This window comes from Nannobrachium achirus (assembly GCF_963921795.1).
Source record: "Nannobrachium achirus genome assembly, chromosome: 8".
NCBI classification, from domain to species: Eukaryota; Metazoa; Chordata; class Actinopteri; order Myctophiformes; family Myctophidae; genus Nannobrachium; species Nannobrachium achirus.
In genome coordinates, this window is record NC_137817.1 from 53,477,276 (window position 1) to 53,549,364 (window position 72,089).

A 72,089-nucleotide genomic window follows, 5' to 3' on the forward strand; every position below is an offset into this window, starting at 1 on the left:
AGCAGACTGCTTCTCAGGGTTAGAAAGAAACGGTCAAGAGATCCCGGCCCTGGAAGTGTGTTTGGTCACCCAGAGAACAAGAGGGGCCACGACGGAGGTATGCGTGGGCTTTTAATTCACTGCATTGTGGCCCCTCCAAAGCTAATCTCGGCCCTGGGCTCAGAGTCTTACTGCTTGCAATGCCGTGAATGGGGTGAGTGAAAAGTTAAATATTCTTTCAAATGTAAAACCGAGCCGGTATTGTGGCGGTGTCATTGTGGGATTGTTGGGGTTTGCCGTTGAGATCGGCCACAGGAGCATTAAAGGGGCCCAGCTTTTATTTGGAGGGTTTCTCCTTTCATTTAAAACGTCTGCTGATGGCGGACTCGTGTTTGCTGGTTAAACACAGACGACAGACCATAGGTTATTTCTTCAAAATGCTGGAACCACGTGAACTTTAGACATATAACACGGGACTCAACAAAATAATCTATACCAGGGGTTTCCAAACTTTTTTGTCTCAGGGCACCCCATAAATATTGTTTTAATCCGAGGCACCCCAACATTATAATTTTCACTCCCAGCACCTTATATTTATCGTCGTTGTCGGGTGGAAACCTTGTATGTCCAAAACCGTTCGTTTTGTATTTATCATCTATCTATAAATGCGACAAATCTCTGCGTGTCTGTCTGCGTGTATGTAACCCGCGTATCTCGAGAACCGTTCGTCCCACCGGCTTCAGATTCGGCACGCGCGTTCCCCGCCGCGGCACGGAGTGCAGTGCCGGGTCTCGACCCGACCCGACGCGCGGTTTTCCCGAACCGGCGCGAAACGTTCGGAATCTCCTTATGCGGGGTTGATTGTTGACATCAGGCTGTTCCGGAGGAAATCGGCGAAAGCTCTGACTCATTGTGACATCACTTCATAAAAGGCTCTGACATCACGTACGCCACATGAGTCAACAATGTATGTAATCCGCGTATCTCGAGAACCGTTCGTCCCACGGGCACGCGCGTTCTCCATATATGGGCATAAAATGAATGCCCCCATATATGGGCATAAAATGGATTGCAGACAGACAGATACAGATATCTCCATATATGGACATAAATGGACAGAGGCAAACAGATGGTCAAAGATCTCCATATATGGGCATAAAATGGACGCAGACAGACAGATACAGATATCTCCATATATGGGCATAAATGGACACAGGCAAACAGATGTTCAAAACGGGTCCTATGACAACAGGTATAATGAGGTTTGCATTAAAGGGGGAACCGGCACTGTGTCTGCAACACAGTTGGACGCACAGACAGATACTCCATATATGGGCATAAAATGGACGCAGATAGACAGATATCTCCATATATGGGCATAAAATGGACCCAGAACTATAACTGCAGTGATCTCCATATATGGACATAAAATGGACGCCGACAGACAGACAGACAGATACAGATATCTCCATATATGGGCATAAATGGACACAGGCAGACAGATGGTCAAAACGGGTCCTATGAAAACAGGTATAATGGGGTTTGCATTAAAGGGCGGGGCATTCATTCCCTATTTACATTGTTCCGAGTTGGCCAGGTCGCCGACTAGACGCTGCGCCGCCCGAAGGGCGGCCCAGCTTCTAGTCTATAAAATGTACTAAACTAGTGAAAACAGCAGTGCTTGTAGATCGACTGTTTTCACTAGTTTTGTGCGACAGTCTTGTATAATGAAGCAGGGCTTTGCTTTACCAAAAGACTCACACATTTGAAACTTGGAGATACAAGGTTTCTGCCCGACAGTGACGATATTTTAGTGATTATGTTGCGAGGAAAACGTTGAGATAATAGCCATTTTGGTTAGAACTGATTGAAAATAACGTTGTACTTCAAGTTTAAAATGATACTAAATATTTTTTCAAGTGTCCAAATAAATTCCAAATATTATCATATTATCTCGCGGCACCCCTGGACTGCCGTCACGGCACCCCAGGGTGCCCCGTCACCCACTTTGAAAACCCCTGATCTATACTACCCTAATAAATATCACCTGTACAAAACTGTGACTTTTCAGGATTCAAAAATTCAAAAACGTATACTCTACAAGCTCCAAAGCTCAAGCTTGTGGATCTGCTACCAATACCACTGATACTTTTGTGAGACTCTGTGGTATGATCAAGTAGGGCGCTTAAAGTTATAATGTAGGGCAGGGGTCTTCAACAGGCGGTCCGGGTCCCCTAGGGGGTCCTCAGGGTTACTACAGGGGGTCCTCCAATTCTTTGAGTGTTCGAAACTTTTTTTCTCCTTTTTTTATCTACTTGAACCCCAGTGTCCATATTCGGAGAACTTTAGCCAAAAATAGCAGATCTACAAGCGCACAATTGTGAGCTTGTAGATCGGCTATTTTCAGCAAAGAGGTTTGGTGTAGAGGGGAAAAAGAGCAGACTAAGTACATAGTGAAAGGTCAAGTTTATTAAGTATTGACGGTTCAGGTGGTTAAATATCTGAAAACACAAATTGACAGATTGTCAAACAATGAAACTACGGTATATGGAATCTATGAACAGGTTGTGGGGGTCCCTGCTTCATCTCTTCTCAACTAAACGGGTCCTTGGCCTGAAAACGTTGAAGACCCCTGATGTAGTTAGAATATGGAGATAAAGAGGTTTCTGCCCGACAGTGGCGAAATGCATATCTGATGATACTGTGTCATGCACACAGGTGACAACAAGTTAAAAGAAACACCAACATACAATGCAGTGTGGCCACAGCCAGCTTTACTTTGTCTTGGCATAGATCAGTCCTTGAGGGGGTTGGTGGTTTCCAGGTGGTCCCCAGCTAAATGATGGAGAGTTGGTAACCAAATGGACCCTTATAGATATGTAACTCTTGAGCGTGTAAAATGAAACCAATTGGACCCTTATGGGTCCTTTAGGTTTCATGTTAAGCTCTCAAGAGTTACATATTATGGTTAAACATCTGCATTACTTAGTCTAGAAGTCTTCAACAGGGGGTCCGGGACCCCTAGGGGGTCCTCAGAGTTACTACAGGGGGGTCCTCCAAATCTTTGTGTGATAGACACTTTTTTTCCCCCTCCTTTTTTATATTAACCACTTGAACCCAAGTATTCTGAGAACTTTAGCCAAAAATAGCAGATCTACAAGCTCACAACGCCTCGCAGCGCGAGGCGTTGTGAGCTTGTAGATCTGCTATTTTTGGCAAAGGTTTGGTGTAGAGGGGAAAAAGAGCACACCAAGTGAGTGAAAGGTCAAGTTTATTAGGTATTGACGGTTCAAGCGGTTGATTATCTGAAAACACAAATTGACATGAATTCAAAATATACAGATTTTTATGCTGTCAAACAATGAATCTATATGGAATCTATGAAAAGGTTGTGGGGGTCCCTGCTTCATCTCTCTCTCAACTAAGGGGTCCTTGGCCTGAAAACGTTGAAGACCCCTGGTCTACACAATCAGGGAATGTAGAAGAATTGTTATTTTTATCAACGTTTGACTGTTATCTCTCCTTTGTTACCTCTTCAATACAGCAATTATGGACAAAATCTTATCCAAAGATAACAAAATATTAATCATTTTGGGTCTGAGAGGCTAGATCCCATCGAATGAATAAAACATTGACCTGAAAAGGGTTGAAAACCACTGGCATAGATTTGTCTCTACTGGACAATTTATTTTTTTAAATTTAAGCATTTAGCGGATGCTCTTAATCCAGAGAGAGATCAATACATCAACATCAATACATTAAATGCATAGAAATAGTGATCTAAGAAAAATGTTGGTAGACAGAGCACCTACCGGTATTCAGTTAAAACTATAAAAGATTAAAAAATAATAATAATAATGCCATCTAAATTACATGTATGGTCATTGAGGGTAGGCAAGTGCTACTAGAGGGAGGGAACATCATTCTAACTATGGGACGATATGAAAATGTCATATCACGATCATTGTGATAAAATAAATCGCAAATTATGATATTATCGCGATAATCAAAATCCATTATCCTGGGGCGGAACATTTGCCAAAAAATAGCAGATCTACAAGCAAATACGTATATTATAAGTACGTTTTACTAATTATAGAGGGTTTAAATGGTACCGGATATGCAGCACAGCAAATAAAAGTTGAATTGATCCCAGTGCATAACGGAGGACGATATCACGATAAATTAAATCTCCACGATACAATATTGTGAGTGTTTTGTATCACGATAAACGATAATATCGCTTATCGTCCCATCCCTAATTTTAACACATTGTATATATTTGTTTTCTTCAAGTGACAGAATGCGCTGACCAACGCGTCAGCCCAACATCTCCCATTGATTGGGTTGAGATCTGGTCATTGTAAAAGTCATACAGTATGTTCATTCAGGGCCGGCACTAGGATTGTTTGTGGCTTCAAAAGAATACCAGCACAACCACCAAATCACACGCACACACTTACCCATAGAATACAAAGGATGTAGAAAAAAGAATAGATAATTATCAATAAGTTATTATTCGATTAATTGTCCATAAATGTGCTGTAAATATATTATAAAGCCCAGTGGTGGACAGTAGCAATGTATGTTTACTACTGTATGTACAGGCTACATTTAGTATTATATATTATTTTAAGTAGGCCTATATAGTATTAGCTGTTGATACTCCAAAACATGCTACAGTAATCAAGTGTACTTACTGCTAGTTTTAATAATTTGACCAGGCTGATCATTCTCACCTGTCATTTGAAATATCTGTCACAGTCATGTCACAGACTCACAGAGTCTTGTGAACATAGCATCACACCTTTTGATGGCCTGCGAGTTTGACGTTTCTTCAGAAACCATAGAAGATGCAACCTCAGATGAAACATGGCTTCTCCACGTCTTGCAAGAGCAGACATTCATTATAAAACGTATTCTGCCATCATCACCAGAGATGACTGAACAAGGAGCGGGAAGAGAGAGAGGAATAAAAGGCCAAGCTTTCTCAAGAAGTGTGATCAGGGGCGTCACAAGGGGTAGGAAAGTGGGACTGAGTTACTAGGGCCCAAGGTGGTGGAGGGGCCTTAATTATTTTATACTTTAGCTATTGAAAAATAGCAGATATACAAGCTCACAGCGCGGCACCGAGTGCCGCGCTGCGAGCTTGTAGATCTGCTATTTTTGAAAAGTCGTGAAAATGTGTGCAAATTGAAGATATGTATTTGTTAAGCGAACATTTGTAACTCAAATTTAGCTTCTGGGGGGTCCCTGGAACTCAATATTTTGAGATGGGGTTCCGTGGCCAAATACATACCATTTTGGGGGTCCTTCACATGAAAAGGTTTGAGGTTTTTCAAAAAACCTCAGAAGGATTTGAAAATTGAAATATTCAAAGATTTTCATGATTTTCCAAAAATAGCAGATCTACAAGCTCGCAGCGCGGCACTCGGTGCCGCGCTGTGAGCTTGTATATCTGCTATTTTTCAATAGTTAAAGCACAGGGGCCCCGCAGTGAATCCTTGTACCCAGGGCCCAGAATTTGGTGTGACGCCCCTGAGTGTGATCTTCTGAGGTGTGAATGTCAGTGTTCACAGGTTTTTCTCAATTAGGGGGTCTTTATACCAGGACGATTGGAAACGCTGCCGGTCTCGTTTTGGATTTATTACCCAAAAAACGTCGCGTTTACACCTTGTTGTTGGTTTGTTTTTCTGTGTTTATACTACAAGTTGACAACGCATGAATTCAAGAAGTCACAATCATAGCCTTCCGTTATGGCTTTAAGTAAATTGCCTAGTTTGGAAGCAACATGCGTGCCTTAAGAGGAGGCTAGACGCACTGGAGAGAAAAAGCGACATGATTTCTTTGACTGGAGGAGAGGGAGCGAGGATATGGAGGAAGTTTTTGTGATGGTCTCTGACTGACTGGACAGTTATGTTTATTCTGTCTGTCTGTCTGTCTGTCTGTCTGTCTGTCTGTCTGTCTGTCTGTCAGCAAGACTCAGCATATTACAATAACTCACTCATTACCTGAAGTCCGCTGCGTCTGTGATGTGGCGCGGTGCATGAAGAATTAATCCAGTATTTTTTGGTGAGAAGTTGAAAAAGGGGGACGCAAAATAGTCATTAATCATTGGTTTGCTTTGCTTAGAATGGAATACCATAGCCTAATGGTTTAATTTAACTTTGCGGAGAGGAGAGCTGTTGCAACTCCGACAGGCCAGCTAGGGTACCAGCCCAGGTGCGACGACTTGTGCGTAATTAGACATTTTTAAAAGGCTTTCATATAGACTACTCCTGACATTTTTCAAATGAGGTTTGTGCTAATAGATCACTGGGCTATTTTCTGGGTTTTAATTAGGCCTACAACAACACAAATAATAATAATACATTTTCGGTTAGTCTGACAGACTGACACTTAGGTATATGCAGCAGGGGAAGGGGAGCAGAGGAGGGGGTGCTATGACATCATCGCACTCTCCCTCACGGCCGAATTCCGATATTACACCGTTGCGAAACTGATGCGAAACCGCAGAAATGCACTTTCAGAGCCGAATTCGGAAAAGTATCGGTTAGGGTCATGAAACCGCGTCTCCGTGTGTCAAAATGGCCGAATCAATAGTAAAAACTATCGTCTACAAAAAAATCGACCTCATGTAATGACCCCCTTAAGTCTGAGCAATCTTTGTCACTATGACAGGCTCCAGAGGTGACATCACTATAGGACACATTTTATCTCCAACGTTTTCCTTAGTTGAGAGAGAGATGAAGCAGGGACCCCCACAACCTGTTAATATGTACATTCCATATAGTTTCATCTTTTGACAACACAATCATCAGTGTATTTTCGGATTCATCAATTAGTGTTTTCAGATATTTAACCACTCGAACCGTGAATACTTAATAAACTTGACCTTTCACTCTGTAAGTTTAGTGTGCTCTTTTTCCCCCTCTACACCAAAGCTCTTTGCCGAAAATAGCCGATCTACAAGCTCACAACGCCTCGTTGTGAGCTTGTAGTAGGTCTGCTATAAGTTCTCAGAATATGGACATTAATGTTCAAGTGGTTAATATAAAAAATGAGAAAAAAAAGTTTCTATCACACAAAGATTCGGAGGATCCCCTGTAGTAACTCTGAGGGCTCCCTGTTGAAGACCCCTGTTTTATATTATACAGTGTGTGCATGCGTGCATTATTGTGAGAGGGGGCCCCCCCCATAGTGGTTGTGGCCTTAAGCAACCTCATAGACTGCTTATGCCAGCGAGCAAAACTAATTCATTTTCATACGCAACAAAGCATTCAGTGACCCTTCGTGCCCTGTGGACTGACCAGTCCCCTAAGTATAGAAATGATTTATTATAGGATCAAAGTGATCACTCAAGAATGACTTTGTATTCATTTGCAGCAACCCTTCCCTAAGGGGACAAGTGGACCCAAACCGTGCTTGGACAATATCTCCCCACCTAACAGTGCCACCAGACCCCCTTACTCTAGGGGTCAAGTGTTCAGGCCTGCCCTGTACCATTCTCTTATTGTACACGCCCCCTAGTGGAGAATATGGTGAAGGATGACTCATCACCTTTTCCTACATCAGACCAGTGTATGTTTTTTGCACCGCTGAACACTCAAATGTGCAGTGTCATCTTTGTAATGAGTTTTTTCTTCTCTCCATGTAATTGTTGATCTGTTCTTGCTGACGCCGTCGGATCATGTCCTTCATCGACATTCTCTGTCACCAGTTTCTTTTTTTAACATATCACATTAATGCGTGAGCATTGTGGTCATCGAATGTGAGCTTTCAGCCATGACTTCTGACCCGTATTTACTGACGTCTTTCCTATAGATCACAATGCAGATGTCACTTTAGTCAATTGCTCCTGAAGCTCCTTCCATCCGTGCCCCAATAACAACCCCTCTTTCACAGTCACTTACAGCTTTTCCTCTTGGCCATCTAGATCCAAAATGGAGGCCTGCCAAGCATTTCTTTATTATGCCGCAGAGCACGATTGGATGTTAATTGCTTAATTTCATAAAGCATAAACCTGTATGGAAGTAAGTTTCTCCACTCATTTATTCACAATTATCATCTTATTATTTCGTAATTTGTCTTTTGATAATATCTGATCTACAAGCTTGAAGATCGGCTATGTTTGAGTAACATGTAACTTAAGTTTTAAAATAATTGTAGTGGAGTGAAACGTACAATATTTGCCTCTGAGATGTAGTGGAGTAGAAGTATAAAGTATTGCAAATTGGACAAACTGAAGTAAATTAAAGGTACCTCAAAATTGTATTTAAGTACAACACAACACATGAGTAAATGTACCATTCCACCACTGGTTTTTGGTTGAACCTTCATCGTAAGTATATCGTCGTTGTCGGGCAGAAACCTTGTATCTCCAAGTTCCAAATTTTTCGCAAAGTAAAGCCCTGCTTCATCAGACAAGGCTGTCACACAAAGTAGTGAAAACAGCAGATCTACAAGCTGTTTTCACTATTTAGTAAAAAATGTTAAATGATAAAAACGAACGGTTTTGGATATACAAGGTTTCCACCTGACAATGACGATATGCAATTTTAAACCCAACCCAAAGGTAGTCTCAGCGGCATTGCATCATCAGTAGATCTCGTTTTCACTGACCACTGTAGTGTTGTACTCATAGAGGCACGCTGTGTCTCTCCACAGCTAGTCTTTGGATGAAAGCCTAATCAGCTACCAGCCACAAGATTACATATAGATTATATAAAGATTATTCATTCTTAACTTTACGACAGAGCAGGCTGATGGTTAATAATTCACAATCTGCACAGAATGTGTAAGTCGCAGATTGCTGCAGTGGTTCTTTTTCTTCTTTTCTCTCTCTCTCTTTTTACATCCCGTGGAGGATATGGGTTTGATTTTTGAATAAGGGTTTAACGCTGTTACAACTTAAATTATACGGCCCATAAAACTCCTCTAATTACAGAATATTGCTATGCTATTTCCTCTCTTTCTTTCCGTTCTCCTTCCTCTGTCTCTCCTTGAGCTTCTATATACTGTACTGTGAACTGCTGTATCTGCTGCTGACCTGCCAGAGCCCTTGCCAGCCATCTCCCTAGATGACCTGCCTGTGCCCTCTGCATCCTCAACAGTCCTATCGGCCTATGACCTGCCAGAGCCCTTGTCAGTCATCTCTAGGTAGATACCTAGATAGATAGATGTAAGACATTTACCATGAGAGGGAGTGGGTTCTTCTTCTTTCGTGTATCATCATCCTTGATGATTGGTTGACGACATTTTATTTCACAAGATTTCTTGTTACTTAGGGGAGGCCATGGGGTTGTTGGCTGATTTACCACTGTTTCAAGGTTGTGGGACAATATATGGAGATCTATGTACTGTATATGGAGATATGCTGTGAGAGCCCAAACACTGCTTACTCAGTTATTCGTTATGTGAAAGTCTTATGATGTCTATGACATCGGACATCATACCCTTTTATGCCCATATATGGAGATCCCTGTCTGTAGAACCAGCCGTTAGTGTGGTATGTGGCCGATGTGGCCTCCATATTATGGGCATTCCCAAGTCCTGTTAGATATGGGCTTAATATTGATGACATCAGGGAACTCCATATATGGGCATAAAATGGATTCTGTTAGTGTGACATCAAAGTGAAGCCAGAGCGTGATGTCAGAGCGGCGAACCCATTCTGTTAAAGAGTCGTTCCCCTGACATCACAGTGACTTCAGAGCATGATGTCAGAGCGACAAACCCATAGAACTACAGTGTCAGGCGTTATAGACAGAGATACATACATACGGACAAGCAGTGACCGTTCACATACTAAACTTGCGACCTATGGTCGCAATCAATGCATTGCCAAAAAAGAAATAGTGACCCTAATCAAATTAAGTATGCATAACAGTCAAAGACATGCAATAATACTTCAGTAATAATACTACTTAAAAGTGCAGTGTCCATTGGTCAGTGCAAAAAGCAGGAGTGACAAGTGCTCCCAGCAACAACCGCGCCGGAACCTCTCCCAAAGAGGTCAGAGTCGGTAACAACTATTATCCAGTTACAGTCCTTGCCAAACGACCGTTGTGTCTCATTGTATAACTTGAGACACATCGGTCTCGTTTTTGTGCGTCTACATGGAAACGCACCAGCATTGAAATGCACATAATGTGCATGCCATGTCGCTAGATGGTGGTGACAGATTGATGCCACTTCCACTTCCTTGTTTACATTCACCATGGTAACGCGGCTGCACGTAGTCTGCTTGTGAGCCATGACATCACGTTTTCTCGTTTCCTCCGTTTCTCCTGTTCAGAAGGTGATGCGGGGCAGAACGCTTCACAGAATTTCACTCCAGATTTCGATTTAGGTTTCACTTTGTTGCGTTTTCAAACCCCGAGAATGCTGTCTAAACGGGTGGCATATCTGACATTTTATTTTGCTGTTTTCTATAGAAAACGGCGTCGTCTGAACAGCGCCTCAGTCCTAGTTACACACCTGTCCCAACTCCCTCATCAGCCCAGCAGTTCCAAGTCTATCACAAACCTGTGAACACTTCTCCAATCAACCTGCTATGGTACCTACTCTTTGATTCCATGCCTGCTATGATGCTGTAAGGTTTGCCTCATTCAGTCATTAAATACGCCAGATTTCTGGGTCTCTTCTGCAAAAATAGCAGGTATGCAAGGCAGCTCACAGTCACAACACGTCACATTGCAATGCATTGTGAGCTTGTACGCCTGTTCTCACAGAATCTTCACATACAGTAAATTGCCCAGAACATGAGTGATAGGGTTCATGTTAACTAGTTGCGTGCCAAGGCCACAAGAGGGCGCCAAAGTGCCAGACATTACCCCACAGACCACTGCTGTTACATACGGGGACCCACGCAGCAGTCAGATTTAATTTCATGTTGACTAGTGGAATGAAAGTGACCCGCATGAAGAGCGCTACAAGATAGCCATAGGCTAACACTCATTTTAGATGCCCGATTTGGGGCTATTTAGCCGCAAAAAAATCTTTTTCGCTTCCATAGGAACACAGTTCAGAATGTATTGGATTCGGCGGCGCGATTCGGCGGTGTTACCCTCTCACGGGTCGTGTAAACAGAGCACGGTCTGGCGGCCTGGATGAAAATTTAGACGGAGGCTTCGGTGAGGCCTCCGATTAATTAATTAATTTTATTAAAAAAGCCGGACTAGTTCGGGATCGGCACCCCAGAATACGTCGCGCCGCCGACAGCATAGATGGAGTAAAAATTGGGGGGCTCTAAACTTTGGATCTGGCCATTTTCAATGGAATAAATCGCCGGACCACGTAGAATGGCTCGTTGGAAAGCGTAGGACGAGCCAGGACCACCCACGTCTCTACAAGCAGCTCGGCACAAGAAGGGTTAAGTGAATCCACTTTTCTGCAGTGTACATTGTTTGTGTGACATACCTGACATTTGTCTAATGAATGCTTAGAAGAGGATGGCTGCATGTTGACTTTTGCAACATGCGTTTATCACCTCCACCAGGGAGGCTATCTGTGTGTACAGTATGTCCGTTAAGTCAGTGATTACATGTCAAGATGTAATCACCCTGTCACTGCACCGTGCCGCCTTAATGCTTTCACTAGCGTGTTTTGACAAGCGTTTGTCTGATGCAACGGCATTACATGATGTAACTGAGAAGCTGACCATATTCCAGACATGTTCCTACAGTATATCACACTATTTATATGAATGATATACACTTTTGCAAAGACAAATCCTGAGTGTTGACTTGACTCAGAGTGATTTAAATTAACCATCAGGATTCTGCGGTGTGGAAATGTCAGGAATCTAACAAGAAATATGTCACGACGGCCGGCGGGGTTCGTATGAGAGCTGCAATGAAATGCTTGAATGAAAACCTTTTTTTTCCCCCCTGGACCACATATGGAGCAACCCTTTTCAGTTCAATAGAGACCCTTTTTGGCAAGTGTGTAAGAATACCTCCTTCTGCGCTAAATCCAATTTATTTTCACCTTATTGTGCTTGATTTGCGAACACTTTCTATGCTGTAATATTTGGAAATTTCGATCAACAATAGCGAATCGCCCAATACTCTTAGGATATATCCTGAAATTGGCCACTTAGGTGCAACTCAGCCTTAGCAGAAGTTGTCAATTCAAACTCTTATTGTTAAGGATGCAGGCATTTATTTTGTTGAAGCCACTGCTGCCGGTGGTTTCAACTACCCAATGTTATTGCGACCGTAGGTCGCAGATTAGTATGTGAACGGTCACAGCTTGTCCGTATCGAGAAATGTAGTTAAGCTATGTAGCGTCGCTACTGCCCATCACTGTCCGTATGTATGTATGTATGTATGTATGTATGTATCTCTGTCACGCCTGACACTGTGTGGTTCTTGTGATGTCAGATGTCATAGAAGTCATAGGACATTCACATAACGAATAACTGAATAAGCATGTTTGGGCTCTCACAGCATATCTCCATATACAGTATATGGATCTCCATATATGGGTACCAGGGGTCTCCATATAAGGGTAACTGGTCCGATATAGATCACTGGCCAAATAGCCAAGAATTGGCGCGACGCCGCGCGAAAATCGTCAAAGTCTTTGAATATTTTGACCCGATTATGTGTCGTAAGGTTTTTGAAAAACTCACGTTTCTATCATCAGTGGTTCTCAAACCTTTTCATGTCAAGGACCCCCAAAATTATAAGTATTTGGCCACGGACCCCCATCTCAAAATATCTAATGCAGGGACCCGCAGAACCCCAATTTACATTACAAATGTTCGCTTTAAAAATACATATTCAAAGATTGAGCTTGTGAGATTGTATATCTGCTATTTTTCAATAGCTTAAAGCTATACTGTGTAAGTTGCTCAACTTGTGGTCAGTAGCTCTATAGCAAACCTCGGTCGCGTCCGCGTCTTTCGGCCGTTTTTCGGTTCTCACACCCCCGCGTCTGCCTCCACCTCGCCGAGATCTATCTTTTGAGGGGTCCCTGGTTCCTGTGCGTTCAGCGATTCCGGAGATACACTCCTTCACCCACTCCTTCACCGTGCACCCGAATATAGAGACACGCGGGAGACTACAAATATGGCCGCCCTAGCGACCCCACTCCAAGATGCGATGTGATTGGCCGGCAGTGTATAACCCTCGCTGTGATTGGCCGGTAGTATGATGACGTCATTTTGCCGCGAAATTCTCCCCCCCTCACGGCTCATAGAAAACATATAAAGAGAAGGCTTTTGAAGCTGAAAATAACGGAGTGGGGGTTCTAAAACTTTAGCGATTTAACAGTTAGGACCATTTTAAGATTTGTTTTATAAAAAAAGTTACATGGTATAACTTTAAGTATTAAATAATTTCAGGCCTAAATGGGTTAAGGCAAAAGCCAATTAACAATATCACTGCCATGTGTTTGTTTAGGACCGCTTGCTTTCAATTAGCCTATAGGAGCCACATTCAGGGGTTTGGCGGCCCACGTTCAGCCTCACTCATGTCAGCCCTAAAGCTCTGCCCTCTCTCATACAGTAATGGCATCAGGGCTACCACATGATGGATGAAAGATTAAAGAGGGATTGTTGAGATTGAAGGCACATTTAGCTCCCTGCTGAGGCCCAATTTCCAGTCCCCTCGTGCGGGCGGGGCCAGGGTGGTGGGGGTGCGCCGCCATGCAGATGAGATCACCGTGGCGGTGCATACATGGTGACCATGCAAAGTGGATGCTAGGGAAGTGTTTCCGTGGCGCGTGGAAGGGGCGAGGAAAGGCGGTGTGGTACAAAATGCTTTCTAAATCACTTTCAAGATTTTTCAAAAATGGTAAAAAATTGCTTGTAGGTCTGCTATTTTTAGAATAAGTAAGCCTATTACTGAACCATGAGGCCCATATAGGCTCCTGTTTCTGTAGTGTGCCTGAGGCAGCTTGATGTACAAGTATACCCCCTGGACATGAAGCTAATATGTCACAGGGGCTTACCCCAATCCTACCCTTGATGCTGAGTACCAAAAAGAGAGGCACTGCTACCCATTTTTCAGAGTCTTTGGTATGACCCAACCTGGGTTCAAACCCCCTGCCTCCCACTCTCAGGACGGACACTCTAACCACAAGGCCACTGAGCTGGTCCTGTATTTTAAGGACAGCCAATGCTAAAATCTTAAATGACACAGAGGCTTTCCCGTTTAAATGGGGTTAAAAGTGTGAAGACGATAGGGTTGTGCTGATAGCTTACAGGCTTCAAAACTGTTGTGAATTGATGCCACGACAGTGTTTGATTTCCTCTCTTATAGGGAGCGTCGCCGCTTGTTAAGTGAAATCCCCACGGAAACGACATGCAGCCAAGCCCAATTATTAACATCTTGAGGCTGTGACACATTCAAAGTGTGTGTGTTTTTCTAAACTGTCCCTTCACTCATTTCTTTAATTCAAGTGGTCACATAATGCACAAAAGCTTTGCACTGCAGGTCTTTTCACAAGCAACTTCATTAGCTCACGACTTTAGTTTGCAGATGGGGAAACTTTGTTAACATTTAAATCAAGATCAGGGGGCCTTTCTTAGAGAGCAGGTGGTGTGCATGAAGCATATATTATACTCCCTGCTGTATCTCATTATTTAATGTAGACAATAGCGCTGCTGTTTACTTTAACCGAATAATACCACTATTTATTTTAAATATAAAACAAACACATATACCCTCAAGCATAACTTGTTTCCCTGAGCCAAATTGAATATAATACTGTAACACCACCAGAGAGAATAAGAAAACAACCTTTTGTTAATGCTACAATCTGGGAGGTATTTTAATGAATAAAACATTATATAATAACCAATCTGTGCAGGTAGATTGTGTTGATACAGTATAACCAGTACATCTGCAGTGGTTGGAGCTGGTCCAGTCCACCTGTACTACTGGTTGTCAACAGTGCGTAATTCGTCAGTGAATAGTGGGCACACTTAGATTTCTTTCTTTTATTTTTTTCCTTAATTTACGCACCAAGTATAACATTTGCAGCAAGAACACTGGTAGACAATCTATCAATTTGGAATGATACATCTGAATAACTGTCATATTAAAAATATATATTTTGTCATATTAAAAATATATATTTTATTTTATATATATATATATATATATATATATATATATATATATATATATATATTTTTTTTTTTTTTTTATCGTTAACAATATTCTATGACACCATGTATGTGTGTATAAAGCTTGTCTATTGTGTGTCACTGTCACCTATGAAGCACATCAGAAAAATTAGGCCTACAAGAAATTTAACAAAAACATATGAAATAAAGAAAAATGCTGCAGCCAAAAATATCTCTATTTGGAAGGATGAAAACACCAGTAAGACTCCCTAATCGGGAGATAAGCGACCGTCAGTTCGCATACACACTTTAGAAGGCAATGGTAGCCAATCGGGAGGGAATATGGGACAGATCCATGTTGATATGACTTTAGAGATACTGTGTACCGCTTTGCATGATTTTAGAGCAAAATCTGTAGGAGCAGTGTTCAAAAATGTGTTTTGCAAGAATCGGCCTCATGGTGGCGCAAGAAGAGGGTCATGTGAAAAGGTGGAGGTTGTGGTTTGGCAGCCAAGGAGTGTGTGTGCAAAGTTTGGCATGGATAGGGGCAACGGTGCCAGAGATATAGGGGAAAGTAGGGGAAAAGTGTGACGTGACGGACAGACTGACATACAGGCAGACAGACAGACAGACAGACAGACAGACAGACAGACAGACTGATTGATTGACAGCCGTTGGAGGTTTTGATAGTAACTTTGACCTGACGGTCGCAATAAATGACCATGCAAACAGCACTATTTTGACTGACAGGGAAGGTCCCGGATCCATTCAAAGAGGTGAGGGAACATGTTCCCCCTCAAATTAAGCACTGGTTGTCAACGTCAGTAAAGTTATTGTTAGATGGGCTATTTTCAAAAACATTTGGAATATTTTGAAACATACAGTGGTGTAAACTAAGTATCTAAGTACTGTACTTAAGTACAATGTTGATGCATTTTTTACTTTACTGGAGTATTTCCATAAATGTTGTACTTTTACTCCACTACAATTGGTTTGAAAACTTTAGTTACTATAGTTACTTAGATGTTGTAGATTCAAAACAAACATTAACCATTCAGCCCTATGTACATTTTAAAAATGGCCGATGTACAAGCTCACAATGCGTGTAGGGGGTCCATCCTTTGACATGAAAGAGTCTTGAGCACCACTGCTGCCTGCAGATGAGTAGGAAGGTGTTTAGCAGTGTTGATTCTTTGACTAAAACCATGACAAAAAAATGTTATTGGCTACCTTTTTCACTGACAAAAACTAAACAAGGACTAAATAAGAACTAAGCCACGTTGACTAAAACCAAGACTAAATATGTTGACACGTCCAAATATCCGAGGCCGATCCCTGCAGGTTATTTGTAATATATTTATATATATATATATATTTATATATATATATATATATATATATATATATATATATATATATAATAGACAGACAGACAGACAGACAGACAGACAGACAGACAGACAGACAAGGCAGTTACAGCAGTCGTACAAAAATACAAAAAGTACAGATCATGAAAACACAGCAAGAGTGAAAGATACAGAGACACCAGTACAAGAGTCACACTGTCCTTAGTCATTAGTCGAGAGAGGGCGAGATCATTTAGCGACCTACAACTGGGTTGCAACCTGGTCGGTAGTTTTCACCAACTGGGTCGCTAAATCTACCGGCTGGGTCGCTAAATCTACCGACTGGGTTGCTAAATCTACCGACTGGGTCGCTAAATTTACCGACTGGGTCGCTAAATCTACCGACTGGGTCGCTAAATTTACCGACTGGGTCGCTAAATCTACCGACTGGGTCGCTAAATCTACCGACTGGGTCGCTAAATCTACCGACTGGGTCGCTAAATTTACCGACTGGGTCGCTAAATCTACCGACTGGGTCGCTAAATCTACCGACTGGGTCGCTAAATCTACCGACAGGGTCGCTTATCCACCGACCGGGCTGCTAACCCTAACCCTAACCCAAACCCTAACCCTAACCCTAACCCTAACCGTCGGTAGATTTAGTGACCCAGTCGGTAGATTTAGCAACCCAGTCGGTGATTTAGCGACCCAGTCGGTAGATTTAGCAACCCAGTCGGTGATTTAGCAACCCAGTCGGTAGATTTAGCGACCCAGTCGGTAGATTTAGCAACCCAGTCGGTGATTTAGCAACCCAGTCGGTGATTTAGCGACCCAGTCGGTAGATTTAGCGACCCAGTCGGTAGATTTAGCAACCCAGTCGGTGATTTAGCGACCCAGTCGGTAGATTTAGCAACCCAGTCGGTAGATTTAGCAACCCCAGTCGGTGATTTAGCAACCCAGTCGGTAGATTTAGCAACCCAGTCGGTGATTTAGCAACCCAGTTGGTAGATTTAGCAACCCAGTCGGTGATTTAGCAACCCAGTCGGTAGATTTAGCAACCTGGTCGGTATTAGCGACCAGTCGGTAGATTTAGCAACCCAGTCGGTGATTTAGCGACCCAGTCGGTAGATTTAGCGACCCAGTCGGTAGATTTAGCAACCCAGTCGGTAGATTTAGCGACCCAGTCGGTAGATTTAGCAACCCAGTCGGTAGATTTAGCGACCCAGTCGGTAGATTTAGCAACCCAGTCGGTGGATTTAGCGACCCAGTCGGTAGATTTAGCAACCCAGTCGGTGGATTTAGCGACCCAGACGGTGAAAACTACCGACCAGGTTGCAACCCAGTTGTAGGTCGCTAAATGATCTCGCTCCTACTGAGTCCTTAGTCCACGGGGATGAGAGTCGCAAGAACCACAGTCATCTTTGTCATTCGACCACGACCACAGACCGTGTGGTGGATCCAGCATTAGCATCATTGTACACCAGTAAGACTCCCTAATCAGGAGATAAGCGACCGTCAGGTCACATGTATACAACATGGGACAGAACCATGTTGATGACAATAACATACTGTGTACCGCTTTGCGTATTTTTAGGGCAAAATCTTTAGGAGCAGTGTCCAATAATGTGTTTTGCAAGAATCGGCCTCATGGTGGCGCTAGAAGAGGGGCATGTGAGACATGACATTTCTGGATGGATAGGGGCATGGATAGGGGCAACGCTGGCGGAGATATATGAGTAGGGCAAAAGTGTGACGTGACGTGACGTGATGTGACTGACTGATAGACAGACAGCCAGCCGGTGGAGGTTTTGATAGTAACTGCGACCTGACGGTCGCAATCAATAGCATTGGCATCAATGTACCTTTTGACTACCAGGGGCCCCTGGTAGTCAAGATCCCCCCAGGCAATGGTACGTAATTCGCCCATGGTCCTTTCACCCTGCCATGAAAGGAGAGCAATTTCTCTCACTACGTTTTCCTTAAGCATATGATCCCTAAAGTCCTTGGGTATATATGTCATAAATAATGTCGTGAAACTGGTGAACATTCGGCATAAATAACCGAACTACAAGCTCAAAATGCATCGCAAAGCAAAGGGGCAAGAGCTTTGCAGATCGGCTATTTTCGGCGAAGAGATTTGGAAAAATGGAGAGGGCAAAGTACAGATCCCTGGGGAATCCCAGCCAACGAAGTATATGTGTGTGTGTGTGTGTGTGTGTGTGTGTGTGTGTGTGTGTGTGTGTGTGTGTGTGTGTGTGTGCGCGCGTGTGTCCTGCTATCGTATCTTATCGTCACCGTCGGGTGGAAACCTCGTATCTCCAAGTTTCAAATGTGTATGTTCTTTCGCAAAGTAAAGCCCTGCTTCATCATACAAGGCCATCGCACAAAAGTAGTGAAAACAGCAGATCTACAAGCACACAACGCCTCGCGGTGCGAGGCGTTGTGTGCTTGCAGATCGGCTGTTTTCACTAGTTTAAATCATTTTTAAAAAGATAAATGCAAAACGAACGGTTTTGGACATACAAGGTTTTCACCCGACAACGACGTTATGCTATATCTGGTGGTGAAGTGATTGAGTTGACCCGGTGTGACAAGGTCAACGCCGTGACATGGCACACCATCTGTTGTCTGAAAGGGAGCTTTGCCCTTTCTGCTTCGGAGTGGACAAAGGTAGAGGGTATGTCATGTTTTAGGTCCCGCATCGCTGATTCGCTCAGTGTATATACTCTGTAACCCCCCACTCTGTTCACAGAAGGTTGTGTATCCACATACTGAAAGTGGTGGATTTCAGAATGTTGTTGTTGATGATGATGTCGTGCAATACACTAGACCGGGGGTTTTCAGAGTGGGTGACAACAGGGCACCTTGGGGTGCCACGGCCCGCCATGCAGATAATTTGATATTTGGAATTCATAAATATCACTACATCAATATCACTTCACTATGCTTAGTAAAACAGACCTGATTTGCACTGTACTTGATGAGTTCTTTTTCCATCTACGACAACTCTCTTCACCAAAAATAGCAGATCTACAAGCTCACAACGAATCACGTTGTGACGCGTTGTGGGCTTGTAGATCGGCTATTTTTGGTGAACCTTCCCCCCAGAATAGGCATGCAGGGGTTCAAGTGGTTAAACGTCAATAATGTTATTTTCAGTCAGTTCTGATGGAAACGGATATTTCTCCAATAGGATGTAAGATTCTAAAAATTAACAGTGTAATTCAGGGGTGCCGTGGATGAAAAGGTTATTTACAGGGGTGCCCTGAGTCATAGAGGCCATTTAGCAACTTAAACCCTATAAACGTCATCGACCGGAGTCCCAGGGTGCCGCGAGATCATTTGATGATATTTGGAATTTATTTGGAAACTTGAAGTACAAAGTTGTTTTCAGTCAGTTCTAACCAAAATGGCTATTATCTACCGATTTATTTTTCGCCTGTTTCGACTGTTTGCTTATGGCATGCCCAGAATTAGGACACTAGAATCCAAGTGTAGTAACTTCAAAAGTGACTTGCTGTACCCCTGTGACTGTTAACTAAAATGCAAATACGCATTTGTGGCTAGAAATGGCCTGTTTTGCCATCAACCTATAATTCACCATTTACGGGAACATTTTAGAGACTAGGTTTAGAAATACACCAAGAACATGATTTTACACCCAACTATTCTTTGACATGAAGGCTACGTTGTTTCAGACACAAACTTATTGCATTCAAACTGCATGGCGCAATAACATTCACTTTCATGATCATACTACATTTCTGCTACAAAGGATATGCTAATGCATGTATGTACTATTTCTACAACAAAGGATATGCTAATGCATGTAAGCATTTCTGTGAATATTTTTCGCACTCTTCTTTAGAGCAACTGTAAACAAAGATCAACTGTTTCAAAGGATCTTTTGTGAAGACTCTAACAACTCTTGTTAAAATGCACCCAGTGTCCTAAAGTACATTATCTGGCAAGTCAATACACACTAAGAGTTGCAATTTGTTCCAAAAACTGGTTGTACAGAACCATAGATCCATCCGGCCACTATACCCATATATAGTCATGTGCATATCAGGGCATAGCACTGGGCGTGGTTTACCGGTACCACTAAAAAAAAAATAATTCAAAGAGATTTACACAAATATTTATATACATTATTTTAAGCCTAGAATCAAACCATCCAGGATCCTGGTTGAATCATGAGCATTTAAACCTTTGATTCTGTGAAAAAATGAAAGGAATAATATTTAATTATAAATTATGATATGGTACATTTAATGAATACCCTTTGTTTAGACGTTTTCTTCTGTATGCGGAGGCCTCCTGCAGGAGGAGGGCCTGGTAACATTTACATCAAATATCTAAATATTGAATCAAGCAAATTAAAATCTGTTCAGGGTGTTCATAAAAGCCTGATTAGACAATAAAATGACCAAAAGTTTTTTTGAAAGTGAAATATCCCAAAGTAAAGAAATGGAGTACTTTTTTCCGCCACTGCCCCCCCATCCATTCCCTGTCAGTCAATACTTTAGTCTGATCAATTGTACCGTCGACGTGCCGCGGGGGGGCTGGCATTATTATGTAGGACAAGCGCTGAAGAAAACAACCAAGGGGTTTGTATTATTATGTAGGACATCACGCGGCGAGGAAAACAATCAAACATTCATCTGTACGGAGAGGCCCCTGGATGTCTGCTGGAACATGGTTGTATAGAGTTGAGTGTGGCATTTAAACAAAAACATTTAATCAAATGTTTCGGGAATATATCAGAACGTTTTCTGATCCTACTCTGGGTAAAGCTTGTGCAAAAGGTCAGATATTCCCCAGGTGCATACTGCCTGACCCAGAAAAGTTTTTTTTTTCATTACTTTTGCACACAGACGAAAACACGATGACTCATCCAAGTACTTTTTGAGTACCACCCCGCTTTCTTCTTTTTTAAAGATTGGTTTTGGGCTTTTATGCCTTTATTGATAAGACAGAAGTAGACTGACAGGAAATGGAGAGAGATGGGCAGTGACACGCAGCAAAGGTCTTGGGGAACGGGACTCGAACCTGCGACTCGCTGTCAGGCATTAGAGCCTATATGTGGTTTGCACCTTGGACCGCTAGGCCAGCGGGCGCCCTAGTACCACCCCTCTTTCGTACTTACCCTAGCTGGGACCTACAGATGTTTTTTAATGACTGCCTGGGGTCATTTGACCTTGCACCAGGAGTTAGATTGGTTAGTTTGTTTTGGGTCTTTATCATGACTCAGACCCTGACAGGTCCCCCATTAGGGGACTATTAGGACAATTAACAAATTAACTCTCGCCCCGTGAATACATCACGGAATCCTGTTGCAAAGACATCTCTGCAAAGACCTACAACAGTATGGCTTTAAAAAACTGATTTGTCTCAAGGTGAATGGGATCGCTCAGAATTTGGAACATTGTCAGCCAGGCACGTGCACACATAGACATCAAAGGGGGCTTGAGCCCCTGCCCTTTTATCCTTCTGTAAAAAGTGCCCTCTCAAGACCATGAATGTGGTTTTTACAATGGCGAAAGAAACGCAAATACCCTCTTTCCATGCAATACATGAAGGCAGCATTCAAGGGAATTGCCTTGTCCAAACTCTCTTGAACTTGAATGCAGCATCTTATGTTGAAAGACCTCTCTAGTCAAGCATCGAAAATAGCCGACCTCCGAGCTCACAACGCGTCGCAGCGCCACACGTCGTGAGCTGGGAGGTCTGCTATTTTCGATATTTTCACCAAAAGGCCCTTTCTAGAAATTTCAGCCCCTGCCTCTCTAACATTCTCTGCACGTCCCCGTTGTCAGCATGTCAACTCTGAAAGCATGATGCAGTGGGCAGAGAGTTATTTACAGATATATGTACTGACCCATTACCACAAGATTTAGTGAGACCTACTTCAGAACAGGGTCACACTCTTCCTGAGCCTTTGGCATAAATGGACCACACTAGCTGAGGAACGGCGTCTTGCAGACAGGATGCCAATACATTATCCTTCTGGCAGGTAAGGTGCAACTCTTGCTCTACGCTTCAAGGAGGGAAGAGAGCTTTGGATTAGTATGTCCCCAAAAGAACTGTGGGGGCACGTCCACTTTCTTTTGCCGGTGGGATCATTTTTCGTCACTCTATGACATCAAGCAGACTGTGCTCTTGGGCTTTTGTATTTTGGTCATGTGAAATGTTTCAGTTTCATTCGACTAAATGTCATTTTAGCAGACTAAATCTAGAGTTGATTTTGATGACAAAAAATGATTTTGGCAGGCCCTGAAGGCATATAAAGGCTGATTTTACACTTGGTTACATGCTGAAAATAGCTGATCTACAAGCTGGTGTTGCGCTGCGCCGCGTTGTGAGCTTGTCGGTCTGCTAGCGCAACCAATATAAAATTACCGGTACTTGTCTTTTAGTTCTAATCGATCTCTTCTCCACTAGTCCCTCCCTAACATTTTAGTGTTTGTTGAAGAAATTGTAAATTTAGTCTCTTAGTCACCATAGATTCGTTTTTATTTCGTTTTTATTCCGTTTGTCAGTAAACTGAGAACGGAGTCCTTGCAGCAGAACAAATCCAGATTATTTTTGAGTGAACGGAGCTGAAAGACAGGGAATGCCAATACATTAATTAACCTTAGAGCCTGACCGATTAAATTTTCAAGTGATATTTAGTTTTCTATAAATTAAGACCTGAGAAATACCTAAAAATGTCTTCTAAATCCTAATGGTTTTCTGAAAACCCCATGTTTCTTTATATCTGTAGAGCTCAAAGCTTTTCATGTCAAGGATCCCTGGAATTATATGTATTTGACCGCGGACCCCCATGTTGTTCCAGGAAACCCCCCCCAGAAGCAAATAAATTAGTTAAAAATCTTTGCTTTAAAAGAACATAATATTCAAAGATTTGTCAAACAGACCGCTATATCGGACGGGCTGATCTTAAAGGGATCCCTGGCTAATACGACAAATATGCCTTAATACATTATAATTGTCCTCTATAACTACAATGTAAAATTGTATTGGCATGCATGTGCCAAAAAAAAAAAAAACGTAATACTTCCTATGGTTAATATGAGCATCAAATCAATATTTCAAATGTGTTTGTCTTTTTTTTTGCACATGCATTCCATAGGGGTAGATCACACATGACATTTATGACATCATCAACTTGCGACAGGCATTTCCCCTATTGAGTGAAAGATTAGCTATTTCTAGAAGAAATAAACTATTTAAGGTGTTTTTAATTTTACATTGTAGTTATAGAGGACAATTATAATGTATTAAGGCATATTTGTCGTATTAGCCAGGGATCCTTTTAATAAAAGCCTGTAAAGCTGCGGCCTATAGGGTATGATGCTCTCAGTTATGTGCTGTGTATCTAGTAGGCCACAGTAGTCACATCATATTCTTGATCTTTGAAACAGTACCGTATACTAGTGCCCGGAGCCTTGTGCCAGTTAAAGGACTGTCATCCTTCACTGACCCTGGCCACGACAGTGCACATACATATGATTAGTGGTGTCTTGCAGACCAACGACCACACTGTGTGTGTTTGTCTTTAATGTGTAATGATGCGCAGCCCATGGGCAAATGCACCGATTCATCAGAGCATTAAGTATGCATTAAGTATGAAACCACAGCCTGACACCACTGACATTTATTAATATGTGACCCTAAGTGGAAGTCGCAGTCATAACATGGCACCAGAGACGCCCTCAGAAACATTGTCGATATCGTTGACTAAAACTGACTTTGTCGACTACCTTTTTTTCCACCGGTGAAAACTAAATAAAAGCTAAGCTATGTTGACTAAAACTGAGACTAAATATAATTGTCAATTTCGTCAACAAATTCTAACTACAGTATTTTCTGGACTATAAGGCGCACCTGACTATAAGGCACACTGTCAATGAATGGTCTATTTTCAAACTGTTTTCATATATAAGGCGCACCTGACTATAAGGCGCACATAATAGACGCTACCGTTGCGTTATGCATACAACAGATGGAGCTGTGCTAAAGGGAATGTCAATGTCAATGAATGATCCATAAATAAGGCGCACTGGACTATAAGGCGCACTGTAGTTTTTTGAGAAAATTAAAGGCTTTTAAGTGCGCCTTATAGTCCGGAAAATACGGTAGTCTAAAATGTTAGGGAGGGACAAGTGGAGAAGAGATCCAGTAGAACAAAAAAAACAATACGGTTTATGTTTGGTTGCGCTCTGGTGTTAAAAATAGCAGATCTACAAGCTCACAACGCTTGTAGATTGGCTGTGTGTGTGTGTGTGTGTGTGTGTGTGTGTGTGTGTGTGTGTGTGTGTGTGTGTGTGTGTGTGTGTGTGTGTGTGTGTGTGTGCGCGTGCGTGTTGACTGTGATACATGTGGCTACCTGATTGATTGATGTGTTGGTGAGATAGATTTTTGTAGAGAAAGAACATTAAAACCTGCTGTGCTTGTTCAAACAGACATGTATAAATAGCTATCTGGTATGTTGTTGGTAGGGAAAAATAGAGGCAATGGCTAGTAGCTACTGGACTGTAGAAATTGTAGCTTCCTGATACTGTATGCTGGTGGAGAAGGGGGAAAAAAGATACAGATCCTTATGTACTGTTGAAATAAAGGGAAAGAGACTCGCACTAATATTTGGGGGGGAGGTCGATCGGCTATTTTCAGCATGCAACCAAGTGTAAAATCAGCTTTTACGACGCCTTCAAGGCCTGCCAAAATCATGTTTAATTTGTGAAGTCCTTCAATTGTCACTTTAGAAATGTGCAGATACCCTCTATACACTTAAACCTTGTTGGTTTGTTTACTGTGAGCTCGGTGGAGAAGTTTGGCAGCTTTGGATGCAGAAAATGGGAGTGTCCATACGGAGCCAGGCTTAGAGTCTGACCCATCAAACAAAATTGTTTGATGGGTATATTCTTCTTTTTTTTGTGCCTTGCTTTTTTCACTGTGCACAACAGTACTTCTTTTTTTCTTTTCATACTTCCGTAACCTTTGTAACCTTAAACTGCTTGGCTGCCTCTGGGCGACTGACTTTCCCCCTTGGGATAATAAAGGTATCTATCTAAATTAAACATTTTGTTTATAGGGCCCTGCAGTTGTTTCCGGGGGCTTTTCCTTCCCCTCCTCCTCCACCGTCCGTCGTCTAGGTTTACAACTTCGATGGCAGGATCTGTGCATCAGGCGGAACTATCGTTCGTATAGTCGCGAAAAGAGAGAAAAACACCATTTAGAGTGAATTGTGGGAACAGCAACCAGGTGAACCTGCTCTCCAAGTCTGAGGTCAGTAAATAACATAACATAACTCTCGCTACTCTGTCTTGCTAACCTCTGGGCAGTTACATCTCTTGGTCTGTTTGTGTCTTGTTTGCTTGCCAGACACTTCCAGGGCTGTGGCACTGTGACTTTGTGCCCGAGCCAAAGAACATATTATATATGAAAATATTGTACATCTATCTATTAAGTTTAATAAACAGCAAAGGGCAACCGTGTTTATAAACTGCAGCTTGGAAAAGATATTTGCGTGTCGCTTGTGAAATACTTTCATGCTGCAAGTGCTTTCAAGCAGCCACCGCTATGCGGACGAGTCCAGCAACTCCAGCCATGCACACATCATTTTAAAACAAGACAACGATTAACAAGTCTCAGGGTTTAGTTACTCTGGACCACATTATGTCAAACTCAAGGCCCGGGGGCCAAATCAGGCCCTTGAATGAATTATCTTTGGCCCGCGGGATGATATTTAATTACTATTATAACTGGCCCTCTGGTATATTGCACGCACCACCATGCGAGTGCATTGGTGCGTGCGTATCGAGTGCCCGCGAGCGCAAGGAACAGTGTTGTTTTTCACAGCAAATTTTGATTTGTTTTAGTCATAGTCTTTTGAATAAAATGTCATTTAGTTTTAGTCATAATTTAGTCACCTGAAAAGTATTCGTTTTAGTCAAGTTTTAGTCGACTAAATATCATAAGATTAACTCTCCTACTGCCAGATTATTTATTTATTTATTGGGTCTGGTGCCATCAAAAAGCGGCTTACCTTTGCGACGTTATAGTAGATAGACAGACAGACATTTATTTATTTATTTTTATTTTTTTGGGTTGTGCAATAGTGCACTTTGGTCTGCCAGGCAGCAGAGGGCGGCGTCATGCGAGAATGAATGTGAATTTGCCTGTTATGTGTTGAAGAAGAAGAAGACCAGTCACTGGCCACAGAGCCTTACAGCCAGAGGAAATCAACAAGGAAGTGAATTGTTCTCCGTTGATCTAACGCATAATGGATTTTTTACACCATCACCGCGGAAAATGTGTTTACAGTAGACGGCCGCGCGACCCCTCATCAGCTTACAGTCATCAGACGAACGAACCGAACGAGCGCCGTATTGGCGGAGAGGTCTTGCGAAATCGGGCGAACGTGAACGTTCAAAGCGTTGGGAGAGTTAATTAGGGGGAAATCTACAGTTGATTTAGTCAACTGAAATGTATTTTGGCAGGCCTTGATGGCATCGTAATTACTGGTTTTACACATGGTTGCGTGCTGCGACGCGTTGTGAGCTTGTAGATCGGCTATTTTCAGCACGCAACACCTGGGAGCAACCAAACATAAAATGACTTTCTCCTCCACTGGTCCCTCCCAAACGTTTTAGTCTAGTTTTTATTTTGTTGACGAAATTGTCAATATATTTAGTCTTAGTTTTAGTCATCACAGCTTAGTTTTTATTTAGTTTTCGCCAGTGAAAAAAACGCAGTCGACAAATATTTTTCGTCATAGTTTTAGTCGACAAAATCAACACTGGCAAGGAAGCTTATCGCCTGTGGTCAACTTTCAGCTACCCCTCTCCCCAAAAACAAGGGTTTTCAAGCCAGGTGGGAGGCAGAGTAGCATACAGGTTCCACGGATGTAAAGGGAAAACCTATGTGTCTTCTGTGTGGATTTGATTTACCGGTACTTTCAAATTTTACTATATGAAATCAGTGATTGGTGAGGATCATAGAGCAGCATACTGAGCTTTAATAATGTATTTTCCAATTTTAATGCATGCAGTTTCATTTTTGCATTAATTAAGGGACAATCTATTTGTGAAGGATACTGTTTGCCTGTTGAAAAACGTTTTCACTTGAAATTACTGACAGAGCCATAAGAACATAACTGATTTTATGATTTTATGTTTTACTTTAATTCATTTAATGATTAATGTTAGTGCAATAATATAGGCTGTGTTAGCTCCAGGTTCAATATGTGCAATCATTCAATACGTTTTAAATATTGAACCAGTCCGGCCCTTGACTTGTACCATTTTTTTTTTTAATTTTGCCTCCCCCGTGTATTTGAGTTTGACATTCCTGCTCTGGATTAATACAAGATGGAAAGCAATGAATTGACACTGACTGTTTGAAAACACTCTCATGCAAGATGCTGCCTAGCTAAATTATAGCTCATCGTGGGAGCTATATCATTTTGGTACCATATTACTGTTTTTCTCTCTATTCATTGAGTTTTGTCAATAATGGGCTGCCCTAAAAAGGCGAACGGCCGCTAGATCTCACCCCCTCCGGTCAGGTCAGAGCCAACATGCTCCAGAAATGGATTTATTTATTTGCCTCTATGACTGCTTAATGGATGGAATAACATCAGCTTGTGGGGGGTAAAAAAAGGCACTCGTCGAGAATTCTCCTTCAAGTACAGCAGTCAAGTAAATGTAGCCCACTTTGTTATTGTCCACTGACCGTGACGTTTTCTCTTACGTCCAGGCTGAACAATTTCGTTTTTTTTTTCGCAAAGCCCTGCTTCATCATAAAAGGCAGTTGCACAAAAGTAGTGAAAACAGCAGATCTACAAGCACAAGTGCTTGTAGATCGGCTGCTGTTTTCACTAGTTTAGTTCATTTTTTAAATGATAAATACAAAACAAACGGTTTTGGACATACAAGGTTTCCACCCGACAACGACGATATGCTTGTTTTTTTGTCCTGGTGTTTTCTTTCCGCCGGGTCTCATACGGTCGGTTCGGTTTCAGAATGAACGGACCGTACATCCTCCTCAAGTCCTCGGCAGCAGCAGTAGATAAGAGATTATTGCCGGAGACTATATCCAGAGCTATAGTGCAGCCTCATTGTGAGGGGGGAGCTCAAGGGCTCTTTTCATATGAATGTAATCAGGATTTTTTTCTCTTTTCCTCCCCTCAGGCCTCACTCACGACTCACGAGGACCACTCAAAGCCATCAGCCATTATCAGCGTGTCTCAATAAGTAGAGCCTGCTTTCTGTTCTGGCCTCATAGACGCTGACAAAAGCCGTCGGCCTTCTTCAACATGTCCTGCACGCACCTCCACAGAGTCTTGTAACCAGGCACGTGCACACATAGACATCAAAGAAAGGGGTCTTGAGCCCCTGCCTTTGTATCCATCTGTAAAAAAAGTGCCCTCTCCAGACCATGAATGTAGTTTTTACTTTTTACCTGAAGGGAATTGCCTTGTCCAAAGTCTCCCTCTCTGCCCTAGAAATGCATACCGTACACCATATCTCCAGTATTGACTGACTGATTATGTTCTTGACTTGTTTAGTTCAGTGTGGTGTCAAGCACCGAAAATAAATAAATGAACTTGGACGTCTGCTATTTTCGATATTTTCACCAAAAGGGGCAAGTCTAGCTATTTCTACGTGTCGTTATTTCGACTAAGGGTTAGGGTTAGGTTTTAGGGTTAGGTTTAGGCATAGTTTTACTGAGGTTAGGGTTAGGTTTAGGCATAGAGGTTAACATTCACCAGGTTAGCATTCACCCGCGTCGAACAAATGGAACGTCGAACAAATGTTATGTCGAAATATCGACACGCTCCCTACCAAAAGGCCCTTTTAGAAATTTCAGCCCCTGCCTCTCTAACATTCTCTGCACGTCCCTGCTTGTAACAAGAAGCCTCAATCACTTTCACCCTTGCCTCACTTGGGGCATCAAGGGATGGCAATTGCCACCCCCTGGTGTTCACATTTAACCTTAAATTCTGTTATTTTATGCATATTGTCCCCAACTCTGAATTGTTTTAGCAGATTAATCAACACAATCGATGCCCGTCCGTCTACAGTACATGTGGCACTTGTTATGATTTTGATAAGCGTTTTGTTGTTTGCAACCATTCATTTATAAACCACTTTAACCCTGCAAGACCCGAATTAATTTCTACTGGCCAAATCTTTTTTTTTCTTTTTTCTTTTTAATCAGATGGTGTTGTAGGAGTCCTAATCACAGGAAAATGTAATTTAAAGAAATTAATAATTAATAATCATAAATCATAAATCATGCTCTAATTTGCATTTTGGGGATATTTTTCACAATATTAACATATGCATGTGTTCTAGACATTCTACTGATCACGATAAAAAATATTACAAGCATTTCACTTATGTTTTAGTGAGGAATAGCTTCAGTTAAAAAGTGAGATGATGTTCGTCCAGACGCTGGAATTTCAACTTCTCTGGGAGGCGTGAATGTCAGTCTCTGTGGGGGGTATTTATATGCAAATATCGTGGCCAATGGCGTTGTAATAATAAACAATAGGATTTAATGGTGATGTTAATGTGAAACAAGAACAGGAAAACTAATTATAACATTTTTTTTTTAAATGATTTAAAAAATGTTGCCAAAAAGCAACGCTGGGCCTTGCAGGGTTAAACATCCCCGTTTTGGGAATGTCCTTTGCTCTCCCCAGGTTGGCAGAGGGAGTGTAGTGCCCAGGATTACATTAGACAATTGACACCAGGTGAAAAAAACAATGGGTCACAAAAATCTATCTAAATGTTTGAGTGTCAGGCAACGCTCAAAAAGCCACTTCAGCAGACACTGTGCTTCTCTGTGACAGCATAGGCCTGGAAACACAGAGCGCTGTTGATTTGGATTCTAGCTGTCTAATCAAGGCCCCAATTTAGACTTGGCACCCCGGTTAATGCAATTAAACTGCCTGTTAGAATAGAAAACCAGCAGCAGTTTAGATGTGAAGTAGCAGAGTTTAGTGCACGGATAACAGCGGTTGGCCACGATGATGTGCAGTGAGAGCTGAGCATGCATTAGAGTTAGATAGCTTGATTGATACTTATTGAAAATAGCCGATCTTCACACTCACAATGTGTCACGAAATGACGCGTGGCGAGTGTCTAATTCTGCTATTTTTGGAGTGCGACTACTGTGAGACTAGGTATAAATCAGGCTTTAGGCACCTTTTTAAGAAATCGACATGGCTTGACAGGCCGTAAAGTGCAGTGTTGACTACAAATTTTGATTTAGTTTTAGTCATAGTCATAGTTTTTAGTCGACAAAATCAACTCTGCCGTTAAAGGAGTAGTTCACCCCCAAAATGTAATTTTTTCTATTGATTACTCACGCCATGGAGACTTGAATTCAATAATATTTTTTAGTATTTGTCATATTCCTAAGACAAAACATTTATTGCGACCGTCAGGTCGCACTTACTATCAAAACCACCACAAAGTGTAAGTAACTCCGTCCGTCCGTCCCTCCGTCTGTCTGTCACACCTCACACGTCACACTCTTGCCCTGCTCATATCTCCGCAACCGTTGCCCCGATCCATGCCAAATTTTGCACACACGTTCCTTGCCTGCCAAACTACAACTACAAGGACCCCCAGATGTAAAAAATGACCAAATGTGCAAAAATGACCAAATGACCACCCCAACGGGGCTGCTCACGGGGAATTCCCGGGGACCACCGACTCCTGGTGCTCCAGAACGGATGCAAAAGTGGTGGCGCCCCCAGTGGAGGACCCCCTCCACTGCAGCTCACATAAAATGCCGTAACTCGGGCTAGGAGCGTCCGGGAGAGCCGGGGCCGGTACCTATTCGTTCGCCAAGGCAACGCGGAGACCCCACCCCTCATTTCTCACATGCCCCTCTTCTAGCGCCACCATGAGGCCGATTCTTGCAAAACACATTTTTGGACACTGCTCCTACAGATTTTGCCCTAAAATCACACAAATCGGTACACACTATGTCTACACGTCCCCCTACACCCAGGAACCAATGCTACTTACAGCCCTCTTTGTGTATACATGTCACCTGACGGTCGCTTATCTCCCGATTAGGGAGTCTTACTGGTTATAGTAAATTTACCCCCATCCGGAATCAATGTGGGTACATTGATTGTTATCAAATTATTGTCTTAGGAATGAGACAAAAACTCAAAAATATTATTGAACTCGAGTCTCCATGGCGTGATTAATCGATAGGAAAAAAAGTCATTTTGGAGGTGAACTACTCCTTTAAGTGCCTGATAAAATCACCCTGGCACAGTGACTCCTAAACCATGGCACACTGGTGTGCCTTGGGATACTATTATACAATATATCGTCGTTGTCGGGCGGAAACCTCCTATCTCCAAGTTTCAAATGTGTACGTTCTTTCGCAAAGTAAAGCCCTGCTTCATCATACAAGGCCGTCGCACAAAAGTAGTGAAAACAGCAGATCTACAAGCACACAACGCCAGATCGGCTGTCTTCACTAGTTTAAATCATTTTAAAATGATAAATGCAAAACGAACGGTTTTGGACATACAAGGCTTTCACCCGACAACGACGATATACAATATGCAAAAAGTTAGGAGATTTCTTAGCATTGTGTTATTTCAGTATTGTGTCTGCACTAATTTCCCACTACAGAGGCGAATTCTATTACCCCCCAAAAATAAATATTTTTAGGTTAATATGGTAATTATTTTTACATTCAACCCGGTGTGCCTATCTCTGGCATGACATTATATGTTAGTTATTTTTTTCTTTCTTTTAAATTTTTGCCCTTGAGTAACACAAGTACACCTGCGCAGGAATGCAGGAATCCTATCATATGAAATTTCACTCTCGGTAAGAGCGTCAAAACAACTACAAAGTGGATGCAAAAAACCTAAATTTGGAATGTTAGCAACTTGGCAGAAGCGTAGTCGTTTTGAATACTGACTCATATTTCCAGTACTTTCTGTCACACTTTCAAAGTTTTATGTGGGCCAATCGCTTCATTTCTGCTTCATTTCCATTAACTACTGCCAAAAACAAATTATATACTTAAAGAGTTTCATCCCCGCCTGCCAGCTTCTCGGCGGCTTATATCCCAGACTTTAGGAGCTGGATGTTAATAGATGTTAATAGATTCATGCGATACGAAGTTGCAAAGGATTCCATTGAAGTGCCAAAAATAAAAGATGACACATATTGTAAGGGGAGCTGTGATATTCTATGGTGAGTGATACAGACTCATTTCAAATGATTCAGCACCGCAGGCCTATGAGAGTTTTTTTTATTTTGTATTACTTCTATCATAAAAGAGCGTCGGCTCTCAATTCCCCTTTGTGTTTTTCTCTTCATTGAGACGGAGGAAGGAAAGCTGAGAGAGGAGAATAAAGGTGACACGCGGGAGCTCTTGAGGCAGGACTCACACCGGCCAGCAAGCCCATTCTGAGACTCCGCAGAGGCACTAATTATAATCACAAAGCTATCAGTGGACAACAATGACCTATGATAGCATCAGGATAGAGTGTAAGATACTGTAAGTAAGACAAGATAAGATACATCACAGACACATCCAAGTGTCGTACGGATGTACCGATTTTAAGAACGGTACAAAGACTGAAAAGACATTACTTTTATTGAACTAAACTCAGGTATAGTACCTGACACTGGTAATTGATAGGAGTTTGTGTCGTGTTTTCCTCAGAACCGCAGAACAAAGAGTTGCGTCCTTTACGTAATAAAGACTGCGATACATCTTTTGTAATGTGGATTGGTGGTTGTGTTTATGCACCTTTCTAAAAGCTTCTGTTTGGGTTATTAAGTTGTTACGATTAACGGCCACCATTTATCTCCATTTCAGTTTTGTTCGACAGTTCAAGCCTTTTTTTTCCCCCAAACGTTTTCTCTGTGTAAAGCTCAAATGAAATCCTTTAAGTCCTGCTTACCAAATCAAGACTGGCAGAGAGAATGCATTTTCCCTACACTTGTCTGTACAACCAGAGGCTGGCAAGCGAGCTAGTTTCAAACGTTTCAAATTAAATGGGCCACAAACCACTAGGGTGGCCCCTTACGGGTGGCTTTTATCATTGTTCTATCATCAGCTCATTGTTTATTGGTTCTGGCAGGTACATCTGGCCCCCTCTCCAGGAGCGTCAATTGGGTATGGCAGGGGTATGCAGCTGCCATACCCTGGGTCCAGGGGGGGAAATAAAAGTTAGTTCTAAATATAAATCCATGAATGTCTCTTTGTCTATCTGTGCTGGTTATTATGTTGTTAAACTTACATTTAACAAAATGGTCACTTTAACAAGGTATTATAATTATATTCTCCACACTTGTATTCTCCCCATCTTGACAACATGGTATATTCCCAGGTTCCGCAGGTCAGCTGCACAGGTGCAATGCATTATTGTTAATTGTGGCACGTTTACTAACATGCCAAGTTTAGCTGCACTTGAACAACCGTTCCAGGCCGCCATATCCAAGAAACCGTAGAAACGGGGGAAAAAGTAAAATGTACTTCTTAACACATTGACTGCTAAATTTAGCCTTAGACGTCTACAGGAGTCTTAATAGGTAAGGTGGGAAGCTCGCCAACTCACCTGGAAGACGTCTGGGGACGTCTTACCTGGTTACCATGGTTACCAGGTAAGCAGAACCTACTGTAGCGGCTGGTGAACAAAAACACTACATATCCCATCATGCAACTCGGCCGCCCGCATCACGCAGCCGCCATTATCCATTGACTCCTATTCTATGCTGAAACATAAAAACAGCTTTATCCCTGAATAAGGTGCAAATAACGCCGAGGAGGCCGAGATCCTCTTGTTTTCACGGCGACACTAAGGCGTGCGTGCAAGACACCAGTCATGTTGCCATACCTTAGCTTTTTCTGAACTGACGCCACTGCCCCTCTCCAATACACATTTCCAGCCTGGCCCGGGTCTAGCCTGGAAACCAGACAACACTGCCACAGCTCTGTTTGTAACCCCGCCACCTTGGGTATGAATCTGCCATATTTGTGTCTGGGTAGCTCAGTCGGTAGAGCTCTCACCTTTGGGTGCGGCAAGTACTGGGAGCTGATGGTAGGTGTGGCGCTCCACCTTGGCAAATCCATCTCCCAGGGGTCTAGCGCATGGTAACGGGGACAGCCTCCCGCATGTAGTCTGGCCAGGCAGGCTGTAGCCCGAGTCAGGCCAATTCACATCCGTGAACCGTGAAAGAGCGTGGAACAGACCACAGATAAGAGGGGATGGAATACTCTGCGGTTCATTTGGCTTGGTCTTCCTGTTTGAGCACAGTTGGCCATGTTCGTGGGAGGAAAGCTGGGTAATCTTTGTTGCTGCACCAGCGCCTCCTATGGGCTGGGGCGGTGCTTGTCAACAGGGGGTGTTGGATGGGGAAGAGCAGGGTGGAGGTGCCATGTCCTCCTGGTGGGAGATAATCTGGCAGGTTGAGCCAGCTGGAGCAGAAGTGACGAGACTACACACGGAAAAGGGTATTGGCATAACGACTACATTTGGTGGGAGAGGGGCAAAGCAATTGCTACTCTAATGCCTCATTCACACTACAGATATATAGTTGAACGTTTTGCTTGGTAATTCAATGTAATCTCAATGGAAACCAGCTTTAAAGGCTGGATTCCAAGGACAGCCGACACGCCCAGCCTTTAAAGCTGGTTTCCATTGAGATTACATTGAATTACCAAGCAAAACGTTCAACTATATATCTGTAGTGTGAATGAGGCATAAACAAAGAAAATATATCACAGTGAAAAAACGAAACAAAAATTAACAGAGAGGTTCCAGACTTGATCAGCATTTCGTCATTGTTTTTTTTTTTGGTATTTCAAAAACTATATCAATAGTGAAAATAGACGATCTACAAGCACACACCTCGCATCGAAAAAAAGAAATAAATTGAAACTTGGAGATTCAAGGTTTCTGCCCGACAGCGAAGATTTGAGAGTTAGTCTGCTGTACAAAGCTAACCACATGAACCCTAGTGTCCCTATTCTGTGGGCTTACATTCCACAGCAGATCTACAAGCTTAAAGGCTATTTTGGACTGGTCAACAAAGTATAGGGTTTAAGTGGCTAAGATGCTGTGCATCAACATTACATTATGTTTCCGTTTACGGTCCCTCCCTATTACAAACCATGTCATATTTTAAATAAATATCGGGTGATATCTGTGCCGAATCTCAGCAGATCTGCCGTAGCCTATACTTTAACAGGACAATAATCTTTCATTCACCATGGTGTAACGACAAATGGACAATATATTTGAGCATTACAAATACCTTAAAACTAGCGAATCATGTTTGGCTAAAATTGTGCTCTGTATTTTGTGACCTTGGTGGCACCAAAAATCATCGCTGTGCCATTTTGCACATTTGTGAGATAGGCTATATCGCATTATTATATTAATTACACGGCACTGGCAGTTCACCCTTAGTAAAGCGATAATTCAGCCACATTTTATTCAAAAGAGGATGACTAAAACTAAATCAAAAATTGCTGTTAAAATGAACAAATACAAGGAAGCGGGGGAGTATGATTCATCTCTGTAATTATGTGTGACTCATTCAAGAGTCTGTTTTAGGCCTCCACTCAGCTTCTGTAGTGCACGATGCAAGTGCACTACAGAGGCTCACAGGGGAAGGACAAGTCAACACAACAATTATGAATTTGTTGAAGACATTTTTATATTTTCTTGTGGAGTGTGGGTGGGGGGGCACAGCAATGGTTTGAAACAGGTCTAAAATGCCTACATGTACCTGCATACAGTGTATATATATATCTGGCATCACATTATTTGGTCTAGTGGTGTGCAACAGTTAATCGAACTAATCAGCTGAGTCGATTAAAGACATTGACATTTATAGAAAATGGTCGATTAGTAATCAGACCTTATTAGGTGAAACGTTTCAAAACATTTCCAAAATACCACATTACAAGCTTGTACTGTGAATCACCTTTTTTCCCCACTATCTTTCCAAACGACACCGTTATATAAGTACAAAAGGTCTTAAGTGGCTCATCGATATATATTAAATATCAGGGGTCTTTAACAGGGGGTCCGGGACCCCTAGGGGGTCCTCAGAGTTACTACAGGGTGTCCTCCAAATCTTTGTGTGACAGAAACCTTTTTCTCCTTTTTTATATTAACCACGCGAACCCTAGCGTCCTTATTATTCTGCGAGGCGTTGTGAGCTTGTAGATCGGCTATTTTTGGCAAAGAGGTATGGTGTAGAGGGGAAAAAGAGCAGCCTAAGTACACAGTGAAAGGTCAACTTTATTAAGTATTGACGGTTCAAGTGGTTAAATCACAAATTGACCTGAATCTAAAATACAAAAGGTTGTGGGGGTCCGTGCTTCATCTCTCTCTCAACTAAGGGGTCCTTGGCCTGAAAACGTTGAAGACCACTGTTGTGTGAAAAAGCAATATTGTGTGAAAAAGCATTGCAGATGCCATAGTACCCCAAATCATAACTGACTGTGGAAACTTCCCACTGGACTTAAAGCAACTCTGACTTCAGAAGGTTGATATTTCTCTATTATAAATCCTTGTTTTGAGTGGTCTCGTGTAATATTGTAATATTTTGAAATATGCACTTTTGATATTCATGAGCTGTATGGCATAAAAATTCAAAATTGTAACAAAAAAAGGTTTGGAATAATTCACTGAATGTCCAATGTATCTAGAATATATGAACGTTTCAAGAAATATATGAAAGTTTCAAGACATTTTACTTTTACACAATATTCACATTTTTCGAGAAGGATCTGGTACTGTATATATAATGCTTCTCAATAATAGTAATTGATAGAATAATTGCTACTATAAGAAAATAATTGGTCGTTGCGGCAGACCTAATTCGGTGTCATGTTATGTCACTGACACAATCAGAGAGCCAGCCGTGTTCTGCGCTGCGCTGAGCGCTCAGCGCAGCGCCGAGCGAAGAGGCCTGTCTTTTCACACGTTCACTCATCTTCTCCCGCGGCGTGGGAACCGGAGTGTGATGACCCCGGCGCGGTCAGGTGACCTCGGCCGGGGCAGGCACCTGTGCGTTGCCACGGAGAGGCCATCTTCTCCACCCCCGCCCCCACCTCCCCTCCCCTCGTTCTGATAAATGAGTAGAGCAGTGACGAGCGGCCCATGGAGGAGCTGGCAAAGGTCACGGTGGCTGGAGAGCTCCGTTGTGCTTTCCCATTAGTGTCCGCTGCAGCCGTGCTATACCTCTCTCAAATACCTGATATAACCACGGCCAAAGGTCAGCCCGGTGGAACCAAAACCCATCTGTCTCTGTACATATAGTAGATACAGGATATCGCCATTGTCGGGTGGAAACCTTGTATGTCCAAGACCGTTAGTTTTGTAACTAAACTAGTGAGAACAGCTGATCTACAAGCACACAACATGTGCTTGTAGATCGTAGTTTTCACTACTTTTGTGCGACAGCCTTGTACGGTGAAGCAGGGCTTTACTTGGTGAAAAAAGTACAAATTTGAAAATTGGAGATATGAGGTTTCCGCCCGACAGTGACGATACATTATTGCGACCATAGGTCGCAGTTTACTATGAAAACCGGCACACCTTGTCCGTCATGTCTATAGCTGTCCTGTGACATCACATTGTTGACTCAATGACCAAGACTGTTCTGGCAATCATATATGGAGATCCCTGATGTGATCAGTATTAAGCCCATATTTGGCAATGCCCATATATGGACGCTCCATATGGCCAAGACAGAATTCAGTTGCAAATGTAGACTGCTGACTATCATCACCTGGATATCCTGTATGACACTGACCTCATCAAACACTAGATATCCATGCATGGAGACGACTGGATCATCACCTAGATCTCCATATATGCCCATCAATATTAAGCCTATATCTGGGAATGCCCATACAATAGAATCCCTTTTATGCCCATCAATATTAAGCCCATACGGGGAATGCCCATATATGTACATATTGTGTTAGTCTAACCAGTGTGGTTGCCACGACACAAGTCGCAAATTAATTCCGCCCTTGTTCCTTGTATGCCCATATATGGAGATTCCTGTCCCGATGACATCAATGTTAAGCGCATATCTGGGAATGCCCATATTTGGCAACGCCCAGGCAGTAGAGGCCAGCATTACTGTATGTTTTTTGTGAGGATACCTACCCTAGGAGACACGGGGAGAACATGCAAACTCCACACAGAAAGGCCTTTTTTTCCAACCCCACCTAAGGTATGGGCACTGATGTCGCGGAGGAGAGAAGACACCCCCAGCGCCCACAGCGTCCCAAGCGGGAATCAAACATGAAGAATTCATTCTTCTTAAGCCCTTTGCACACAGGACAGTTGCGTTTTCTTTCGTTTGTGGCATGAATAAAACGCATTGGATTTGGTGTGCAAGGCTGTGCGGAATCGGCGCTGCGGATCCAAAAAGGAGTCATAAAAGGAGTGATGAGTTTTTTACCGCATGCGACAAGACGCACGAATCGAACTGGGTTCGATCGAGAAAAAAACGCACGGCGGCAACCACTCGTCGCATGACTAATTCGGTGTGCTTGAGGTCATAGAGAATCATTGTTTTCTTTTCAAAAAATCATATTGTCCGTTTTATCCGTGCGGTTAAACGCGCCTGTGTGCAAAGGGCTTCATTCTTGCAAGACAGAATTCATTTCCCAGTGGATTCCTCGCGGCTCGCAGCATTGCACCCACACTTTTCTAGTTTGTCGATTACATTTAATTCAGTTATTATGTTATCCATTATAAATTTTAGAGGTATTAAAAAAGATAATTGTCACTTTAGAAATGTTCAGATAACCCGTATACCCTTATACTGTAGGTTGGTGTGTTTACTGTTTGAGAAAACAATGTTGCACATTGTATGAATGGCCTATATGTGTACATAAATACATAAATAGCCTACATAGATTTTTGGAGCTGTGTGGAACAGAGCTCCCCATAGGCAGCAATGTGTGTCCTCACCGTCAAGTGAGAACTCACCGTCAAGTGAGAACTGTCCCGTTGAGTTTGAACAGGATCTGCGCATGCGCGACCACACACACACACACACACACACACACACACACACACACACACACACACACACACACACACACACACACACACACACACACACACACACACACACACACACACACACACACACACACACACACACACACACACACACACACACACACACACACAGCTCCACTTCGAACCGAGGTTTGCCGGAGATTTGCTCTCCAAAAACCACACTTTTCTAGTTGTAACTTGAATTGATAATTGAGTTATTAACGCTGAATATATGCATATGCCTATATCTGTATTTTATTTATTTCACTCTTGTGCACTGCTGTTAAAACTTGACACACACACACACACACACACACACACACACACACACACACACACACACACACACACACACACACACACACACACACACACACACACACACACACACACACACACACACACACAAACACACACACCCCTTTGAAACCAACCATTTTTTACATTGATTGGTACAATCTGTAGCTATAGCTGTTGTGGGTACTCAATAATTCTGTTTTTATTCAACGCTGACATTTTGTGTGGCGTCTGTTATCCGTCTTTCCGATTCCATCAGTGTTGTATTGAGTCTTATCAACATCTCAAAACACTGCCATACGTCACTCTGGAAAGCAGGCAAGCAAGCAGAACAATGTGTACGTGGCCCTGTCTGTCACCAAACATTCACTCCAGGTTTACACAATGAAGTCTGGCACACGGTAATGTCGAAAAACATCACCCTTTGTCCTGTGTCTTTGTGTGTGCGTATATGAAGAGTGATTTATGCTTTTCAGAATGACGGAAAATGGCATTTCCATCTCAGAAATGACACGAGCGGGCCGACACTCCTTTCAGTTGACAAAAAATATATATATATTTATTTTGTATTGTATTGTAAGACGTACATTTGCCAGGAGTGTAGCCTATATCATCGTTATCGGGTGGAAACCTTGTATGTCCAAGACCGTTCGTTTTGTATTCATCATTTTAAAAATGAACTAAACTAGTGCCGATCTACAAGCAGTGCTCGTAGATCGGCTGTTTTCACTACTTTTGTGCGACAGCCTTGTATGATGAAGCAGGGCTTTACTTGGTGAAAAAACGTACAAACTTGAAAATTGGAGATACAAGGTTTCTGCCCGACAGTGACAAGGTTTCTGTCCGACAGTCACGATATGGCTTGACAGAATACCCGACTCGAAGGCATAAAGCAAGAGAGAAAAGCGGCACATGGGAGTGAGACATGCAGATACAAAAGAGACAAACAGACAGACAGACAGACAGACAGACAGACAGAATGACAGACAAATAGGCAGTGGTTGGAAGAAGTAGCTACTCAGATTCTCTACTTAACCTCTATGGTTGACTCTATGAGTCCCTCAGGGTTCCATACTAGTGTCTTTTCTCTTGTCTGTTATTATGGGGAAAGCGGTTGCAGAAGCTAGACAATCAACAAGCTCACAATGCGGCACCCTGTGGCGCGTTGTGAGCTTTTTCCACAAGGGAAAATGGGGTTTAAATGGTTGAGTAAAAGTAGTAGCAATACACCACAATGTAGAAAGTTGTATTACAATTCTACTTAAGTAAAAGTACAAAAGTATTGCCTTCCAAATATACAAGTACCAATAGTCGAATAGCAGAATGCTCCATTCAAAGGTTGTCTGAATCTTTCGAAAATAGTCGCTCTAAAAGCGCACAATGTGACTGGTTGTGTGCCCGTTGTGCGCTTGTAAATCGGCTATTTTCGATGAGATGAAGGATTAAAAAAGTAAAGGCGCAATTGGTTAATGCATGTTTTGTTAAAAAACTAAACAATCCAAATCTACAAAGTAACTAAAGTTGTCAAATAATTCTAATGGAGTAAACGGTAAAATATCTGCCCCTGAGCGTCTCGAACAATGGAAATGCTCAAGTAAGTAAAACTGCCACAAAAAAGTAAATGCTCTTAACTGCAAAGAGTGAGCGAGAAAGAGAGGGAGAGGGAGAGAGCGAGAGCGAGAGAACCATTTTCTGGCAGCTCAGACGTCAGGCATCCCCATATGGACGCTGGGAAAGACAATTGACCCAAACACTGGCTGCATTCACCCATGCTTACATTTGAAGATGGTCTCGATAAAATGTCATCTTTCAAACGGGCTTGTTGGCAGCCCATGGCCCTGTAGCCAGCCTATGTAGCCAGACGCGGCTCCATAGATGCAGGAAGCAGGTGTGGGCACTTTGAAAAATAATGCCCTTTTCCCAAGTCCTGCAGGAAAGAATTTGTATCACGCAGTCAAAATGTCACTGGTCAATCAAATTGTAATATTAAACATGGCATATCCATGACTTGTTGTTGATAGAAAAACGTAATGGAATGACCTCTTTCTGTCCCGAGGAAGAAGAAGAAGAAGAGAGGGGAAAAAGGGGGGTGGAACTGTTTTTGCTTCAGTGAGTTCGGTTTTTGGCGAGGAAAATGTGAGGAGTTAATTCATCCGTGGAAAATTAAACACATCCCTGGGCGAACATATCTAAAATATGCAGACAAAACATGTTTTCTTATTTTTCTTTTCATTTCTGTTTTTCATCACGACTTTTTCAAAACGTTACAAAGTGGGAACAACATGCACTCAGACGAGGGCATTTTATTGTCGTTTTTCCCTGCTTTAAAACATTTTTTAAATCCGTCTCGGGGGCCAGTTGAGACACTGTTCGCGATAGCGAGGATTTAAAAGGGAAGCGCTTATAAGCCGTTGCCTGATGACAGCACAGAGCTGTTGAACAAAGCCATTAACAGCCGGGGCCACCGAAACCCCTGCCCAAGTTCACATCCTCAGGGTCATTACGGTATACAGAGCCGCTGTGTGCTGTGTGTGTGTGGGCCGCGCATTCGGGAAGCCAGCAGGGGTACGGTTGTTTTGGCTCAGCCCTTCACTTCATTAATGCGTATGAACTGCTCCCGGGTACCCTCATCAATGCTAACGAGCATATTAGTTTGCTCCGGGGGGGGGGCCCCGTGCCGCGCCGCCGTCTTTTCATCAAGTTAATATTTGGCGGAAGACGCAGGGAGCCTCGGCGCTGCATGGACAGCGAGGAGACAGGGATGTCCCTGTCGCACCTGTGACTCCTTTTTGAGTCACCAGATAATAGGTTTGCCATCCATTATGCATGTCTGACTATACTGTAGGCAGGATGACAAAAACATTGAAAACAAGGGTCTTCTTTCTGGGCTCTGAAGCTAAACTTAAGGATGAATCCTGGTTTTAAATGTAATAATATCGTCGCTGTCGGGTGAAAAGCTTGTATGTCCAAAACCGTTCATTTTGGATTTATCATTTTAAAAATGATTTAAACTAGTGAAAACAGCCGATCTACAAGTAGTGAAGCACACAACGCCTCGCGGGGTGCGAGGCGTTGTGTGCTTGTAGATCTGCTGTTTTCACTACTTTTGTGTGACAGCCTTATTGTGTGATGAAGCAGGGCTTTACTTTATGAAAGAACTTACAAATTTGAAACTTGGAGATACAAGGGTTCTGCCCGACAACGACGATATGTCATTTTGTTTTCCTGTGATACAGTATAATTGTCACTGTTGTGTGGGAATTTGTGGGCTGCATTTTGATTGTCTTATGTTACAGCTCTTATAAGGCCTGTCCATAATGTCTCCGAGTACCAAACCTTTCGTCTGAGAATTCCAACTTTCCGACGTGCAGCTTTCCGAACTCTAATTCGGGTTAATGGTTTTCAGAAGACGCGAGTGATGTTATTTTGTAGTTGAACCGGACCTTTCCGAACAAAAAGTCTGGCGGTCGGAGACAGTATGGACAGGCCTTTAAGTTAAAGGCATAAGAGCCGGTACTTAAAGGGGCACTCCACCACTTTTCAACCTATGTTCATATAATTGGTCCTCACTCAAAAATAGCCTTTTCTCTTTTTTCTTTTTTTTTCTTTTTTCAGAGGAGGGCTGTGGGCAGGTCAGAGACCCATCGTCTTGTGACATCATCGATTGCCAATCCAGCTTATAGAAACTGCAGGCTTTCTATTCCTGAAAAGTTGCAATTTTAAAGTGGAAGCCATTGTTCTCGCGATAATAAAAATCTAAATATTTTTTTCAAAAATATTGATTAATTTATTTTTTGGAAAATGATGATGTCACAAGACGATGGATTCTGACCTGATTCTTTTTTATATTGTATCATGAACATTAGTGAGGACCTATTAGACCGTAAGCCACTGTTGGTCGGTACCAACTGAGGGGATTAATGCTCATAGTGATTTTTGTCATGGTATACATGTCTAGAGTTAGAAAATATGTGATAGCCTTGCACCAGAGGTAGCTTTATGGGTGCTATCATGCATTTTATTTTATAACACTAGGCGAAAATTACTTGGGTCAATTTATGAAAACATACTACTTAACCCCCCTATATAAAAGGTTTTTCAACTAGTTATGTTACCTCTAGGCATGCTTAAGAACACACTAAAGATGTAGGAATTTATATGTCTTATAAAGCCATCATTTTCAAGATGGCGTCCAATATGGCTGCCTGGAGCTTAAATAGCGTTATGATACTGTTCAACCTATAGAAAGGTGGTATTGGTTATCTAACCCAAGGTTTTAGGGTTCAATGAATGTGGCTGAATCAGTGAAAGTACCATCAGTTAATTATTTATTGCCAAATCCATTGTATTGCAATGATCCAATGATTGTACATCATTTTGTTAAAAATAACAAATTGAATTTCAGTTGTGTGAGGGAATCTGTGAACTTATGGTGATTCATATGGGTACCTGGGGGGCATATCTACATAGGTGTAGATTACAGTTATATATTCAATTGCCATTCAGTCTTAGGCCTATGTGCTAAAGGTCAGGTTAAGGTCTCTCACATCTCCTCCTTATCCAGGTGTCCAAGCAGGCAGCAGCTATGGTCACTGGTTGACATGTAGAGTGTTCACCTCACAATTGACATGTTATACAGTCATTCCTCAGCTGCATTGCAATGCAATACTGTTGCAAAGTTCAGTGCTGGAAATGCATGTGTTTGCATATGGAGGGCTGACAGGCAAGTTCAGTGGTAATAGTCTTGAGTGTATCAGCTGCACTCTGAAGTGGTTTGTATCAACTAGACCAAAGACATTTGAACAGATACAGCAGCAGTCTACTTGGACACTGTGCATCTGACTGGCTGACTTTGGGTAGACAACTTAATTCTTCCTACTGTATACTTCCCATTCACCAGTTTGAACATGCAGGGAGACACCTTGTCAATAGGTTGTCACCTTTTCTCTCATGACACATGATGAAGTGCTTCTTCCGTGCTGGCCATGTGCAATATGCTTGATATCTCACCCAGTGCCTGCTGAGATGCATGGTCTCCATGCCATAGAGGCTAAGCTAGAACTTGTCTGTCAGCACCATAATGGATTCTGGATCACTGTCTCTGCTCACCAGTCTGGGGAGCAGACTGAGAGAGCAGGAATGATGCTGTCATGACGCATGTGGGTAGAGTTGACTGACGCCTACCCAAAATGTGCAGTAACAGTAGTAGGGAGTCTAAGCACTGGTGTGTCTTGGTTGTAAAATATCGGGGTGTATCCACACACAGAAAGATCACTGCCCTCATCTCTTCAATCCCATTATTGGTAAATGTCCCCAACAATGTGCATGGTAATATCCTTTAACCACATAAGATGTCATCCTGAAGAGCAAGAACAGAGCAGAAGCTGTTGAGCATGGTGGACACCTTCAGTGCTGTGATAGATAGGCTACTGCATTTAGTCATGATGAGGCAGACATCACCAAGACTTCCTAAATTCCTATGACCCTGATGCAGCCACCTCTGGAACCTCATCCTTACATCCTTACTGTGTGCCAGTCAGGAGGTTGAAGGCCAGGAGGATGTGGTGGGTGGACTTTCTGATCCTGATTATGAGTTGGAGAATACAGATGTAGTTGCAAAAGATACATATTGCCATGTTATTATATAATGTTACTATTATTATTATTATTATTACCCTTATTAATGCCAGCAGCCAATGACAGTTTTCACAAACACTTTATTAAGTGAAAGATGAATATTCATCAAGTTGTTTCTATTTGTTGTTCTCCCAGAGGTCAAATGTTACCTTGACCTGACCTTTAACGTGTGAGGTATGGATTCTACACATATGAAAACCAAGAAATTAGAGTACTCAGGTTTTCTATACTAGGACAAGTGGATCAAATAGTGGGCATTTTGGATATTTTCTTACACACTTGCACTATATTTTGTTTAATGAATTTCACAATACATTTCCTTAGAATATATGTATGTAAACATGGTTTAAGGAACTCTTTGTGTTACATCTTTCATGAAAACAAAAGTACATCTTATGTAATGTAGTCACTACACTACACTACAGTATGTTGTCACTGCCTGTAATAGATACCATTTCTAGAGATGCTACTTTTAACAACTTTTATGAAAAACATATAGTCTGAGCTTTATCCTTGCCATTTTTCATAGACAGAGCATCAATACTAAGGGAGAATCATCGGTTTGAAGTAGAATGCTTAATTTGGATTTTGAAAACTGTGTTTTGGCATGTGATTATAGATGAAGTGATAACACACAGAAAGCTACCCCAGATGCAAGGCTCTCACATATGTCCTAGTCCTAGGGATGTATACCTTCCCAAAAGTCAATATGAGAATCATTCCCTCCCAGATGGTACCGATGACCCCAACTTTGGGGCCCTGGCGTATTATGTCATAATTAGTCACTATATGTCACTGCCTGTAATAAAGAACAATTCTAGATATGCTAATTTTAACCACCTTACTGGACAATATAATAGTCTGAACTTTATCCCAACCATTTTTCAAAGAGATGGATGAACAATAAGAGAGAACCAACCATCAGTTTGAAGTAGAATGTTCCATTCGGATTTTGAAAAGTTTTTTTGCATGTTATTATAAATGGAGTGATAACACACAGAAAGCTACCACAGATGCAAGGCTATCAAATTATTCCTAATACTAGGGATGTATACCTTCCCAAAAATCACTATGAGAATCGTTCCCCCCAGATGGTACCGATGACCAAATAATGTGGAGCCATGGTTCACAGAGGATTATGTCATAATTATAGTCACTATGTTGTCACTGCCTGTAATAAAAAACAATTATAGATATGCAAATGTTAACAACATTAGTGAAGAATATATAGTCTGAGCTTTATCCCAACCATTTTTCAAAGAGATAGGGTCAATATTAAGAGAGAACCATCAGTTTGAAGTAGAATGTTCCATTCGGATTTTGAAAACTGTGTTTTGGCATGTGGTTATAAAAGGAGTGATAACACACAAAAAGCTACCTCCACTGCAAGGCTATCACATTTTTCCTAGGACTAGGGGTGTATACCTTCCCAAAAATCACTATGAGAATTAATCCCCCCAGATGGTACCGATGACCCCATATGTACGTTGCTAGCTCACGGTCTATATTATATGAAGACAGGTTGAAAAGTGGTGAACTACTCCTTTAAGACAATCAAAATAGAGCCCAGTCTATGTCCAAAATAGTTACTTTTCAGGAAATGGCAAATGAAAAGTTAAGTTATTATTTAGTTACAAGCTCTTGGGTACTTTTAATTGGTTCAATAGTTATAACCCACAGACAGATTTAAGGCTCATTCGAACTTCAGAGAAGGCAAAGAGCAGTTCCCCGCAGTATAGTGTTCTAAAGTCAGAAAACTACAACATTACGCTTTCCGACATCACTCACTTCACCCTAGTACAAGGGTCTTCAACAGGGGGTCTGGGACCCCTAGGGGGTCCTCAGAGTTACTACAGGGGGTCCTCCAAATCTTTGAGTGATAGAAACCTCTCTTCTTTTTTTATATTAACCACTTGATCCCTAGTGTCCATATTCTGAGAACTTTAGCCAAAAATAGCCGATCTAAGCTCACAACGCCTCGCAGGCAAAGAGGTTTGGTGTAGAGGGGAAAAAGAGCAGATTAAGTACAGAGTGAAAGGTCAAGTTTATTAAATATTGACGGTTCAAGTGGTTAAATATCTGAAAACACAAATTTACATGAATCCAAAATACATGACCGTGCTGTCAAACAATTAAACTATGGAATCTCTGAAAAGGTTGTGGGGGTCCCTGCTTCATCTCTCTCTCAACTAAGGGGTCCTTGGCCTGAAAACATTGAAGACCCCTGCCCTAGTCCGAATGAGCCTATGGAGAAAGCTATAGTGAGTCGGCAGTTATTATTGCAATTGGAGAGTTCATTCCACAGTTTGGGGGCCAGGAGGGAGAAGAGGTGTTTTAGTGAAGGTTCTGTCAGCTTGCTGATCTGAGTGAGCGTGAGGGGTTGTAGGGTCCCCCTAGGCAAGAACCTACCACATCTTTAATCAGCTATTAATAACATAATACAAAAAAACGGTAAACGTACCCAGAAAGTCAATATTGTGTAGACTACATACACAATATGAAACATGAAACGTACAGATTGCAGTAACCTACGGCGTGCATGGCTGAGAAATCACCCATAGCTTATAGTACAATAGTGTCATCTTGTACTAGCACAGTGCTTACTGCTTAGGGTGTGTTTTAACACTTCGCCAGTCGAAATAGAATGGCTTGTTGGTAGATTAGCCGTGAAATTTCTATTATTATATTATGATCTGAACCGCATTCATTTTACAAGACCTTCAGCGCTATATCACGTAGTCTTCATCCCCGATAACCATCACGCGATCCCTGTTGTATTCTCACCACAGTCCACAGCGAAATTCTTCAGTCTGCATTGGCTTAGAGTGGCGGTTTCGGCCGAGGCATCTTCTCCCCGTGCGTTTCGCGTGCGTGATCCGTTCACGTAAATGTGGGCTAAAATAATCCAAGTATGACTCTACAGTAGATATGAACATTTTCGCTAGCTTAGCCCCCAGCACTCCAGCTATGCTAGCACTAACGTCTAAACAGAAAATGGACGGGAGCTGGGAAGCTATTACAGGGAAAGGACCTGACGTCACTCCCGCTTCATGTCAGAGGAGCCATGCGCAATCGATGGACGAGCGGTGACTAGGGAAGGTTTTCGGATAAAAATCCGCAATATATACATCAAAACGTGCGGCTCGGCCGGGAATGGTGTGCTATTACTTTTCTTTCCGATCCGCGTTACCATTGTGACGTAATTCGCAAAAAACGACACACAAAAACCCCATTCACTTAAAATGGGGGAAATTTCGGCACGTAATAACTGCCGCACAATTTACGCCACCCCCGCAATATATACATCAAAATGTGCGGCTCGGCCGGGAATGGTGTGCTATAACTTTTCTTTCCGATCCGCGATAACATGGCAACGTAATTCGTAAATAACTACGCGCAAAAAACCCCATTGACTTTGAATGGGGGACTCGGAAAAAAACCCAGAAACTTTGGCGCCACATAACTCTGCCATACTTTTGCCTAGCAACGTCATTTAAACTTTAAAATGCACACACAACTTTGGTGTTTTTCCGGCCAATAGTGATGAGCTGTAATTGATTAAGCCCCGCTCCCTCTGTATTCCTATTGCCTGGGCTTTAAACAGCCATTACTCCAGTTCACAGCATGGTACCGTCTTGAAACTTGGTGTCTGGACTTAAACGGCCAATAGGGACTTATTACTTAAGCCCACCCCCACTTAAGCCCCGCCCCTATCTTCCTATTGGCTGAGCTTTAAACGGCTCTATCTCCAGTTTGCAGCATGGTACCGTCTCGAAACTTGGCGTGAGTACTTAGGTGGCTAATAGGGACGAGCTGTAATGACAAGCCCCGCCCCCTCTGTATTTCTATTGGCTGGGCTTGAAACCTCCATAACTCCAGTTCCCAACATGTTACTAGTCTCAAACTCGGTGGATGGTCCCACAAACCTAACCGCTAATGCTAACCGCTACTTCCGCTAATGCTAATGCTAATAACGCTAATGTTAACGTTAAAATGCTAATGCTAATGTTGCAAAATGTTAATGCTAATGGTAAAAAGATAATGCTAAAATGCTAATGCTATAAATGCTAATATTAAAAATGCTAATGCACACACTTGGCGAGCTGCAGGCACACTTAAAATTTCGTAGGAATTTTCTTTTCTAGTTCTGAATCTCTTCTCCACTGTAGTCCCTCACTGACATTTTATCCTAGTTTTAATTTTTTGATGAAATTGTCAATATATATAGTCAACATAGTTTTCGTCAATGAAATGAACCCAGTAGTGATGGGATTTATGTCTCTTTGAAGCAAGCCGGATCTCTGGGAGCCGTTCAAAAGACTGTCTCATTTTAGTTACTGGTTACTTTGTAGATTTTGATTATAATTACAATCACTTCAACCCTACAGTGAGACATTTCGGCCATATACATTTTGGCCATTTGAAAATAGACAATCTACTATTTTCAAATGACTTTTCTACATTTTATCCATTGGACAATTTGTGAAATGGGACATTCTGCATAATGAGTAGTTTCTACTAATGGTACTTTGGTTACACGTCTCCATTCCGACATGTCTCCTTTCCGACACTAACCCTATCCCTAACCCTAACCCTAAACCTAACCTATGGAAGTGTTGCCACTCCGACAATAAGAAGTCAATGTCGGCGTGGCGACATGTCGGAATGGAGAGCGCCCTCCTGGTACTTCTACTTGTTGCATTTCAGTATTTCATTGCAATGTTGATACTTTTATGTTTTTTTTTCTTTTTTTAAGTAAAAGTACAACACTGCAATGTAGAAATACTCTGCAAGTAAAGAATTCACTCCCCCTCCTCAAAAAAAAGGAACGGCTCTGATAGATATGAATTATGATACATAATTGTATGATTTGTGTATGAGGCTCATATGACCATAAGGTTATATTATGAACTGAACTTACAGTATAGGAGACCATGTTTTTGGTGGTACTGTGAGTTCAGGCTACTGATTACAGGTCATGGCCTACGAGATCATGTTTTGGTTATACGTATCTCTGTTTTCTTGTTATGATATGGGGACCAATCAATGAGCCCCACGATCATATTCTGTCTTATACTGTATCCTTATATACTGTATGTTAACTTCCATCTTGAAAGAGAGAGAATTAGCAAAGCTGCCACTAGGGTGGTATGCTCACTGTTTGTCTCTTTGTCTGACTCTCTTCAAATACAGCAATTTATTGATAGTCCTTTGGCTCGTCTCTGTCTTATTTTGGTTATGGATTTATCCATATCCATATTTATTTAACTTTATTAATAATTTATTCATCAGGCTCCCTATACTGCGAACCGGATCCCATCGTTCATTTCAAAGAGCCGTTCAAAAGACTCGATTCGTTTGCGAATGTCCCACCTCTAGAACCCAGCTAGTATAACACTGATGTGAGTGACTGATGGGTCTGCTGCAGCCAGGTTTCGAGCTCCCTCCCCCCCAATCCGTTTGGAAAACCAAACCAAGTGACCCTGCTAAAAATGAAACGCACGCTTCAGATGCTTTCCTGGCCTTGGATCGAAACACCCGGCATCTTCCTCCTCCTGTCTGCCCTAGACTGTCTACCTCGCCGCTTCCCCAACAGTCTGTCTTAATAAAGAAAGAGTGGACTGGCCTGCAGTATCTAAATTGCTCTCTCTCGCTCTCTCTCTCCGTCTCACTCTTTCTCTCTGGAAAAACAATACATTATAGTCACTCTGTCTATACACCATTGGTTCTCAAAGTGGTGTCCGGGGACCCCCAGGGGTCCTTGAGGGAGTTCCAGGGGATCCCCAGCTAAATGATACATAGGAACCAAATGGACCCTTATGGGTATGTACCTCTGAGAGTGCACCAATGGAATAAAATGTTTTTTTGCGGGTTAGTAATTAAGTGATTGGCATGAAAAGGTTTGAGAACCACTGCTATACATTGCGATATGTGAGCTAATGAGCGAGCCATTTACGATAGCAATTAATGACTTTCATGTTTCTCTTGTTTTTTTGTTTTTTTGTATTGCTAATGGACATGAATCATGATAAGTTAAAGGCACCACATCTACAGAACAGTCTGGTACAGTTAGCATATCCTCTAACATCAGCCCCCGTACTGAGAGTACATAAATGAGAATGAGTGTGTGCGGCAAGCAGCAGCATACATACACACCGCCAGAGGGGAAATAGAGTGTGCACTTCACATATTCTATCAGGAGCGCCGACCCATAAAATGACAGTTCCATCCGCATTAGCGGAAAAACACTTGTCATTAATAAAAGCAAAACATGACGGATTACTAGCATTGCAATTGAACTATTTTACACATCCAGTACGCACGCACACACGCGCATTACGGAAGTACACACGTGGAACACTGAAATTAACAGTGCCGTAAAACCACAAATTCTAAAGAATTTCTCAAACAATACACACACAAAATCCACAGCATTTCTCTCAGATTCTGACAATCTGGCCTAACCGGTTTTATTTTTATGGAGGAATGGGTGAAGGCGTCAGCGGGCAAGACATAGTGTTCGTTGAACATCAAGAGTATATGCTGTGACTTGCAGTCCAAGTTGGACACAAGTAATCAGGTGTTAGGGACACACGGTAACGCCCAATGGTTGCTCTAGTGGTGTAATCAAGACAGAAACAATCAATGCAGAGCCGTGGAGAGTTGTGTCAATGAGGGGTCAGATAGATAGCCTACACTACAGCAGAACAGTTCTCAAATATTTTTTTTTTCACAGCTACCAGACGGAAAACCCACTGGACTTAACCAGAGTATATAGGAAAACAAAAAGAAAAACTACCTGACATAACCTACTGGAAAGAGACAACCCAAAACCAAAGCATAATTGGAATGCTATCTAGCCCTAAATAGAGAATACTGTACATTGGCGGAATACCTGAGCATCGGTGAACGACCCAAAACTTAGGAAAGCCTTGAGAAAGGCTGCAATAGAGAAAGGCTGCCACTGCCAGACCCCGCTCACAAGGGAAGACAGACTATGCACCCACTGTGTGGGGAAAATGTGATGGAAACGGAGCTACACTTTCTAACCACCTGCCCACTATACCAAGACATCAGAGACACATACTGTACTTACCACAGATTACATACACCTCAAAGTGAGTTTGAAAACATGACCAATGACAAAAAAAAAACCTCCCCTGCCCACTGGGAGAAATACTGTATATAATATATACAGTAACAGCGCAACACCCGAGCGCAAGCAAACATAAAATGACTTTCTCTTTTAGTTCTACTGGATCTCTTCTTCACTAGTTCCTCGCAAACATTTTAGTCCAGAAAGAAAACGTATTCGGATGGTGTTAGGAGTCACCAGAAAAAAGGACAGTTGTTTTCATTGAATCTATCATGGTTAAAATGGAGTTTGAAGTTATAATGGGTTTGTATAGGAAGGTCCTGGAAGGGGGCAAAATTAGGGAAATGAATATATCAAATAATTATCTAAATACTGAATGAAGAAATTCAAAAACTGTCCTGGGTGTTCCCAAAAGCCTAATTAGATAATAAAATGACAAACGTTTTTTTTTAAAGTGAAATATCCCTTTAATTTTTAATTTTAGAGGTATTAAAAAGTCCTTCAATTGTCACTTTAGAAATGCGCAGATATCCTCTATACCCTTCTCTATACACTTAAACTTTCATCATCTGGGGACCCCCCAAAATGATTTGAGGTTGAGAACCACTGTGATAGGAGGTTGACACAACGTATGCATCTGGTTGAGATCAGAGGCGTCCATCCTCATCTGCCAGCGAGTTGAGTGATTTCAGAAGCTAGGGCAACTGGACATTGGTATAGGCTTATAGGCTGACCAGGGCCATGCATGGGGGTCAAATGAGACACAAATGAGTTGGTGGCTGGAGCGCTTAACGCAGCAACCTGCCATGCACAGCACCTTGCTACGGCCGGTTGCCCAGGCTTCAGGTCCAGAGGGCTGATCAATCAATGCCGGGACAAGTGACACGCACGCGCGCGCGCTCACACGCACACGCGCACACACACACACACACACACACACACACACACACACACACACACACACACACACACACACACACACACACACACACACACACACACACACACACACACACACACACACACACACACACACACACACACACACACACACACACACACACACAGAGTTCATAATGCGCTTTAGTTTTTCTCTTCATCTAGACTAGAGAGACATTTGAGCTTGAATCTTTTAACATTATCGTCATATTATCATAACATCTTAATGTTTTGCCAATTCTTTTGGGGGCCTGCTTGCAATATCCTCACGGCCCCCATGACCACAGGTTGGGAACGTCTGCTGTAGATGGCCGTTATAAAACATGGGTGTTATGAAACAGCATGACGGCTCCCGTCATGCTGTTTGTGCATCTCTATTTTCTGTAGACTTCTCTACGGAGGTTATTCCACTGTCCTTCAGGCCTGTCTCGAGAGCACGCTGTAGATTGAAAAATCTTCTGGCCACAGAAGAGCACCGGTAGTCATGGCTTCCGTGAATTGCAACCCAGCCATTCTGCGACTAAGAATAGGTCTTTGGTGAAACTGATAGCGACAGAGGTAGAGAAGTAGAGATTGTACTTATCTGTGTCCCTAATCAATAGATTAGCTCTATCGAGCATGACCACGCGCCCTGACAGTGGCAGACCGACAGTGCAGTGACTGACTCACTTTAACTGGACTGTTAGTATGCCATGAAACCTCTACTAGTAGTATTATAACATTCAACAAGATCTTTTTCAATTTTCAATTTAAACAAATTAAAAATACATTTGTCGGGTTGTTGGTAGACAGTTGGTGGTAGACCAGGGGTTTCACACAGCAAAGGCAACATCGTTTGATGATCAGTTTGACTGCGACCAAAGGTCGCATTATACCCTGAAAAACCTTGTAGCTTGTCTGACTGTCCGTATTGTCAGTACAGGAAGTGATGTCACGTGATGTCAGCGAGTCACAGTGATGTGGTACAGAATGACTCATATATGGGCATAAAAAGGATGTAATAATAATAATAATAATAATAATAGTTACCTACTCCTCCCGCGAGGGAAATTCAGATATCGCAGCCCAACCCAGCTGCTTTTTTTATCAGCTTTAACCCAGCTGAACTCAACCCAGTGATGCCCACAAGGAGCACAAGGGGGAAGGGGAGCAGTGGTAGCTGGAGTGGGGAATCGTACCTGCGACCTCTGGGGCCTCCGGAGTCCTAGGTGTGGACACTAACCACTCAGCCACCACTGCAGGAAGTGTTGTCACGTGAAAGAAAGAAAGAAAGAAAGAAAGAAAGAAAGAAAGAAAGAAAGAAAGAAAGAAAGAAAGAAAGAAAGAAAGAAAGAAAGAGTTGAATACGGGCCATTAGGAATAGGCCGGTATAGACAGAGCAGAGGTGATTTTGCCAATCATATGAATCAATACTAGCCTTGTAAACCACCAACTTACGGAAAAAATCAATACACTCACAATATTCAACCACGGCCATAACACAACAGACATAATGCAATTCCGCAGCCAAAAACACTCACTGAACATAATGTTTTGTTGCCACACAGTCACTGGGTCCAAAAAAGACAGCAATACAGTAACAGTTTGGATCACATCAGTAAAGTATACAATACAGCAGTGTTTCTCAAACTTTAAAATCTCAAGGTCTTCCCTTAACTCTGACAGTGTACAAATGGAACCAAATGAACCCGTCACTGTCAGAGTTACAGAATTGTATGGGTCGATTTATACCCCCACAAAGAAACCCACAGAGTCCACTTTGAGAACCAGAAGAAAGAAAGAAATATATAATGCACTACAGAATCACTTCAGCCTTCAATTACGCAGCCAAAACACTCACTGAACATAATGTTTTGTTGCCACACAGTCACTGGGTCCAAAAAAAGACAAAAAAAGAAAAAGAAAGAAACGTTCCTACCTTGAGCCGTCTTGACTACAGTTGTGTAAGTGATGACGTCCAGGGTCAAACTTTGGAACATCCACGTAGGAAGGTGTAGAATGTCTCCGTGATCGATGCTTGAGTGTCGACTCCCTTGGCACAGGTCTGCTGGATGGGAGGTGTCCATGGCAAGGATCGGACAGCTTCATCCTCCTGCCTCTGTCTTCTCACTCACCCCTACGAGTTGATTTTGACAGCAAATTTGGATTTGTTTTAGTCATATAGGCTTTTGAATGAAATTCCATTTAGTTTTAGTAATCCGAAAAGTTTTAGTTTTAGTCTAGTTTTAGTCTGCTAAATATCATAATATTTTAGCAGTGATGTTACTAGGTTTTCAATGTAATGGGTCCTCAATACAATGTTTTCGAGCGCTGTGAGCTTGTAGATCGGCTATTTTCAAAATGTTTGCCTATTTCTTATATTTATTTTACAATTTGGCTAATGTTTGAACTTAGAACTACTAAAACTACTAAAACATGTGCCCCTAATGAATTTGGGCGCGCAAAATGGCGTCGGACGTTGGTGGAATCAAAACATTGACGTTTCTATCGCCTGTTTAAGACTTTCTACGTGTATTTTATTCGTGTTAACGTAGGGTAAAGTAGGATGCTTTCACCCATGAACAATGGTGGTGTCTGTGGAATTTTGAAATGTTTTTCTTTTACCGCGACCCGGTAAATTATTTTAACATGGACTCCAATGGAGGCGCATCCCCGGGACCCCAGGACCATGACATGAATGAGTCCCTGGGCGACTTGAATGAGTTTTTGATGCGGGATGCGCACGTAATGACATCACTGTTTTAGTCGACTAAATCTACAGTTGATTTAGTCGACTTTTGCTGCATGCCGAAAATAGCAGATCTACAAGCACACGCGGCGCAAGCTTTTAGTCGACTATGTTCACTAATTCATAATTTAAAAGAGTATATATATACAGTATATATATATATATATATATATATATATATATACTGTATACACACAATCTCTTAGATTTGCTATAATATATTTGTTAAAAAACAACAACTGAAATATATATATATGTAGGAATAACATTATTGGTGAAGTTTGCACGCCACCCAGTGCCAGCAAGTCTCAAGGTTTAAACGGGCAGCGGTCTTGACAACAATTTGTTGAAATGTGTGGTGTGAAGGTGAGGCTTCGGTCAAGCGTGACACCAAGGTACTTGGTGTTAGGGTCATGCCTGACGTTGGTGCCATCGAGTGTGATGTTGTTGAGTGTGGTATTGGCACATTGATTGGCAAGATGGAACACAGTGCATACCTGCTCAGTAGTGAGAGCTCTTTCTCACACTGAAAGCTTTGTGAGCGGCTCAGTTGTTGGCAAAGGTGTTTTGCGAACACTCTGCAAAAGTGTGTAAGCCATGAGGCCCATAAGGCAGAATCCCGTCTCCTGTTTTCTTAGCGCGAGTCAGCTTGAAGTACACCCCCTGGACTTGACGCTAGTATGTCACAGGGACTTAGCCCCAATCCAACCCTTGATGCTGAGTGCCAAGCAGGGAGGCACTGGGTCCCATTTTTCAGAGTCTTTAATATGACTTGGGCAGACACTTTAACTGCAAGGCCACTGAGCTGCTATATGTCGGCGGTGTAGAGCAGGGGTTTTCAAAGTGGGTGACGGGGCACCCTGGGGTGCCGTGACAGCAGTCCAGGGGTGCCGCGACATAATTTGATAATATTTGGAATTTATTTGGACACTTGAAAAAATATTATTTAGTATCATTTTAAACTTGAAGTACAGAGTTATTTTCAGTCAGTTCTAACCAAAATGGCTGTTCTCTCAATGTTTTCCTCGCAACATAATCGTTAAAATATCGTCACTGTCGGGCAAAAACCTTGTATCTCCAAGTTTCAAATGTGTACGTCTTTTGCCCTGCTTCATCATACAAGACCGTCGCACAAAACTAGTGAAAACAGCTGATCTACAAGCGCACAAAGCCTCGCGATGTGCTTGTAGATCTGCTGTTTTCACTAGTTTAGTACATTTTATAGATGATAAATACAAAACGAACGGTTTTGGACATACAAGGTCTCCACCCGACAACGACGATATGCTATAAATATAAGGTGCTGGGAGTGTAAAATATAATGTAGGGGTGCCTCGGATTAAAACAAATATTTATGGGGTGCCCTGAGACAAAAACGTTTGGGAACCCCTGGTGTAGATGTCAAAAGTATAGGGGCAAGAACAGAGCCTTGGAGGAGTGCGTTCCTCAGTCTCTTGCTCTTACTGCGTTGGCCGTTTTTAGGTCTCCAGTACCGAGTGGTAAAATAAAGAACCATGCATAAATAACAATCTGTTCTTACAGTACATCCATGCATGCAGGCATCCAGCTTTCTTCCAAAAAACATGTAATGTAAAGAAGTGATTACAATGAGGAGCAGGGCCGGATCTAGCCTCTAGTAGTAGGTGGGGCAGCAAGAAATGATAGGGGGGTCACCTCACGGCGTGGGCGGAAAAAAATGGGGGGATCAAACCCCCTAAAACACCCGAAATGCATAAAAAACAAAGCATTTTGGCACACTTATACCTATAACACACATTACAAACAACAGGTCTTACACCTATCTCTCTCTGTCTCTATATATTCTAGTAGAGATGGACTGATTGCAAAATTCTTGGCCGGTACCGATCCACCGGTTTTATGAAGGTCTGACCTGCCAAAATCGATTTTCCGATACCGATTTCTTTAACTATGAACTAGAAAATAGGGTTTCTCCAATACCCTTTTTTCAGGCCAAGTAGGCCTACAAGACATACTTCAAATTGAGTACCAATAAGCTAGAGGCTAGAAGAACACTAATGCCAAATCAATCACAAAAGTACAATATCCAAAATCACAGTCAATATCCAGTCTAATATGATATGGATATAATATTGATGCCAGCTGATCATTCACTGTAAGGCCTAAAGTTAAAAATACATACTACTGTATATATTGTATAATTGATGTGCCATTGCTTCTGTCTGTGTCACTGTTAGAGCTGCACGATTAAGGCAAAACCTTTATTTTAAAATGATTGGTATACATATTGAGATCATTTATTTCAAATATTATTAATAATATTATTATTGAATAAATATTTTTTAACAAGCAAAATGATTGTCTTAAAAGCTAAAATAAATAAGGTTGCATTCATTGTCTTCAAGGTGAGAAATTTACCTTGTGTCACAGTAGTCTGACTTCAAATATTTAAGGGCAAAATATTACCTCATGACCCTGGCTGTTCCTGTTTTGGGTTGTAAAACCTCCGTAAGGGACTTAAAAAAAATGTTACATAATACATTTCTGTTGCTTAATGTACTTTGTGAAACTATCGGAGGATACTATAACGACCTTTAACAGGCTTCACCTGGACATGCATTAATTAATCCAGCGTGTGGACAGACACATGACACCACGCAAAGTGAACTGACATTTTTTTTTCCAACAACAGAGAAACGGGAGGTGGTTTTCCTTTGAAACTGGCTAAAATAAAGGGACATTTATAGGATGGCTTTTTCTGTCGCTTGCAACAGCTTTTGCAATGCTGTTGCTTTCTGTTAAATGAAAGTGAAAGTAAACTCCTTCTGCATGGACCGTCTGGACTGGAGGCAGGAAAGCCTTGCGATGCTTTTTTTTCCCCCTTCTTCTTTGAGACTACATTGACACAGGATTATGGAATATATCCTTACATTGCAAAGGTAATCAGCATCATCTGTATTCTGTTGTAGGCTGCCACTAAGTAGACTGGCTGCTATTTGCTAATGTTTAAATTAGTCCAGAGCATCATGCTGTGCACCGGAATTTATGTCAGTGACCGTCCGGTCACCGATGCGGCCGGTTTGATATCATACCGGCCGATTTTTGATTTTTGCATGCCATCATGTTTGGTGGGGCAGACGCGTATTTGGAAATGACACCCGGGCTCCAGGCGGAGCCGCTCGATTGTCCACGACACTGCAAGCGGCGCGCAGGCCAGCGGACCTTGGTCCTGCTCTTCGCCCCCGAGCGCCGCAGGCGCGAGTGGCCGCGAAGAGCGGGCCAGGGCCGCGCGGCCGGCGGAGCGCCGCGCGAGTTACGAAGCCGTGGTGAATGCAATCGTTATATTTATGCCCAGGCCGTAAGGCCTGGGCAAGCCCACGATAAACGCCCTGTCCAAGCGACTACAATGGAGCGCTCCCTAGCTCCGCTTCAGCCAATCAAAAGCTTCAGTGGGCGGGGTTTCCCTGGAGCCCGGGTGTCATTTCCAATCACGCGGGGCAGACAGGGCATTTAGGGGGGCATTGCCCCCCCTTGCCTATGCCTAGATCCGGCCCCGATGAGGAGTAAACAAGCAACTTCATTAACTCATTGAAACGACGTTATGAAAAATACAAGCCTATAAAACAACTCAATTTGGGTAGGGTTGCTCTTTTGGCCCAGGATGTTCCAAGGCCACACACATAAAATCCTTACTTTTAATCTGTGCCGAGCTTGTAGATCTGCTATTTTTGAAAGGTTGTGAAAATGTGTGCAAATCTTTGAATGTATGTATCTTTTAAGCGAACATTTGTAAAAAATGTTGCTTCTGGGGGGTCCCTGGAACAAATTATTTTGAGATGGAGGTCCGTGGCCAAATACATAGTATCATTTTGGGGGTCCTTCACATGAAAACGTTGAGCACCACTGACATAGAAACAGGTTTTTCAAAAAAATCTTAGAAGGAAGTTTTCACGATTAAAAAAAAAATCGCAGTGCCGCACTGCGAGCTTGTAGATCTGCTATTTTTCAATAGTTAAAGCACCAAATAATGCATAATAATGCGTTCCCCAGTCTAAATGGGTTAAACCCCCTCCCGCTATTTAGAACATTCATGGGGGGCCCGCAGTGAATTCTTGTTCCCAGGGCCCAGAATTTGGTGTGACACCCCTGCTCCGAGTTAAATGAGCACTGAGGATTTTTACTGTACAGACTGGAGTCCTGAAGGAAACAGGACTGACGGTGTTGTGTGTTAATTGTTTAGCCTTACAGTATGAAGCCAAAACAATATAACATGATGAAGAGCCTTCCCTGTAATGCGCTCGTCTCCCACACTTTACGTCTTCCTCAATTAAACAAAAGATTAATTTCAGGTGAGGCAGAACTATGTGCAATCATAACCACTTCATTCAGCATTGTGTGACTGAGAAACTAATCTAGCTAGCTATAACACAAAAGGGTATTTTTGTGTTTTTTATTTTTTAAGGTAAAGGGTCTATATTCTGTTTCTCCAGCTCTTTAAAGGACAACTTTAGTTTTTTTACAACAAGGGTTCATATTTTAGGTTGTAATTAAAGAATATAAAAGATGGGTGTTAAAATTATTTCATTTACTTCTTTCTATTGTTTTAGAGATTCTTATTTCAGTGGTTGGGGGCATGCGTACAAGTGGCTAAATATGTCATTTTACACAGAATAAGCCCATTCCCAAGATACAACGCAACCTTTCCTGGTTAGATTTGACTTCAGGGGGCTAGAAGTGTTACTGTAAATAGCAATAAAGAAACTGCTGGCTTATTGTGTCTAAAAAGACATATTTAGCCACTTGTACGCATGCCCCCATGCGTACGCATGCCCCACATTTTAGGACAGTAAACACGATAAAACAATAGAACGAAGCAAATGAAACCATTTTAACACTCACTTTTTCTTTTCTCTAATTACAATCTAAAATATGAACCATTGTTGTAAAAAACCAAAGTTGTCCTTTAATACAAAGTGGGCGCTGCAATATCACTTCAGTTTAACCCTTTATACTTAGTACGACGACGGACCACCAAACCTCCTTGCCAAAGATAGCCGAGCTACATGCTCACAACACGTCACTGTAGAACTGCTATTTTTTGGAGAACTTTACCCCCAGAATAGGGATGCTGGGATTCAAGTGGTTAAAATGTCAAGTATAAAAGTTATTTTCAATCTTATCTGTCGTTATGGAAACTAGTATTCTCCAAATGTTTTCCTCATGACACATAAGAGCCTACCCTACTGTATCTAAGGTCATACTATGACATAAATGTAAGGTTCTATAAAGTAACAATGTAATTCAGGGGTGCCTTGGATGAAAAGGTTATTCATAAGGGTGACCTGAGACAAAACACTTTTGAGAACCAGCTGCTTTAATAAACAGAAAATACATTTTTAGGTGGGTTGCCAATTTCAGCCAGAGTACTTCTTCTACCACAGACTGTCCAAAGGAACTCAGATCCCTAGCTCTGAAGCAAACTATACTGTAGGCTAGCTATTCTGTACAGTTGCTTATAGTCCATGTTCCTGTGCATTCTGAACATAAAGCGCTCCAGGTTCACTTCATCCATTGGCATTGTATTTTATCCCTCTTGTCGATAGGCTTTCTGTCGATGGATTGCCTTTGCCAACCATAAAAATCAAGAATCAAGGTTTTTCTTTTTGTCACTCGAGCTCAAATAGGCACAATGAAATGTTGGTGCATTCTTCCCCCAAGACAAAATGACAAGGAAGACGAGACGAGATACAAGATAGAAAAAATAAATATATATAACTATAGTTATAACTAGAAAGAAAGAAGACTATTATAGGCCCCATCAGAGCCAAAGTTACGAGAAAGAGAACTGAGTCCTCTTCCCAATGAACTGACAATGTGAATGCAAAAATAACTAAGCAGACCCTGATGAAGGCCACCTTTGGCTGAAACGCGTAGGTCGTTTTTTTTTCTTTGCTGCAGCTATGAATTAAAATAAATATTTTTCTACTTTGAACTGAACAGAGCTGCATTGGATCCCTTTTGTTCCCCACCTTACCTTTGAACATTTTTTGTTACTACGGAATGGAACTAAAGTTTTTGTCCTAATAACTAAGCCTATGTTCATCCACTTCTTTGAGAAATGAGCATTATACATGTGAGAACACATGCTCATTATTTAAAGTCCTTCTCTCTGACCCTTCATTGTTTGATAATCAGCCTCGCTGTTGGGTCAGGAAAAAAACTTCTCATCGCTGAAGGCAGAGTCAATTATAGTTAGCATGGCAGCCGGTCTCCCATAGCTTCCCTTAGAAGGCAGCGTGTACAGTAATTGTTCTGAAAAACTGGTTAATGAAAAGAGTCACGCTATGCATCGGGAAAAAATGTTTAGAAGGAATTGCCAGCACTCACCGGGGTGCGGAATCTAATGGCCAGAAGCCAGCAGCAAATTCCGTGAGTGTGCATTGCAGATTAGCATTTAGGCCTATAGGAACTAGAAATACCATGACATAAATGTCTCCATTCAATTCTTAAAGGCTTTACAGTTTGTATACCGGTTGATCAAAACAAATTAATACATAATGAATCTTCTATAATTGTGTAGATTGCGTGTAGATGTTTAACAATACTTCAATTCTTGAGATTGTAAAATGAAACCAAGTGGAATTGGTTTCATTTTACACTCTCATTTGGCTACCACTCTATCATTTAGCTGGGGACCACCTGGAACCCCCTCAAGGACCACTGGTGGTCCCCGGACCACTGGATGAAAACCATTGCATTAGACATGCGGTTAATGCTGATCGTCTCAGTATCACCATCTGTCTCACTATTTGTCACCGTTATATTAGGGTAACAGTATACCTGTGGCAGAAACTGCCAGGCACCTTACCTCTCATCACAACCTCAAAGGCTCAAACTGTCTGGACCTACTATGCACGTGACTATACTGAATATGCTGTTATTTAACCAATTCTATCAGCCTAAATGGATCCAACTCAAGGGGATGTGCTTACAGCAAAAGGGCTCCAGCATGCAATATTACACTCATTCCATGTGAATGACTGGAATGCATTATGCAGTGTACAACGAGCACTGGTTCTGTGTAACCATAGAAACTGCGAGAAGGAAACAAGCAAAGGAGTTGCATTGTTCAAATCGTAGATATAAAACAGAATAAGCACACTTCCGTCTTCACTCAGCTCCCCTCCTTGACACGGCACAGCATTACTATGAATGGAAATGTCCCATTCTATATGTTTCTATATGTGATTCTTTGGTTCAGTCTGGCTTATGTTGCAGTAGGCTTGTCACAATACTGGATTTCTAACTTCGATACGATATTTTGAAACATTTCGATGCTTGATACAATTTTCGATACCACGCAACCACAGTGATTTTAGTGCAAAATTATTATTTTTTTATTTAAAGAAAAATACAGAACTTCTTGAGGTAAATTGTAGTGCACTTAAAGGCCTGCCTTCGATGTTGTCACATTCCGAGTACAAATAGGCCTATCAAATCTACAGTTGATTCTGTCTACAAAGAAGTATTTTGCCAGGCCTTGATGGTATAATTTGCATTCAAAAATCGGCCCAAATCAACACAGCTCCTATCTATACTTAGTAGCAGTGGCAGTATGTGATGTTGTTTACCTGTGATCAATGATTCCCTGCATTCAACTGGGCTCATCATGTCCCAAATACTAATTCTTAATTAATTAATCATTCATGAGTAACGATGTTATAATATCACAGTCATTATGTAAGTCGAGCTGTTTGCAGCTAGCGTAGTAAACGACCAACTTCTAGTTTGCAGCTGTATCCCTGTCTAATTTGAGTACCAAAAGCACATGGAGTAGCCTACTTGGGAGGAGGATCGTATTTGGTTGTGTTGAAGTTGAACTTTCAGTTACTGTTTGGGGGGCCTTCCCCGCACTCTTTGATTAGTCTGATTTAAACTTCATCTTACGAAGCTGTTGCATGCTGGAAACAGCAGGTCAACAAGCTCACAATGCATCAATGTGTTGTGTGCTTTTAGATCTGCTATTTTGGCATGCAACAACGTTGTATGAAAGACTATAAAGACCTTAACAATCAGAACCATACTATTGTATGTCAGAGTTATATTTAAGATAGGACATGTACCTGTGCCACTAATTCTTTATACTGTAATCAAACTGTAATCAAACTGTAATGCGGACCAAAACGAAAACAAAACTGTTGCTTTTTGAGCGGTGCTCAAACGTTACATCTGGAGAACCGAAATTAAATTGATCAAACAAAATAATTAAGTTAAATAAAAAAAACATCTGTACATTTCAAAATATAAATGAAAATTATCAAACTCTGATCTTTACTCCTATACGTTAAGTTATTTACAATGTCTCCAATGAGTAATATATTATGAATCCAAAAGTAATTATAAAAAATTGACGATCTTATTGTCCAACTAGAAAAAGTGCTCCTCGGATAACATAATAACATGTCTACAGTCTACGTGGATTCTTCTGAAACAAACACTATGCAGATAGAAAGAGGATACTTTGAGCTTTCCCTAGAGCCCCAATATTGGTGAGTTTGAAGTTGTTTAATACAATCAGACAGCAAAAAACTGTTTTGATGAATTGGCAGCCTATGGGAGGTATTGCAATTTGCAGCTTATATGAAAAATCTGACTTCTTCCACTGCCTTGTGGGAATGTGCGTGCAAGATTTAACGGAAATTGCACGCTGTGTACATGAACTTTGGAAGCCAATCTTAGCCAATCTTAGGAATACTATAAAGATACTGTGTACAGATTTGCGTGATTTTTAGACAATATGTAGGAGTACTTTCAAAATTATTTTTGCTAAAAATTCAGGTCATCCACAAAATAAGAAAATAAAATGACAATGCATCGCATACAAAATGTATTCCTCACCAAACCTTTAAGTCAGGAGGCCGCAGGAGGTTCCTTTGTCCCGTTCTTCTGAATTGATTCAGAATATAAACCGTCACACTTCCCTTCTTCCAGGTCACAAAGTTCTTCGGACACACAATTCGATGGCTTGACAAGTTCTGCTTTTGGTTTAGTGAAGGCTCAAAAAGAGTCTCTTTGACAAACCACCACCAAACACTCTTTTTCATACCTAAAATGGAACCCCTGGCCAGGCCGGCCGCCTCACTTCCTGAGCTTTTATAGCTGTTCCTGGTACCTCACTTCCTGGAACTTTTGTTACATATCGTCGTTGTCGGATGAAAACCTTGTATGTCCAAAACCGTTCGTTTTGCATTATCATTTTAAAAATAATTAGTGAAAACAGCCGATCTACAAGCACACAACGCCTCGCACCGCGAGGCGTTGTGTGCTTTAGATCTGCTGTTTTCACTACTTTTGTGCGACGGCCTTGTGTGATGATGACGCAGGGCTTTACTTTGGGAAAGAACGTACACATTTTTAAACTTGGGAGATACGAGGTTTCTGCCCGACAGTGACGATATGCAGATTTTTTTCCCCCACAGCTCCCCCTATGAAGTGAACCATGACAGCAGAAAGTGAATGTTCACAGGGACGTGCAGAGAATGTTAGAGAGGCAGAGGCTAAAATGTCTAAAATGGCCTTTTGGTGAAAATATCGAAACTAGCAGACCTCCAAGCTCACAACGTGCCGCACGTTGTGAGCTTGGAGGTCGGCTATTTTCGGTGCTTGATCAAGTCAAAACTGAGTATGTGGCGTACAGCACGGTTTTCTAATAATTTCAACATAAGATGCTGATTTCAAGTTCAGGAGAGTTTGGAAAGGCAATTCTCTTGAACGCTGCCATCAGGTATGTCATGGAAAAGAGGGCATTTGCAATTCTTTCACCAAAGTACAAACTGCATTCATGGTCTGGAGAGGGCACTTTTTACAAACGGATAAAAGGACAGGGGCTCAAGCCCCCTTTGATGTATATGTGTGCACGTACCTGAATGGCCATAACTTGTTGACTGCCAAGGGCCACAAGAGGCCGCTAAAGTGCCACCACTGTAACATATGTGTACCCACGCAGCAGTGGATCTTCATTTCACGTTGAACAGTGGAATGAACATGACCCGGATGAAGAGCGCTAACAGATGGCTATAGGCTTCTTTTTTTTTTTGAAGCCCGATTTGTGGCGATTTAGCCGCAAAAAAAACTTTTTCGCTTCCATAAGAACACAGTTCAGAGAAAATGTTCTTCAAAGATGTGAGAATGTATTGGATTAGGCGGCGCGATGCGGCGGCGTTACCCGATTACGGGCCGGTAGAAAGTCAGGCTTCGTTGAGGCCTCCGATTATTTAATTCATTTTATTAAAGAAACCGGAATTGTTCGGTTTCGGCACGTCGGATACGTCGCGCATAGATTGAGTTTTTTGGGGGGGGCTCTAAACTTTATTCTAAACCATTTTCAATGGAATAAATCGTCGGAACACGTAGGATGGCTCGTTGGAAAGTGTCGAACGAGCCAGGACCACCCACGTCTCTACAAGCAGCTCAGGGTAAGTAAAATAGAAAAAAAAAATATTGTATTGGATTGAAAAACCCCCCGAAATTGTAAAAAAAACCCACAGAGGACAGAGTCCTTTCTACTGCCAGCAGGAGGGTGCTCGAGGTAGTCAAGGACTTCCAATATCTTGGTGCCTGGACAGCCTCCACGGAACAGCAGCTGAAAGTCCAGAGGGCACTTGCCTGGAACCAGGGACGTGCTGGGCCCCTGATTCAGCCCGGGAAAAAGAGTTGGAGAGGCCCTCATTGCGAGAGAGATCTCTCTATTGCGCTGCTGCTACTCAAAGATTTGCCATTTCAGATCATGACAAGTGACAAGCCAGTGGGCCAATTACATGAGTTATATTTCGTTGTTGTCGGGTGGAAACCTTGTATGTCCAAAACCGTTTGTTTTGTATTTATCATTTTGAAAATGATTTAAACTAGTGAAAACAGCCGATCTACAAGCACACAACGCCTCGCACCGCGAGGCGTTGTGTGCTTGTAGATCTGCTGTTTTCACTACTTTTGTGCGACGGCCTTGTATGATGAAGCAGGGCTTTGCTTTGCGAAAAAATGTACAAAATGGAACGAAGGCCGTCATTTTATTTTACATTTTTTCCTAATGGACCGGCCGGGAATGAACCGGACGTTTGGGAGTTGTCCCGCTTTTCCCAATGGCCAGCACGTCCCTACCTGGAACGCCTCATACGGGACGAGGAGAGTGTGGAAATCTGAGATGGGAGATGACCTCAAGAGGGCGGCTGTTCATCTGTGGCTAGTATAGAATCGTGCGAGGGCGGCAGTGGCTCAGGGGTAGAGAAACCGTCATTAGAACACGGAGGGTTGCCGAAGGGTTCCCAGTTCGATCCCAGAGTTTTGTCGCTTGCATGGTTTCCTCCACCATCGGTGTATGAATGTGTGTGTGAATGGGTGAATGTGTAATGGATAATCTCTGTAAAGCATCTTGGATAAAGGCGCAATGTAATTGCACCATTTACCATTTACTGCTGTACTGAGGCACACAGTATGGTTTCCTATGGACTTAATGCGGCCCACTGGTTAATACTGGAATACTGATGGACAGCAGGAAAAAGGCCCTCAGATTCAGATTACTTTATTAACCATTTGTGTAATACACATAGGAATGTGTTTTGGCATACTACATCATTGCATTCAAATCAATTTTTTCACATATAACATAAACAGACAAACACAAAACAACATCGACAAAACGCAACACAAGTAGTCACCACAGCAGCCATGGGCGGCGCCCTGGATGATGTTTTGCACATAGAATGCTACCAGTGGCACTTTGATGTCACATGGGAGAGGACCATATCAGAAATGTGGATCTCTGTGGGGGGTGGGGTGGGGGGGGGGGGGGGGGGGGTAGCGCAGCATGGTCACGGACAAGGTCAGGAAGAGAAGCGATGAGGCTGGCTGGGACACCCGGAACCGATGGCGAGCCAAATGATACTGTGGGAGCCGACCCAAGGCACAGCTAGGACGGGAAGTGAGTCCCACCTACACACGGATACACTGCAGCGTGACATCAGAGCCAGCAACACTTTTTGTTTGGCGCTGCATTGATAAGTTGTGCTTTAAGTATTGCTATTTGTGTTGTGATGTGACACTCATGAGCGTTGACAGCTTTTGACACTTGTATGTGTATATTCTTCCTTTTTTGTGCCTTGCTCTTTTCACTGTACACAACAGTACTTTTCTTCTTGTCATACTTCTCTGCAGGGACGTGCTGGGCCCCTGATTCAGCCTGGGAAAAAGAGTTGGAGAGGCCCTCATTGTGCGCTATAGAGAGAGATCTCTCTATAGCGCTGCTGCTACTCAAAGATTTGTGACGAAGTGACAAGCCAGTGGGCCAATTACATGAGTTATATTTCGTCATTGTCTGGTGGACCCCTTGTATGTCCAAAACCGTTTGTTTTGTATTTATCATTTTTAAAATGATTTAAACTAGTGAAAACAGCCGATCTACAAGCACACAACGCCTCGCACCGTGAGGCGTTGTGTGCTTGTAGATCAGCTGTTTTCACTACTCATGTGTAAAAGCCTTGTATGATGAAGCAGGGCTTTGCTTTGCGAAAAAATGTATACATTTGAAACTTGGAGATACAAGGTTTCTGCCCGACAGTGACAATTTACTTTGTTGGCCGCCCAGCCCCCAAAATGGAACGAAGGCTGACATTTTATTTGAATTATTTTCCTACACACCTGGACCGGCCGGGAATGAGCCGGCCGTTCGGGAATTGTCCCACTTTTCCCAATGGCCAGCACGTCCCTGGTCCTCACAAAGCATAATAGCATTGTGACACGTTGTGTATGTCACACGTTGTAGATCTGCCATTTTTGCCTTTCTTTTATTAAAACATTTATGAAATGAAATTAGATGCCCAAAATAGGGACACCAGGTTGAAAGTGATTAAAACATGTTTTAGGGTATAAAATGTGTATGTAATTTGCCTCTGTATTGGAAAACGAGTGCCGATATGGTACATAACATCTTCTCGTAACATTTTTTGCCTGGCTGTTACACAGCACATCGCAACAATAATGCGTGGTCGTCCCCAAAAATCCCAGCAAAGACACACCTGTACCTTGTCCCACGACCCACCAGTGTGCCTTGGCACGCCGTCTGAGTGCCACTGTGACAGAACATATGGGCTGACAACATTTTTTGGACAAAGAGAGGGGGGTGAGTGAGTGCGGGATGTTTTATAATGCTGTGAGTGTGACCTTGGCTACGTACTGCGCTGCACAATGATCCTTCTCTCTGATGACACTAGACCGTGGGTTGCTTCTGGATGGTCTCGCCAGCAGTGGTGGAAAAAGTACTCCCATTTTTCAGTATCAATACTTCAATGTAGAAATACTCCGTTACAACTAAAAGTCCGGAATCCTAAATTTACATGAGTAAAAGTACAAAGGTTTTGGCATCAAATGTACTTAAAAGTACCAAAAGTAAAGGTAGCCTACTCATTATGCAGAATGTCCCATTTCAGGTTTTCAAACTTAGGCCTATGCAAATATTTTGATAATAGCAGATCTACAAGCTCACAATGCGTCGCAACGCATTGTGAGCTTGTAGGTCGGCTATTTTCAAATGTCAGAAATGTATATAGGGCTGAAGATGTTAATGTATGTTTTGTAATAATAATCAAGAACTACAAAATAACTAGTAACTTAAGTTTTTAAATAATTGTAGTGGAGTAAAAGTACAATATTTGGATCTGAGAGATGTAGTGGAGTTAGTAGAAGTATTGGAAATTGGAAATACTCAAGTAAAGTACAAATAATAAATAAGTGTACTTAAAGGATGACTTCACCACTTTTCAACCTATGTTCATTCACTAATGTTCAAGATAATGTATTGACTTTTTAACGACATACTGACTCACATTACACTGATTGCACTAACCTCTCTTTGTACAAAATACTGATTTTAACATACTGTAGGCTTTTCTTACATTCCCTACTGTTTATCTTTTATTTTTCTTCTTGTTTGAGCTGCAAATGGAAGCCTGCATAAACAAGAGTTTCACCTCACTGTTACCTGTAATTGTGTTGTGACAATAAAGTTGATTGATTGATTGATTGATTGATTGATTGATTGATTGATTAAATAGCACAATCTTTTTCTACTCTGTCTATGTCTCTTATGGAGAGCTGTGGGCAGTTCAAAAACCTGTATACCAGTAACATCATCGTTAGGCAGATTATTTTTTAAATATATATTTCGATTTTTATTATCATGAGAACAATGGCTTCCATTATAACATTGCAACTTTTCAGGAATAGAAAGCCTGAAGTTTCTATTAGATTGGATTCACAGACGGTGTAGAAAAGGAATTGTGCCATTTTTTCATGAACATTAGTGAGGACTAGGGGTGTAACGATACATTTTAATAGTGAATCGATACATATCACGATACATGACGATACGATACATTGACGATATTGGTTCATTCATGGCGATACAATACGATTCGATTCAATGATTTAAAATCGATATAGTAACTATTTAGCAACGAAATTTAATCTGTGTGAAAGGTGTGGATAGTGCAGGTTTTAAAGGGAAACATTATTATTATGGATATAAATAAGTAAACACAGTGATTATCTGCCAAATACATGGACATTGTATATTGACAAACCTGCACCTTGACATGAACCCAGAGGAGAGATTACACACATTTATTGATAGACCAGTGTAGCTATATGGAAAGGAAAAGTAATTTTACCCCTCCTTTTACATTTTTCTCTTAAAAATGATAAATACAATGCACAAGTAGGTAGTTTCGATACAATCGATTCTTTGCACTGCCGATTCGATACGATACAAATTAAAACGATACGATTCGATTTTAGCTGTTTTCATTTCGATTTACTCCGATTTTTTACGTTAAAAACGATATTTCGATGCAGTTACTATATTGTTACACCCCTAGTGAGGACCAATTATATGAAGATAGGTTGAAGAGTGGTGAAGTCGTCCTTTAAGTACAGTACTTAAGTAAATGTACTTAATTACTTTACACCACAGCTCGTCAGCCTTGTCACAAAGAGAGGTCTCTTCTCCTTCTATTCTGTGCTATAGAGTGATGACGGTGCTTCTCAAGGTGTCCTTTTGTCAACACCATCCATCCATCTCCCGACGATTGTCTTTGAAACCTTTACTGTCAGTTTTCCAGCAACTATGACGGTTGAAAGGTGGGGTGGTATTGACGAAGAACATATATCGCCGTAAACAGTATTGATGGATTTATATACAGTAAGGGGCTTGTTGGAAGAAGAAAAAATGGGTCAGGGTTTTTCGCTGCTTGTGCTTGTCACAAATTCCATTACACATTTACAGAATGAATAAATTGCGTTTCAAATTTGTATTTCATTAAATATGAACCAGCATGATAAAAGATATAATCGTGGTACATGGTAGGTGATAAACTACGTTTGATGTGATTTTGTTGAATCTGTTACATGCATATTTATGATCTTCGTGTTCTTATCGAAGATAAAAGACTTAAAGAGACAATTTTTTTCTCATCTTCAGTGCGGCAACTGTCTAGGCAAATAGATTAGCAGCGGTTAGGCAAAAGAAAACACGCTTGTTTTTTTTGTTCTAAAACAACAGGGAGAGCAGCTGTTAACATTTTAACTTTTCAGATTGATGAAGGAATAAGAAATGGGATTTTAACAAAAGACTACTATCAAACAAACTTGGAAACATTCATCCCAGGCACCAATTGTTTTAATAAGTTCTTTTGTTTTTAAATATTATTATTCAAATGTTGGTGTAGCACAGATGTTCTCAAATTGGGGTCCAGGGACCCTCTGGTGTTCCAAAAGGACCCTTACAAGACTGTGGGTTAGAGGGGGGGTCCTTGAAATTAAAAAAAAAAAGAAAAAAAGTATGAGAAACACTGGTGTAG